Genomic DNA, 72089 nt, shown 5'->3' with positions numbered 1-72089 from the left:
GCCAGGTCCATCGGCAGAAGGTAGGCTGTTTGGCGACACCCTAGTGAAAGATATCAACAAGTTTGTGGGGCTATTCAACAGCCTTGATAAAGCCCAAACTTCGCTGAAAAAATCTGGAGCAAGCAAGATTTTTCCCCGGGCCGGCAGAAGTAGGGGCCGTTCTGCCGGCCGTAACTCGACCTACAGACCTTACGCTAGGGCAACCGCCCCACCTCAATATCCTCAGGCTCCCCCTCCATACTCCGCTCCAATGGCGCAGCCAGCACCGTTTTTCCCACCCCGTGGTAGACCGTGGCGTGGACGAGGAAGCAGAGGCTACCCCCGATCCCGTCCATATACTGGTGAGTACTCCATGCACTCCACTTTCACACATACCTGTGGGGGGACGACTGAGGTATTTTACCCACGCCTGGTCTGCGATTACGGCAGACGCGTGGATTCTAACTACTATAACAGGGTTCCACATAGACCTTCTGTCCTTACCAAACCTGGGCGTGATCCCGCCCCCTATTCGATTTGCAAACCAAAACGTTGTGCTCATAGACAACGAGATTCAAGACCTAGTAGCCAAACAGGCGGTAGTAGAGGTCAACCCGTCTTCCCCGGGGTTTATCAGCAACCTCTTCCTAGTAAGAAAGAAAGGGGGCGGCTACCGTCCCGTGATAAATCTTCGGGATTTGAACCAACATGTCGTTTATCGACATTTCAAAATGGAGGGCATACATTGCCTTCGAGACCTGTTGCAACCGGGGGATTGGTTGGTAAAGGTGGACCTAAAGGACGCTTATCTTACTGTCCCTATGCATCCATCCGCGCAACATCTACTCCGCTTCCTCTGGAGGGATCGAATGTGGCAGTTTACTTGCCTTCCTTTCGGTCTGTCATCTGCCCCGTGGTGTTTCACCAAGCTCCTGAAACCAGTAGTGGCATCTCTAAGAAGCAGGGGGGTACGTCTGATCATATATCTCGACGACCTCCTCATCATGGCCTGCTCCGAGACGCAGGCCTTCCGCCACATGAGATGGACAATCTCTCTATTACAAAGACTGGGCTTCTTGATCAACCGAGACAAATCGAGTCTCGTCCCTGCTCAGGAAATGGAATTTTTAGGCTTCTTGGTAGACACCAACCAAGCCGTTCTCCGTTTGCCCAAAACAAAGTTGACCCTCATCCGCAAGGAAATCAGAGCGGTTCTACGCAAGGATTTCCTATCGCTACGGGTGCTAGCCCGTCTGGTAGGGCTTCTAGCGGCCTCCATACAAGCTATATTCCCGGCCCCTCTCCACTACAGGGCCCTCCAGAGACTCAAGATTCTCCATCTACGACAGGGTCTCAGATACGCCGACGAAGTGCCCCTCTCGACGGAAGCCAGGGCAGAATTGCAGTGGTGGCTTCGTCATGCCGTCGAGTGGAACGGCAAAACAATCTTCAACTCTTGTCCAGACGTCATCATAGAGTCGGACGCGAGTCGACGAGGTTGGGGCGCTCGTTTTGGCAATCTCTCCACAGGAGGAAGCTGGTCCTTCAGGGAATCCCTCCTGCACATCAATGCGTTGGAACTTCTGGCGGCGTTGTTCGCCGTTCGGAGTTTCTTACCAGAAGCGTCCAATTGCTGCTTATTATTACGCATGGACAATATTGCTGCGGTGCAATACATCAACCGCTTGGGGGGCACCAGATCCAGAGTTCTTGCAGAGATTGCCAAGGATTTTTGGCATCTCTGCCTTTCCCGCAATATTATTCCGATGGCGGAATACATTTCGGGTATTTCCAATACGGTAGCCGATTGGAATTCCCGATACCTTTCTGATTCCAGCGATTGGCGTCTGGACCGTTCAGTTTTCCTGCAACTAAATCTGCTTTGGGGTCCGTTGGGCGTAGATCTGTTTGCTTCTCGCCTCAACCATCATCTGCCTCGATTTTTCAGCTGGAGACCAGATCCGGAGGCGTCGGCGGTAGACGCGCTCCGGCAGTGTTGGACGGGGGAGACACACTATGCGTTTCCTCCGTTCTCGATGATCCCCAAGGTTCTCCTGCATATAGCGAACCAGAATGCGACGGTGGTACTGGTCACCCCCTGGTGGCCGATGCAGCCGTGGTTCCCACTTGTTCTGGAGATGGCAGTGGATTTCCCCAGGCTACTCCCTCATTTTCCGCAGATTCTTTCCAACCCGACCAGGGGTCTACACCCTCTGATAACGGAGGGCAACCTGACTCTCCTAGCATGGTTGGTTTCGGGGTGCCTGACGCAAACAGCGATCTTTCAAAGTCGGCTAGGGATCTCCTCGCCCTGGCCTGGGCCCCCGGGACTCGATCGGCATACCGATCGGCCTGGAGACTCTGGGTGCGTTGGTGTGATCAACGGCAGGTTGATCCCGTACAGGCGCCTGTATCGACAGTAGTGAATTACCTGGCGGATTCATTTGAATCTGGTAAGTCCTTCAGCTCCATCAATGTGTATCGATCGGCTATTTCTGCTTACCATTATCCGGTTGACTCTTTGCCGGTCGGTAAACATCCTCTACTGTGTAGACTTTTGCGGGGCATTAAATTTAAACGCCCGCCTCGTCCTAAGTATCAGTCAACTTGGGATGTTTCCAGGTTGCTAGATATGTTCTCTAGGTGGGAGGACAATGACGCTTTATCATTGAAGCTTTTGTCCTACAAACTTACAGTCCTTTTATGTTTGGTCTCAGTTAAGCGGGTTTCGGATGTAAAAGCCCTGGACATTTCTAGGCGTCAATTTTCGCCTCAAGGTGTCAAGTTTTCAGTGGTCCGCAGGACCAAGACGGGTATACATTCGGTTTCTTACCCCTTTTTCCCTGCGCATCCTCGGTTATGTGTTGTGCGTTGCCTACAGGCTTATGAGGCACAAACAGCCAACTTACGCTCGCAGGGTTTTTCTCAACTCCTGGTTTCGTATGTCAAACCTCATCACCCGGTCTCTTCCGCCACGCTTGCACGGTGGGTGCGTTCCGCCATGGAGATGGCGGGTATAGACATATCCCTCTTTGGAGCACACTCTTCCAGAGGGGCTATGGCTACTAAGGTAGTTACGTCGGGGGGCTCTCTCGCGGACCTTTTAATGGCGGCGGATTGGTCTTCCGAGACCACGTTTCGCCATTTTTACTTCAGACCGGAGGAGCATGTCTCCATGTCGGTTTTATAATATTGTTGTCTTTTGTGTAACCTGTTATGTAAATCTTAGCTTTGAACCTGCATAAGATATGAGCCTCCTGTCTGATATATAAATCGAGATTTTCCTAGCTTGTGACGGAAAATATTAGTTATATGAAGACAGGAGGCGAGTATCTTCCCTCCCTACCCAACCCTATTACGATTCTTTGTTCTTTTTCAGGATATTGAACATACTGACCGTTTTCCTGAAGACGGCTGACCCGTTGGTTGCAAGTTGTTGAGTTCTCTACAGTCTCCGTTGAGACGAGGTTAGACCTTCGTTTGACCATTTTCTCCAGCTGATGACTCCGGACGCTGAGGTTACGGAAGGCTGGCCGTGGATTCGCATGGTGGTGGAGATGTTCGCATGGAGTTCGGTTTTTCCTGTGCGGTTTTGAGTCGCATGAAGAAAGAGGAGGATCCTTCCATGGGCAGTCCTTTATATAGGGCCTACAGACTGGGAGTGGCTACTGTGGCCCTAGGACTGCTGGGAGTTGTAGTTTTGAAAGTTTTTTCATTTACATTGAAATTGATTACTGGATTTTTCTGCTATGGGCATTATTAAAGAAAGAATAATGCATAAGATACTCGCCTCCTGTCTTCATATAACTAATATTTTCCGTCACAAGCTAGGAAAATCTTGATTTATATCCTGTATTATACTCCAGAGCTGTACTCACTATTCTGCTGGTGAGGTCATTGTGTGCATACATTACATTACTTATCCTGTACTGATCCTGAATTATATCTTGTGTGGTATGGCGGGGTGTGAGGTGCAGGGCAGATGTTGTTACCCTAGGGGCAGATGGTAGTAACCCCTTGTGTTTGTGATGCCAGGGCGTGGTTTAGCCGTAACCACCCGAAGGTATACCGCTGGATCCCGGGCTAGGCACGAGGCAATGAAGACACTGACACCAAGTTACGGACAATGGTAGCTTTACTGAGGATAGACAGTTGTTACAGTCTATGCAGTACAGCCAGGGCCCAAGGAGGTGACCAGTGACACAGAGACCTCGCAGGTTTGATGGGACTTATAGTAGACAGGAGAATTTAGTGCAGGCCATGCTGAGTAGATAGAAGACTTGACTGACAGGCAGGGCCGTACAACTGATACCCCTGTAAGGGGCCCGGCCGATTCCGACAGTTTTTTTTTTCAGTGTCAGTGAGTGTTTTTCAGTGTCAGTGAGGTCACTCACAGACCGCTGAGACCCGCACATTACACACTAACTGACTGTACTGTACAGTCAGTCATTCAGTCACTGCAGCGGCACATGTACCTCCGGGGCCGGCGTCCGCTGTCACTTTAAGACTGCTGCAGTGGTCGACGGGAGGTACGTCCACTGCGCTCTGCACGTTGATGCCGGCACCTAAGGTAACATGACCACTGTAGCGCTGTGACCAGGTCCGGAAGAGGAGGCCAGCGGCGGGGTGCAGCGGTCTGCCGACTACAGAGGGGAGCAGCAGAACGAAGGAAGAGCCCGCTCTAAGGAGGAAAGTGGATGGTGGCACAGAGCTTATGGTGGGGCCTGCAGTCTGGGGGACAAGAGCTGAGGCCTACAACTATATGGGGGTGTGATGTCCCAGTACAGGACATGGTCCTGTACTACCCTTAGGCCCTGTCAGGTTGAGCCCCTCAGTGACCAGGGGGCTCCCCTGTTGGTTTTATTACGGTATGTTCATACCACGGATTTGTAGCTGAATCTCAGCTAGCAGACATTCAGCCTGGCAGCCGGCGGCAGCGGTAGGACCATGCGGCACTGTGCCGTCACCATTGACGGCTATGTAGTGCTCGCGGACTTCCGCGCAAAGAATGAACAAGTTATCCACCGCCATCACACCACCTCTCATAGACTTCCATTAAGGGGGCGGGCCGTGACGTCACGAGGGGTGGGGCCATGACATCACGATGCTCCGGCCCCTGTATCGCTGGTCATTATGCACAGAGCAAGTCTGCTCTGTGCAGTAATGATAGCGGGGTGCCGCAGCCGAGATCCCGGCGGTCCCCAGCAGTGGGACCCCGGCGATCTGACATCTTATCCCCTATCCTTTGGATAGGGGATAAGAGGTCTAGGGGCGGAGTACCCCTTTAAGAACAAGTCTTTGCTGAGACAGAAACCACCAAAGATATTAGTGACAGTGATCAGCATCTGGAAGGCCACAAAAGCTACAGTCATTCCAGTAAGTCTCAAGTCTATGTCTGCTGTCACTGAAACTAGTCAAGTCCTGCACATAGTCAAGTCCAATCTCAAGTCCAGTTAACTACAAGTATATTGGTCCAGCAAGCTGCGAGGTCCTTCTGGGTCCTGGCCACCTCTCTGGGAATTTGGACCTTACAGTAGCTGTGAAGATAAATCCATCCGTCTTATACTCAGTGAAGCCTCCGTTTGACCATAACTGGTTGTGGACTCTCATTTCACTACTAGCAACTGGGATAGCAGAGAATCCGGGTGTGTGGTGTTCCACAACCCTCGGATGTCCGCCATTAACCACCCAGATGCTGTGATCAAAACTTTTTTCTTTTAAATCAACTGGTGCCAGAAAGTTAAACAGATTTGTAAATTACTTCTATTAAAAAATCTTAATCCTTCCTGTACTTATTAGCTGTTGAATACTACAGAGGAAATTATTTTCTTTTTGGAATGCTCTCTGATGACATCACGAGCACAGTGCTCTTTGCTGACATCATTATAATAATAATAATAACGCTTTATTTATTGTTGTCCTTAGTGGGATTTGAACCCAAGTCCCCAGCACTACAAAGCAGCAGTGCTAACCACTGAGCCACCGTGCTGCCCTTAGCATACATCTGCTATGCACGGTTGCTAAAATGGACAGAGAAGTCAGCAGAGAGCACTGTGGTCGTGATGCCATCAATGTTCCAAAAAGAAAGGAATTTCCTCTGTAGCATTCAGCAGCTAATAAGTACTGGAAGGATTAAGATTTTTTAATAGAAGTAATTTACAAATATGTTTAACTTTCCAGCACCAGTTGATTTAAAAGAAAAAAGGTTTTCACCGGAGTACCCCTTTAAGGGGTTAAAGGGAATCCGACAGCATGGTGACGCGGTTTCTGGCGCTGCTTACCATGCTGATATGTGGGTCCTTGTTGTGTACAGTGGAGGCGGCTACTGTAGTATGGGCCAAGATTTCTCTCTTCTCCATTGACCAGAACAGGGAATTTGCATTGGCGACGACACCGATATCTCCGGAGCGATTGCGCCGACGTTCACATGGTGAGCAGCGGTAGAAACCGGGTCACCTGCACTATCTACATATAAATTCAAGTTAGTGCAGGTGACTGTAAGTGCTGTAAGATTGTCTTTAATAGTAGGTAGTATCCCCTTGTAGGTTGTATAGATAGCTGCAGACATTAGACAGCAGGACCCCCACCTGTAGCCAGCAGTCCCCCTTTGTAGCCAGCAGTCCCCCTTTGTAGCCAGCAGCCCCCATTTGTAGTTGCTCACTGTCTGGTGTCGCCACTCCGCAGCCCTGTTCTCATCACTGCCGCTGCCCCTTTCTGCCGTCCGCATTATGGCGTCTTATGGAGGAGCATTTGACATACACGTCACTCTGCTTCCTCCGTAGCATTACGCTGGGCGCAGTAGAGTGACGTGTATGTCACATGCTCCTCCATAATACGCCATAATGCGGACGGCAGAATGGGACATCGGCAGTGATGAGAATGGGGCTGCGGCAGTAATGCAAACCGGAGGACGGGGCAGCAAAGCACTACACCAGGTATCGGATTTGGTATCGGGGACTTAGACGAGTCCCCGATACCATGCAGATACCTGGTATCGGCCCCAATACAGATACTAGTATAGGTATTGGGACATCCCTACTAATCAGTTTCTATCTTGCCTGAGCTGTTTTTAAAAGCATTTAGAGCTTTGCTGTATGGTACGATCCATGGACATTGACAACAATAGACTTAAAGGGGATGTGCAAGAATAGAAAACCAGAGCTAATTTCTTCCAAAAACAGTGCCACCCTTGTCCTCCGGTGCAAGGAAGGTGCCTTATATACATTTCTGCCATACCAAAAACTGCGCAACTGCCATGCATGCTGCACTTTCAAGGAAGAAAGCGATGGGTGAAATACAAGAAACTTAAACCTAAAGTTGTGATATACAGGGTGCGCCATTTATGTGGATACACCTTAATAAAATGGGAATGGTTGGTGATATTAACTTCCTGTTTGTGGCACATTAGTATATGTGAGGGGGGAAACTTTTCAAGACGGGTGGTGACCATGGTGGCCATTTTGAAGTCGGCCATTTTGAATCCAACTTTTGTTTTTTCAATAGGAAGAGGGTCATGTGACACATCAAACTTATTGGGAATTTCACAAGAAAATCAATGATGTGCTCGGTTTTAACGTAACTTTATTCTTCCATGAGTTATTTACAAGTTTCTGATCACTTATAAAATGTGTTCAATGTGCTGCCCATTGTGTTGGATTGTCAATGCATCCCTCTTCTCTATATACTGCTATATACTACTATATACACAGCAGGAGAAATGCTAGCACAGGCTTCCAGTATCCGTATACACTGCTATATACTACTATATACACCGCAGGAGAAATGCTAGCACAGGCTTCCATTATCCGTATACACTGCTATATACTACTATATACACCGCAGGAGAAATGCTAGCACAGGCTTCCAGTATCCATATACACTGCTATATACTACTATATACACCGCAGGAGAAATGCTAGCACAGGCTTCCAGTATCCATATACACTGCTATATACTACTATATACACCGCAGGAGAAATGCTAGCATAGGCTTCCAGTATCCGTATACACTGCTATATACTACTATATACACCGCAGAAGAAATGCTAGCACAGGCTTCCAGTATCCGTATACACTGCTATATTCTACTATATACACCGCAGGAGAAATGCTAGCACAGGCTTCCAGTATCCGTATACACTGCTATATACTACTATATACACCGCAGAAGAAATGCTAGCACAGGCTTCCAGTATCCGTATACACTGCTATATTCTACTATATACACCGCAGGAGAAATGCTAGCACAGGCTTCCAGTATCCGTATACACTGCTATATACTACTATATACACCGCAGAAGAAATGCTAGCACAGGCTTCCAGTATCCGTATACACTGCTATATACTACTATATACACCGCAGGAGAAATGCTAGCACAGGCTTCCCGTATCCGTAGTTTCAGGTGCTGCACATCTCGTATCTTCACAGCATAGACAATTGCCTTCAGGTGATACCATAGATAAAAGTCTAAGGGGGTCAGATCGGGAGACCTTGGGGGCCATTCAACTGGCCCACGATGACCAATCCACTTTCCAGGAAACTGTTCATCTAGTAATGCTCGGACCTGACACCCATAATGTGGTGGTCACCATCTTGCTGGAAAAACTCAGGGAACGTGCAGCTTCAGTGCATAAAGAGGGAAACATCATCATGTAGCAATTTCACATATCCAGTGGCCTTGAGGTTTCCATTGATGAAGAATGGCCCCACTATCTTTGTACCCCATATACCACATCATACCATCAATGTTTGTGTTCCAACAGTCTTGGAGGGATCTATCCAATGTGGGTTAGTGTCAGACCAATAGCGGTGGTTTTGTTTGTTAACTTCACCATTCACATAAAAGTTTCCTCATCACTGAACAAAATCTTCTGCGTAAACTGAGGGTCCGGTTCTTATTTTTGTTTTGCCCATTCTGCAGCACCTGAAACTACGGATACTGGAAGCCTGTGCTAGCATTTCTCCTGCGGTGTATATAGTAGTATATAGCAGTATGTACGGATACTGGAAGCCTGTGCTAGCATTTCTCCTGCGGTGTATATAGTAGTATATAGCAGTGTATACGGATACTAGAAGCCTGTGCTAGCATTTCTCCTGCGGTGTATATAGCAGTGTATATGGATACTGGAAGCCTGTGCTAGCATTTCTCCTGCGGTGTATATAGTAGTATATAGCAGTATGTACGGATACTGGAAGCCTGTGCTAGCATTTCTCCTGCGGTGTATATAGTAGTATATAGCAGTGTATACGGATACTAGAAGCCTGTGCTAGCATTTCTCCTGCGGTGTATATAGCAGTGTATACGGATACTGGAAGCCTGTGCTAGCATTTCTCCTGCGGTGTATATAGTAGTATATAGCAGTGTATACGGATACTGGAAGCCTGTGCTAGCATTTCTCCTGCGGTGTATATAGTAGTATATAGCAGTGTATACGGATACTAGAAGCCTGTGCTAGCATTTCTCCTGCGGTGTATATAGTAGTATATAGCAGTGTATACGGATACTGGAAGCCTGTGATAGCATTTCTCCTGCGGTGTATATAGTAGTATATAGCAGTGTATACAGATACTGGAAGCCTGTGCTAACATTTCTCCTGCGGTGTATATAGTAGTATATAGCAGTGTATACAGATACTGGAAGCCTGTGCTAGCATTTCTCCTGCTGTGTATATAGTAGTATATAGCAGTGTATACAGATACTGGAAGCCTGTGCTAGCATTTCTCCTGCGGTGTATATAGTAGTATATAGCAGTGTATACGGATACTGGAAGCCTGTGCTAGCATTTCTCCTGCGGTGTATATAGTAGTATATAGCAGTATATAGAGAAGAGGGTTGCATTGACAATCCAACACAATGGGCAGCACATTGAACACATTTTATAAGTGGTCAGAAACTTGTAAATAACTCATGAAAGAATAAAATTACATTAAAACCAAGCACATTGTTTTTCTTTTGAAATTCCCAATAATTTTGACGTGTCACATGACCCTCTTCCTATTGAAAAAACTAAAAGTTGGATTCAAAATGGCCGACTTCAAAATGGCCGCCATGGTCACCACCCATCTTGAAAAGTTTCCCCCCCACATATACTAATGTGCCACAAACAGGAAGTTAATATCACCAACCATTCCCATTTTATTAAGGTGTATCCATATAAATGGCGCACCCTGTATATGCACTAGTCAATGATAGATAAAGTGGCACTTTAAAAGCATAGTCACAGATTCTCTTTGTTAACAGGGTTATTTACTTCAAAGTAAAGGTTGTGCAGTTAGGTACAAGTGGTCAGGGGTGGCGCGGCACTTGTGCAATTATTTACTACTTTTCAAAAGTGACATGCGTTAAATCTGGCATCAGATATACCGTGAACCCGAGCCCACCACTTCTACTATACCTTCTGGTGCACACAGTGCAAAATAGCAAAGCGTGTGCACCGGCAAAGAGTCACCAACTACATTTTACCTGCACACATTCACAAGTCTAAAGGGCCAATGTCTGCATGTTTACAGGCATACAGGGCTGGTTAAATGCCCTCCAATGTATTTTATTGGGGCCCATGGGATTCTAGTTATTTCCCCAACAGGAAGATAACATTATAACAGCATAAAACTAGACGGATTGACAATATAAAACGATATAAAACACCAGATATAACCGACAGGTCTGTGACCATATAAAACACCAGATATAACCGACAAGACTGTGACGCTATAAAACACCAGATATAACCGACAGGACTGTGACGCTATAAAACACCAGATATAACCGACAGGACTGTGACGCTATAAAACACCAGATATAACCGACAGGACTGTGACGCTATAAAACACCAGATATAACCGACAGGACTGTGACGATATAAAACACCAGATATAACCGACAGGACAGTGACGATATAAAACACCAGATATAACCGACAGGACAGTGACGATATAAAACACCAGATATAACCGACAGGACAGTGACGATATAAAACACCAGATATAACCGACAGGACTGTGACAAAATAAAACACCAGATATAACCGACAGGACTGTGACGATATAAAACACCAGATATAACCGACAGGACTGTGATAATTTAAAACACCAGATATAACCGACAGGACTGTGATAATATAAAACACCAGATATAACCGACAGGACTGTGACGATATAAACACCAGATATAACCGACAGGACTGTGACGATATAAAACACCAGATATAACCGACAGGACTGTGACAATATAAAACACCAGATATAACCGACAGGACTGTGACGATATAAAACACCAGATATAACCGACAGGACTGTGATAATATATAACACCAGATATAACCGACAGGACTGTGACGCTATAAAACACCAGATATAACCGACAGGACTGTGACAATATAAAACACCAGATATAACCGACAGGACTGTGACGCTATAAAACACCAGATATAACCGACAGGACTGTGACAATATAAAACACCAGATATAACCGACAGGACTGTGACAATATAAAACACCAGATATAACCGACAGGACTGTGACGATATAAAACACCAGATATAACCGACAGGACTGTGACGCTATAAAACACCAGATATAACCGACAGGACTGTGACGCTATAAAACACCAGATATAACCGACAGGACTGTGACGCTATAAAACACCAGATATAACCGACAGGACTGTGACGCTATAAAACACCAGATATAACCGACAGGACTGTGACGCTATAAAACACCAGATATAACCGACAGGACTGTGACGATATAAACACCAGATATAACCGACAGGACTGTGACGATATAAACACCAGATATAACCGACAGGACTGTGACGATATAAACACCAGATATAACCGACAGGACTGTGACGCTATAAAACACCAGATATAACCGACAGGACTGTGACGCTATAAAACACCAGATATAACCGACAGGACTGTGACGCTATAAAACACCAGATATAACCGACAGGACTGTGACGCTATAAAACACCAGATATAACCGACAGGACTGTGACGCTATAAAACACCAGATATAACCGACAGGACTGTGACGCTATAAAACACCAGATATAACCGACAGGACTGTGACGCTATAAAACACCAGATATAACCGACAGGACTGTGACGCTATAAAACACCAGATATAACCGACAGGACTGTGACGCTATAAAACACCAGATATAACCGACAGGACTGTGACGCTATAAAACACCAGATATAACCGACAGGACTGTGACGCTATAAAACACCAGATATAACCGACAGGACTGTGACGATATAAAACACCAGATATAACCGACAGGACTGTGACGATATAAAACACCAGATATAACCGACAGGACTGTGACGATATAAAACACCAGATATAACCGACAGGACTGTGACGCTATAAAACACCAGATATAACCGACAGGACTGTGACTATATAAAACACCAGATATAACCGACAGGACTGTGACGATATAAAACACCAGATATAACCGACAGGACTGTGACTATATAAAACACCAGATATAACCGACAGGACTGTGACGATATAAAACACCAGATATAACCGACAGGACTGTGACTATATAAAACACCAGATATAACCGACAGGACTGTGATAATATAAAACACCAGATATAACCGACAGGACTGTGACGCTATAAAACACCAGATATAACCGACAGGACTGTGACTATATAAAACACCAGATATAACCGACAGGACTGTGATAATATAAAACACCAGATATAACCGACAGGACTGTGACGCTATAAAACACCAGATATAACCGACAGGACTGTGACGATATAAAACACCAGATATAACCGACAGGACTGTGACGATATAAAACACCAGATATAACCGACAGGACTGTGACGCTATAAAACACCAGATATAACCGACAGGACTGTGACGATATAAACACCAGATATAACCGACAGGACTGTGACAATATAAAACACCAGATATAACCGACAGGACTGTGACGCTATAAAACACCAGATATAACCGACAGGACTGTGACGATATAAAACACCAGATATAACCGACAGGACTGTGACTATATAAAACACCAGATATAACCGACAGGACTGTGACGATATAAAACACCAGATATAACCGACAGGACTGTGACTATATAAAACACCAGATATAACCGACAGGACTGTGACGATATAAAACACCAGATATAACCGACAGGACTGTGACAATATAAAACACCAGATATAACCGACAGGACTGTGACGCTATAAAACACCAGATATAACCGACAGGACTGTGACGCTATAAAACACCAGATATAACCGACAGGACTGTGACGCTATAAAACACCAGATATAACCGACAGGACTGTGACGCTATAAAACACCAGATATAACCGACAGGACTGTGACGCTATAAAACACCAGATATAACCGACAGGACTGTGACGCTATAAAACACCAGATATAACCGACAGGACTGTGACGCTATAAAACACCAGATATAACCGACAGGACTGTGACGCTATAAAACACCAGATATAACCGACAGGACTGTGACGCTATAAAACACCAGATATAACCGACAGGACTGTGACGCTATAAAACACCAGATATAACCGACAGGACTGTGACGATATAAAACACCAGATATAACCGACAGGACTGTGACGATATAAAACACCAGATATAACCGACAGGACTGTGACGATATAAAACACCAGATATAACCGACAGGACTGTGACGCTATAAAACACCAGATATAACCGACAGGACTGTGACTATATAAAACACCAGATATAACCGACAGGACTGTGACGATATAAAACACCAGATATAACCGACAGGACTGTGACTATATAAAACACCAGATATAACCGACAGGACTGTGACGATATAAAACACCAGATATAACCGACAGGACTGTGACAATATAAAACACCAGATATAACCGACAGGACTGTGACGCTATAAAACACCAGATATAACCGACAGGACTGTGACGATATAAAACACCAGATATAACCGACAGGACTGTGACGATATAAAACACCAGATATAACCGACAGGACTGTGACGCTATAAAACACCAGATATAACCGACAGGACTGTGACGATATAAACACCAGATATAACCGACAGGACTGTGACAATATAAAACACCAGATATAACCGACAGGACTGTGACGCTATAAAACACCAGATATAACCGACAGGACTGTGACGATATAAACACCAGATATAACCGACAGGACTGTGACGCTATAAAACACCAGATATAACCGACAGGACTGTGACGATATAAAACACCAGATATAACCGACAGGACTGTGACTATATAAAACACCAGATATAACCGACAGGACTGTGACGATATAAAACATCAGATATAACCGACAGGACTGTGACTATATAAAACACCAGATATAACCGACAGGACTGTGACGATATAAAACACCAGATATAACCGACAGGACTGTGACAATATAAAACACCAGATATAACCAACAGGACTGTGACGATATAAAACACCAGATATAACCGACAGGACAGGACTGTGACGCTATAAAACACCAGATATAACCGACAGGACTGTGACGCTATAAAACACCAGATATAACCGACAGGACAGTGACGATATAAAACACCAGATATAACCGACAGGACTGTGACAATATAAAACACCAGATATAACCGACAGGACTGTGACGCTATAAAACACCAGATATAACCGACAGGACTGTGACGATATAAAACACCAGATATAACCGACAGGACTGTGACGATATAAACACCAGATATAACCGACAGGACTGTGACAATATAAAACACCAGATATAACTGACAGGACTGTGACAATATAAAACACCAGATATAACCAACAGGACTGTGACGCTATAAAACACCAGATATAACCGACAGGACTGTGACGCTATAAAACACCAGATATAACCGACAGGACTGTGACGATATAAAACACCAGATATAACCGACAGGACTGTGACGATATAAAACATCAGATATAACCGACAGGACTGTGACTATATAAAACACCAGATATAACCGACAGGACTGTGACGATATAAAACACCAGATATAACCGACAGGACTGTGACAATATAAAACACCAGATATAACCAACAGGACTGTGACGATATAAAACACCAGATATAACCGACAGGACAGGACTGTGACGCTATAAAACACCAGATATAACCGACAGGACTGTGACGCTATAAAACACCAGATATAACCGACAGGACAGTGACGATATAAAACACCAGATATAACCGACAGGACTGTGACAATATAAAACACCAGATATAACCGACAGGACTGTGACGCTATAAAACACCAGATATAACCGACAGGACTGTGACGATATAAACACCAGATATAACCGACAGGACTGTGACAATATAAAACACCAGATATAACTGACAGGACTGTGACAATATAAAACACCAGATATAACCAACAGGACTGTGACGCTATAAAACACCAGATATAACCGACAGGACTGTGACGCTATAAAACACCAGATATAACCGACAGGACTGTGACGACATAAAACATCAGATATAACCGACAGGACTGTGACGATATAAAACACCAGATATAACCGACAGGACTGTGACGATATAAAACACCAGATATAACCGACAGGACTGTGACGCTATAAAACACCAGATATAACCGACAGGACTGTGACGCTATAAAACACCAGATATAACCGACAGGACTGTGATAATATAAAACACCAGATATAACTGACAGGACTGTGACGATATAAAACACCAGATATAACCGACAGGACTGTGACGATATAAAACACCAGATATAACCGACAGGACTGTGACGCTATAAAACACCAGATATAACCGACAGGACTGTGACGATATAAAACACCAGATATAACCGACAGGACTGTGACGATATAAAACACCAGATATAACCGACAGGACTGTGACGATATAAAACACCAGATATAACCGACAGGACTGTGACGATATAAAACACCAGATATAACCGACAGGACTGTGACGATATAAAACACCAGATATAACCGACAGGACTGTGACGATATAAAACACCAGATATAACCGACAGGACTGTGACGCTATAAAACACCAGATATAACCGACAGGACTGTGACGATATAAAACACCAGATATAACCAACAGGACTGTGACGCTATAAAACACCAGATATAACCGACAGGACTGTGACGCTATAAAACACCAGATATAACCGACAGGACAGTGACGATATAAAACACCAGATATAACTGAAAGGAATGTGACGATATAACATAAGATATAACTGACAGGACTGTGATGATATAACACACGATATAACTGACAGGACTGTGACGATTTAACACGATATAACTGACAGGACTATGACGATTTAACACGATATAACTGACAGGACTATGACGATTACTGACGATATAACTGACAGGACAGTGACGCTATAACACAGGCTTTAACTGAGAAGATGGTGACAATAAGACAAAACACATCTGACAGGACTCGCAGATTTCCCGCCTTTATATGCCGCCGCGCCCTCTGCAGGCCGTTCTGCGTCATAACACCCATCAGGCCAGGCTCTGTCGTCACTTCCTGATTTCCCCGTGAAGCAGTATGGGGCTTGTAGTTCCTCCGGAAATCCGGAGCGAGTGACAGGAAAGGAAGAGAAGGGAGAGTCAAACATGGTGAGCATCCCTGGAATTTTTAATTCTAATTGTATTTCTCTATAGCCCTTCACTGCGCCCGAGATACCGACCTGCCCTGCCCGCCACCTACCACAGACACCCGCAGTGCCGTGTAATATCTGATAGCCTCTATATATACACCTCATATCACACCTATATCTGATGGCCTCCATATATATACACCTCATCACACCTATATCTGATGGCCTCCATATATATATACACCTCATATCACACCTATATCTGATGGGCTCCATATATACACCTCATATCACACCTATATCTGATGGCCTCCATATATATATATATATATATATATATATATATATACCTCATATCACACCTATATCTGATGGCCTCTATATATATTTATATAGATCTCATATCCGTATATATACCTCATATATCACTTCTATATCTGTTACTAGTCCTATATGTATCACATTTTTATCCTCTGTATATCATATAGTATACATCACCTCTACTACTTCTATATACCTTACATATATCTTCTACTACCTCTATATACCATACACCTCTCCTCTACTACCTCTATATACCATACGCCTCTCCTCTACTACCTCTATATACCATACGCCTCTCCTCTACTACCTCTATATACCATACGCATCTCCTACTACCTCTATATACCGTACGCCTCTCCTCTACTACCTCTATATACCGTACGCCTCTCCTCTACTACCTCTATATACCGTACGCCTCTCCTCTACTACCTCTATATACAGTACCCCTCTCCTCTACTACCTCTATATACCGTACGCCTCTCCTCTACTACCTCTATATACCGTACGCCTCTCCTCTACTACCTCTATATACCGTACGCCTCTCCTCTATATACCGTACGCCTTTCCTCTACTACCTCTATATACCATACGCCTTTCCTCTACTACCTCTATATACCATACGCCTCTCCTCTACTACCTCTATATACCATACACCTCTCCTCTACTACCTCTATATACCATACGCATCTCCTCTACTACTTCTATATACCATACACATCTCCTCTACTACCTCTATATACCATACACCTCTCCTCTATATACCATACACCTCTCCTCCACTACCTCTATATACCATAAGCCTCTCCTCCACTGCCTCTATATACCATACGCCTCTCCTCTACTACCTCTATATACCATAAACCTCTCCTCTACTACCTCTATATACCATACACCTCTCCTCTACTACCTCTATATACCACAGGTCCCTGAGGCCTCTCTGCACCCTTGGACCCAGGCAGCACACTGTCTTGGGCCGTCTCTGCCTCTCTGTATACAGATATATCACTTATATAATTTCATGTGATGTATAATGTTTGGTTCTGTTTCCTCCTACAGATCCGCTTCATCCTGATCCAGAACCGCGCCGGCAAGACCCGTCTGGCCAAATGGTACATGCAGTTTGACGATGACGAGAAGCAGAAGCTTATAGAGGAGGTTCACGCCGTGGTGACTGTCCGAGACGCCAAGCACACCAACTTTGTGGAGGTAAGAAGGGCTCCGTATGGCGGTGGGCTCATTATAGACAGACCCACTTTTCTCTTCTTTATATGGAAGCCTTAAAGGGGTTTTCCCATATCAGTTTTTTTTCCTCTATCCATAGGATAGGTGATAACAAGCTGATCATTGGGGGGTCCAATCCAGAGAATGGAGAAATAACTGTTCTCCGAATGAACATGGTGACCCCATGTAGAATAAATGAATCAGTGGCTGGAGGGCTCTTTTCATAGTGGATTTGTGGTCCCAGTGGTCGGACCCCCAATGATCAGCTTGTTATCCCAATTCCTATGGATAGGGGATAACAAGCTTAGATGGGAATACATGAAGCAAATAACAGAAGTTATGCCTTGTCTAGGTAAATCTTAAAGGGGTACTCTGCTGGAAAACATATATATATTTTTTTTAAATCAACTGGTGCCGGAAAGTTAAACAGATTTGTAAATGACTTCTATTTAACCTCTGAAGGATGCAGGGCGTACCTGTACGTCCTATGCCCGGTCTCAGTCTATAATGCAGGGTCACGCCGTGACCCTGTGTCATTGCGGGTCGGTCCCGGCGGCTAATGAAAGCCGGGACCCTGGGCTAATAGCGTGTGGCATCGATCGTTGTGTCGAGCGCTATTAACCCTTTAGTCGCGTCTAAAGTTGAAAAAATTGCATCCCGGCATCTCAGTCGGGCTGATCGGGACCATCGCGGTGAAATCGCGATGTCCCAATCAGCTAGGACTAGAGAGTAGGGTCTGTTACCTGCCTCCGGCGTTTTCGATCGGCGATTGACTTTTCCATGCCTGAGATCTAGGCAGGAGAAGTCAAGCGCCGATAACATTGATCATCTGCATATAGTTCTATGCCGATGATCAGTGTTAGGAATCAATGTACTGCATGTTATAGCCACTAGAGGGGGCTATAACACAGCAAAAAAAAGTTACTAATGATGCATTAACCCCTTCCCTGATAGAAGTAAGAATCGCCCCCCTTTTACCATTTTCAAAAAAAAAACTTGGTCAAAATAAATATAAACATATGTGGTATCACCGCGTTAGGAAATGTCTGAATTATAAAAAATGTATCGTTAATTAAACCGCACGGTCAATGGCGTACGCGCAAAAAAATTCCAAAGTCCAAAATAGGGTATTTTTGGTCACTTTTTATAGAACAAAAAAATGAATAAAAGGCTATTAAAAAGTCCAATCAAAACAAATACGGTATCGATAAAAACTTCAGATCATGGCACAAAAATGATACGGGCCCTTACACGGAAAAAGAAAAAAGTTATAGGGGTCAGAAGATGACAATATTAAACGTACAAAATTTCCTGCATGTAGTTATGATTTTTACGACAAAATCAAACCTATATAAGTAGGGGATCATTTTAATCGTATGGACCTACAGAATAAAGAGAAGGTGTCATTTTTACTGAAAAATGGACTGCGTAGAAACGGAAGCCCCCAAAAGTTACAAAATGGTGTTTTTTCTTCAATTTTGTCGCACAATTAATTTTTTTTTTTTTTCCGTTTTACCATGGATTTTTTGGTAAAATGACTAATGTCACTGCAAAGTAGAATTGGTGGCACCAAAAATAAGCCATAATATGGAATTTTAGGTGCAAAATTGAAAGCCTTAAGGGTTTAAAAATCTTAATTCTTCCAGTACTTATCAGCTGCTGCAGCGAGAATTCTGCTGTGTGAATGGGACAGCGGGATCCCCATTCAATTCAAGTGCAGTTAATTTTGCGGAATTTCTTAGCAGAATTTTCTGACGGAATTCTGCCAAAAATTCCGCCATGTGAACATAGCCAAAGGTGGAATTCCTCAGTCTAAGTGTGCGAAAATCTACTGTTGTGAGATGGGAATGCCCCTTTAAGGGAGTCGATACTTTTGCACAGGGGCAAATTATTTCTCTCAGGGTCAATTAACAACTAAAAATTTTGTGTAGATTTCACGAGAGAATCATCAGCAAAATCTGTTAAAAAATAAATTTAAAAAACTGCTTCAAATCTAAATGGGGAATTTTCAAAAATTCCAAATCCACATTGGAAAAATGTGAAACAAGCGTGGTTGGATTTTATGTGGATTTTAGATGTAGAATCTGTGTCAGAATCAGGACTTAAAAGGGTATTCCGGTGAAAAAAAATGTTCTCGGCCGCACTTCATTGGGGGACACCGCATCAGTTTAGGTGTCCCCCAATGAAGGCTACGAGAGTACAAAAAAATCTCCTTTTCTCTATACTGATGCAGTGTCCCCTAATGAAAGCTACGAAAAAGAGATTTTATGGTGGGTAAGATTTGTAAATTACCATATTTTTCGTCCTATAGGACGCACCGGCGTATAAGACGCACCCAATTTATAGGTGCAAAATCTAAAAAAATAAAGATTTTGAACCCAATAGTGGTCTTCAACCTGCGAACCTCCAGATGTTGCAAAACTACAACTCCCAGCATGCCCGGACAGCCGTTGGCTGTCCGGGCATGCTGGGAGTTGTAGTTTTGCAACATCTGGAGGTCCGCAGATTGAAGACCACTGCATAGGAGGTAATACGTGTCCCCGCCGCTCCGGACCCGTCACCGCTGCCCTGGATGTCGCTCCATCGCTGTCGCCGTGTCCCCGTCGCTCCGGAACGTTTCTGCTGCCGGCCGGGTATCCTCGCTCTCCGTCGCCGCCATCATGTCGTTACGCACGCCGACGCACGTACGCGACGACGAGGAAGGAGAGCACCGGCCATACAGGGGATCCTTGAACGGAGAAGACACCGAGGAGGCAGATAAGGTCCCTCCCGCGGCGGTCCCGAACAGCCCGACTGAACAGCCGGATTAGTGTCACTTTCCCTTCAGACTCGGCGGTCAGCTTTGATCACCGCGTCTGAAGGGTTAATACAGGGCATCACCGCGATCGGTGATGTCCTGTATTAGCCGCGGGTCCCGGCCGTTGATGGCCGCAGGGACCGCCGCGATAGGGGTGTGTTCGCCGTATAAGACTCGCCGACTTTTTCCCCCCAGTTTTGGGGAAGAAAAAGTGCGTCTTATACGGCGAAAAATACGGTACTTGTATTAAAAAATCTTAATCCTACCAGTACTTATCAGATGCTGAAATTGCGTTGTTCTTTTCTGTCTGACCACAGTGCTCTCTGCTGACACCTCTGTATGTCTCAGGAACTGTCCAGAGCAGGAGAGGTTTGCTATGGGGGATTTGCTCCTACTCTGGACAGATCCTGAGACAGACAGAGGTGTCAGCAGAGGGCACTGTGGTCAGACAGAAAAGAACAACTCAACTTCAGCAGCTGTTAAGTACTGGTAGGATTAATATTTTTTAATAGAAGTAATTTAGAAATCTGTTTAAACTTTCTGGAGCCAGTTCATATGGAAAAAAAAAATTTCCACCGGAATACCCCTTTAGAATGCTGAATAAGACGCAACATTGTGATCAAAGATAAGAAGATGTTCAGTGGGAACAATCTGGAATACTACAAGGAATTTTTTTTGCATTTTTATATGTTTTTTTCTGAAGTGGCAAAAAAAACCGAGCTATTTTACCGCAATTTTGGCTGTAATTGCTATGTTGTTATCCATCTTTTTCTTCTCCTTTCAGTTCAGGAATTTTAAGATCATCTACCGCCGCTACGCCGGTCTCTACTTCTGCATCTGTGTGGATGTGACGGACAACAACCTGGCGTACCTGGAAGCCATCCATAACTTTGTAGAGGTGAGACTTTGGAGGGCAGAGTCTTAGAGACTTAGCTGATCCTCCATCTTGGGTTTTCACATTTATGTAAGGGAACAGAGACTTTTTAGTAAATCAACTGGTGTCGGAAAGTTAAACAGATTTGTAAATGACTTCTATATAAAAATCGTAATCCTTCCAGTACTTATCAGCTGCTGTATACTACAGCAGAAGTTGAGTTGTACTTTCCAGTCTGACCACAGTGCTCTCTGCTGACACCTCTGTCCATGTCAGGAACTGCTCGGAGCAAAATAGGTTTGCTATGGGGATTCGCTTCTGCTCTGGACAGTTCCTAACCTGGACAGGGGTGTCAGTAGAGAGCACTGTGGTCAGACTGGAAAGAACTACACAACTTCCTCTGTAGTATACAGCAGCTGATAAGTACTGGAAGGAATATTTTTTTTAAATTTTTTTTTTTTAATAGAAGTAATTTACAACTCTGTAACTTTTTTGTTATAGTTGATTTAAAAAAATAATTCTTTTCTCTGGAGTATCTAGGATAAGGAGGGGATAAGTTTCTGATTGTGAGAGGTACAACTCCTGGGGCCCCCGGCAGTCTCCTGTAAGGGGGGCGGCTACTCACATGTCCATGGCGCGCTCTGGCCCCCACCCTCGGAAATGGGCTTTAATAACAGCCCACCCAGCAAATCATCGGCAGAGTTGGCTCACACAGCGGTAACCCCCCCCCCCCAATCAGAAACCTACTCCCTGCTCTGTGAATAAGGTTTATTTCCCCGGGTAGTTATAACTTGGTAGAGTCGCCCTCTATCTTAAAAATGGGTAGAGCGCTGTCTGCACGTGCGCATTGCCCTCCATTTATTTGGGAAATAATCCTCTAATCTTTTGGGAATCCGCTTACTATCCCTTATCTGTTGGCTAGGAGACAACTTTAAATGTTGGGGATACCCCTTTTTTCTGGTTTTCATGTTATGGGCGGAGTCTCTGTGACTTACCTCCTCCTCCCTCTTGTTTCGTAGGTGCTGAATGAATACTTCCACAACGTATGTGAGTTGGATCTAGTCTTCAACTTCTATAAGGTGAGTGTTGTAGAGCGTTGTTGTGCCGATCGCCAGCACTGTGCTGTCCCCACATCTTACACTCTCCTCCCCATCAGGTGTACACGGTGGTGGATGAGATGTTCCTAGCCGGAGAGATTCGGGAAACGAGCCAAACCAAGGTTCTCAAGCAGCTGCTGATGCTGCAGTCCCTGGAGTGACCTGTGACCTCCTGTATATACCTTCCTGTCATGTGACAACATTCCGACCTGTGTGTGCGCGCGCTCAGGCGCTGTGTTCTCCCCACTCTCCTGTCCGCTCATCTTGGACAGATAGAAGTTTCTTATTTTTTTTTTTTTTTTGTACACTCTAAATGTGAAAAAAAATAAAATGTTCCAAGTATGAATGTGGCCCAGTCACATGCTATACCCGGGGGAGGGGATGAGGACTGGTCACATGATATTCCGGGGGAGGGGATGAGGACTGGTCACATGATATTCCTTGGGAGGGGATGAGGACTGGTCACATGATATTCCTGGGGAGGGGGATGAGGACTGGTCACATGATATTCCTGGGGAGGGGGATGAGGACTGGTCACATGATATTCCTGGGGAGGGGGATGAGGACTGGTCACATGATATTCCTGGGGAGGGGGATGAGGACTGGTCACATGATATTCCTGGGGAGGGGGATGAGGACTGGTCTCATGATATTCCTGGGGAGGGGATGAGGACTGGTCACATGATATTCCAGGGGAGGGGGATGAGGACTGGTCACATGATATTCCAGGGGAGGGGGATGAAGACTGGTCACATGATATTCCAGGGGATGGGATGAGGACTGGTCACATGATATTCCAGGGGATGCTGGGTGCTCACAAAATCAATGCAAAAATTGTGCTATTTACCGTAGTTGCACAAATCACTGCAAAAACATGACCAAAACGCTGTAAAAATCCAAAAACACATTCTGAAGTCTTCATTCAGCCAACTTGTATCTGGTGTGTATGGCCAATGTACGGTATGTTCACATGGGTAGAGTTTCCCACTGTAAGTTTGGTAAGGCTGCTGTGGATTTTCCGCTCCCGGTCACACTCGCACTGGGAAACTCACTGTAAACCCACCGTGTGGACGTATCCTAAGAGGGGTTATCCAGGAATAGAAAAGCAGAGCTGATTCCTGCCTCTTGGCTCCATTTACTTCAATGGAATACCACACACAACCTGAGGACAGATGAGGCGCTGTGTCAGTCCTTTCCCTCTATTCCGGTCCTTGTAGGAACTGGAGTTTACAAGGATTGTGGCTGTAACATCATCTGAAGGGAATACACTTTTAACACATTCAGGATCCGGAGGACACAAATCCTATTATAGCTTATAGGCACCCTGAACCTAAAATCCCTTTCTGAGGAGCTTTGTTGATTAACCCCTTGTTGACCGCCCATTGACTATTTCTTACAGCTACTGAACTGCGGCTGCATATAGGTTGGTATATATATCTGCAGAGTTAGATTGATGCATGTCACAATCTACGACTGGAGGAGACCGAAACCGTGTCTTATCCTTCTACTTATAAGTATTATCCCCTTTAATATCTGAATACACAATATGCAATCACTAATGTGCATAAGTCCTGGCACCCTCTGTATAAGCCTTACAAGTATTTGCCTCCTTTGCTGCTTTGGATTTTCTGCTTCAGATTTCCCGTGAGATCACAAACCATTCCAGGCTTCACTCCCAAAATGCACTGCAGCAGATTTATCAGACCATTGATATGTTCTCTGTTATGAATACAATGAAAGACGATATTTATGATGCAGTTTAAAGGGGTACTCCACTGGAAAACATTTTCTTTTAAATCAACTGGTGCCAGAAAGTTAAACAGATTTGTAAATTATTTCTATAAAAAATCCCAATCCTTGCAGTACTTATCAGCTGCTGTATAATACACAGGAAGTTCTTTTCTTTTTGAATTTCGTTTCTGCCTGACAACAGTGCTCTCTGCTGACACATCTGTCCATTTTAGGGAACTGTCCAGAGCAGGAGAAAATCCCCATAGCAAACCTCCCTTGCTCTGGACAGTTCCTGACATGGAAAGAGGTGTCAGCAGAGAGCACTTTGGTCAGGCAGAAAGGAAATTCTAAAATTTCCAGCAGCTAATAAGTACTGGAAGGATTGGGATTTTTTAATAGAAGTAATTTACTAATATTTTTAACTTGATTTAAAAGAAAATGTTTTCCAGTGGAGTACCCCTTTAAACCATTTTGTGATAATACATGGATTTGTGTACAAGATTACAGGGAAGTAATGTGTACACAGCTTTACTGGGGCTATAAATGTCTGTGTGTGTAAATATATATTTACATATATATTAGGTGACCCCATTAGGTGATGAAGTCTACAGGAATATCGGCGGTTGCATACAGTACCACTTCTTGAAGTTGCTGAATGTTAGAAAAGAGTCCTGACATGGTCTGAACAGCCTATTCTACTTGATCATAGATTTCTATAGGGTTAAAGGGGTAGTCTGGACAGTCCGGTCTCCTCCGCGGTCCTCTTCTTTAATACGTACACTGATGTTCTGTGCCGGCAGCTAATTCCTCCTCATCATCATATACAGCATAGCTGAAATAACATAAAAGGACAGATGTTCTGCACTCACCGCAGATGACCGGGTCACTCGATTCCCATCACGGGCTTTTCCACCGGGCGGGCTGGCAAGGCTAGCGTGGGGCGCTCAGAGGCGACTGCCGGCAGTTTCGCGCACAGAGATGCACTTCTGGCCGCCATGGAGGTGGTTTCGAGCACAGATGCGCGTCTTCTGGCCTCCATGGAGGTGGTTTCGTGCACAGAGATGCCCTTCTTCCAGCCTCCATGGAGGCGTTCGTGCACAGAGACGCCCTTCTTCTGGCCTCCATGGAGGCGTTCGTGCACAGAGACGCCCTTCTTCTGGCCTCCATGGAGGCGGTTTCCTGCACAGAGATGCCCTTCTTCCGGCCTCCATGGAGGCGGTTTCGCGATGCCCCAGAGATGCCCTTCTTCTGGCCTCCATGGAGGCGGTTTCATGCACAGAGATGCCCTTCTTCCGGCCTCCATTGAGGCGTTCCTGCACGGAGATGCGCGTCTTCCGGCCTCCACAGAGGCGGTTTCCTGCACAGAGATGCCCTTCTTCTGGCCTCCATGGAGGCGGTTTTGTGCACAGAGATGAGCTTCTTCCGGCCTCCATCGAGGCGGTTTCATGCACAGAGATGCCCTTCTTCCGGCCTCCACAGAGGCGGTTTCCTGCACAGAGACGCGCTTCTTCTGGCCTCCATGGAGGTGGTTTCGCGCACAGAGATGCGCTTCTTCTGGCCTCCATGGAGGCCAGAAGAAGCGCATCTCTGTGCACGAAACCGCAAGCGGTTGCCTTTGATGGGAATCGAGTGACCCAATCCTCCTTTTTCTGTTGTTTCATTTATTGAGATCTACTTTACATTTGTCCTAGCACCATCAAAGGTCGGTTTGCCTGGTCACCTGTAGTGTTGTTCCATGACCCATCTCAGGAAGCTGTTTGTTTAAGGTATCGGTGCCGCTTGGATTTCCCTTCCAGTATTTATATACAGCATAGCGCCAAGGTCTCCAAACTGCGTACATCCAGCTGCTGCAGAATAGTTTTGCCAAATCTAGAGGTCCACAGTTTGGTGATCGCTGGCATAAAGACTCATAAGGAGAGATTTATAAAAACCTGTGTAGAAGAAAATTTGTCCACTTGTCCATAGCAACCAATCAGATCGCTTCTCTCATTTTTAACAAGGCCTCTGCAAAATGAACGAAGCCATCTGATTGGTTGCTATGGGCTACTGGGCAACTTTTCCTCTGGACAGGTTTTGGTAAAACTCCCCCATAGACTTTAACTTTGTCCCTACACCATGCACTTGTCTTTCCGAGAAAAGCCGAGCAGAAACTAATTGCACAGTGTTTCGGGTGGCACTTCTGTTCTTTCAGTCTTTTGATCAGTGGGAGTCTAGGCAGCCGGACTCCTATCGATCACAAATTCTGACATGTGAAAGTTTAGATCTACTTTAAGATCTGAGGACTATGAAGTGAGGAAGCAAGAAAAATCATGTACCTGGAGCCAGTCTTCAACTATACAACCCTTGTGGATGGTGCGTAGTTCTGCTGACCGTCGTCTTCTGCCATATGTGATAAACTGTCCATTTACAGGTATCAGAGGAACCAGGGTGCACAAGACAACATTCCCTCCACCATTACATCTCCACCAGACTAAACTGCTCCCACCTGACAGGAAGGGCTCATCGATTTATGCCCTTTCATCAGCATGGTGCCACAGAGATCTGGATCCATCTGACCAGGCCATGTTTCTCTATAGAGATCTCGATCCATCTGACCAGGCCATGTTTCTCTATAGAGATCTGGATCCATCTGACCAGGTCATGTTTCTCTATAGAGATCTGGACCCATCTGACCAGGCCATGTTTCTCTATAGAGATCTGGACCCATCTGACCAGGTCATGTTTCTCTATAGAGATCTGGATCCATCTGACCAGGTCATGTTTCTCTATAGAGATCTGGACCCATCTGACCAGGCCATGTTTCTCTATAGAGATCTGGATCCATATGACCAGGACATGTTTCTATACAGAGATCTGGATCCATCTGACCAGGACATGTTTCTCTATAGAGATCTGGATCCATCTGACCAGGACATGTTTCTCTATAGAGATCTGGATCCATCTGACCAGGCCATGTTTCTCTATAGAGATCTCGATCCATCTGACCAGGACATGTTTCTCTATAGAGATCTGGATCCATCTGACCAGGTCATGTTTCTCTATAGAGATCTGGACCCATCTGACCAGGCCATGTTTCTCTATAGAGATCTGGACCCATCTGACCAGGTCATGTTTCTCTATAGAGATCTGGACCCATCTGACCAGGTCATGTTTCTCTATAGAGATCTGGACCCATCTGACCAGGCCATGTTTCTCTATAGAGATCTGGATCCATATGACCAGGACATGTTTCTATACAGAGATCTGGATCCATCTGACCAGGACATGTTTCTATACAGAGATCTGGATCCATCTGACCAGGACATGTTTCTCTATAGAGATCTGGATCCATCTGACCAGGACATGTTTCTCTATAGAGATCTGGATCCATCTGACCAGGACATGTTTCTCTATAGAGATCTGGATCCATCTGACCAGGCCATGTTTCTCTATAGAGATCTGGATCCATCTGACCAGGCCATGTTTCTCTACAGAGATCTGGATCCATCTGACCAGGCCATGTTTCTCTACAGAGATCTGGATCCATCTGACCAGGCCATGTTTCTTTATAGAGATCTGGATCCATCTGACCGGGCCATGTTTCTCTATAGAGTTCTGGATCCATCTGACCGGGACATGTTTCTCTATAGAGATCTGGACCCATCTGACCAGTCCATGTTTCTTTATAGAGATCTGGATCCATCTGACCAGGCCATGTTTCTCTATAGAGATCTGGATCCATCTGACCGGGACATGTTTCTCTATAGAGATCTGGATCCATCTGACCGGGCCATGTTTCTCTATAGAGATCTGGATCCATCTGACCGGGCCATGTTTCTTTATAGAGATCTGGATCCATCTGACCGGGCCATGTTTCTTTATAGAGATCTGGAACCATCTGACCAGGCCATGTTTCTCTATAGAGATCTGGATCCATCTGACCGGGCCATGTTTCTCTATAGAGATCTGGATCCATCTGACCAGGTCATGTTTCTCTATAGAGATCTGGATCCATCTGACCAGGACATGTTTCTCTATAGAGATGTGGATCCATCTGACCAGGCCATGTTTCTCTATAGAGATCTGGATCCATCTGACCAGGACATGTTTCTCTATAGAGATCTGGATCCATCTGACCAGGTCATGTTTCTCTATAGAGATCTGGATCCATCTGACCAGGCCATGTTTCTCTATAGAGATCTGGATCCATCTGACCAGGACATGTTTCTCTACAGAGATCTGGATCCATCTGACCAGGTCATGTTTCTCTATAGAGATCTGGATCCATCTGACCAGGACATGTTTCTCCACTGCTCAGTGATTACATTTTTCCTGGAGTCTCTTTCTGTTTTCCTTAGACACATTGGCGCTGGATCTGGTTTTCCGCTGTTACAGCCCATGAGTTGTGTCTTTGGACACATAAGTTGGGCACCAGGGTTGTATTCAGCTGCAGAACGATTCCTGACATTCTCCTCTGACCCCTTTCAGCCCTTTTGCAGGATGTTTTTCCTCAACGCACCATTCTCTATATACTCTCCACAGCATCACATGCAGAAACTCCACAAGAGTCCTGGCCCTGTCGAGCCCCCATAACCAGGCTTCGCTCCAATTGCTGGATTTCATGCAGCGCTCCAGGGTCCATTCAGAGAAGACCAAATTATGGCTAATAATTATAATGTACGTACGGTTGGCGACCGCAAGAAAACCTTAATTCTCTGCAGGGTGAATCCATTCAGATATTTTATATATGACAGAAATGTTCTGTAGGAACATAAATAAGATAACAAACATCTGTATAACAATATAATAATATCATCTGTATTAAGAAGTATGACTGAGTGTCACATGATTGTCACTATTTTCCCAAAATAAGCTTCTCAAGTAAGGATTCTATTTTCCTTGAGAAGCCGCGGTCTCTATTACTCAGTGGTCTCTTCTAGAGAAGAGTTGTGAGGAAATAATTCTGCTGATCTGTTATATCAGGGAGGAGAGAGGTTTGCCCCAGTATTTCCTGTTTTTTTTGGAGATTTTCAGCTGAATTGATGATTTATACTTTCCTGCGCTGCCCCTCATGTCCACCGTGGGGCGGTAGAACATTATATTCTGTATAGAACAGTCAACAGTGGAGAGCCGCAGTTTTAGCAACCCCTGATATTAAAAGCTAAGCACATTTTGGATGGTTTCTTTTTTCTAATGAAACAAATGTATTTTAGGATTAAATATACATAGCTTCTTATGGGGGCAATGTAAGGGCTCTGCTATATGGGGTACTGAGCATTTTTTTTAAAATATATAATGTAATACTGCCCCCTATGCGCAAGAATATAACTACTATAATACTGCTCCTATATACAAGAATATAACTACTATAATACTGCCTCCTATATACAAGAATATAACTACTATAATACTGCTCCTATATACAAGAATATAATTACTATAATACTGCCCCCTATGCGCAAGAATATAACTACTATAATACTGCCCCCTATATACAAGAATATATCTACTATAATACTGCTCCTATATACAAGAATATAACTACCATAACACGGCTCCTATATACAAGAATATAACTACTATAATATTGCTCCTATATACAAGAATATAACTACTATAATACTGCCTCCTATATACAAGAATATAACTACTATAATAATGCTCCTATATACAAGAATATAACTACTATAATACTGTCTCCTATATACAAGAATATAACTACTATAATACTGCCTCCTATATACAAGAATATAACTACTATAATACTACCTCCTATATACAAGAATATAACTACTATAATACTACCTCCTATATACAAGAATATAACTACTATAATACTGCTCCTATATACAAGAATATAACTACTATAATACTGCCTCCTATATACAAGAATATAACTACTATAATACTGCCCCTATATACAAGAATATATCTACTATAATACTGCCTCCTATATACAAGAATATAACTACTATAATACTGCTCCTATATACAAGAATATAACTACTATAATACTGCTCCTATATACAAGAATATATCTACTATAATACTGCCTCCTATATACAAGAATATAACTACTATAATACTGCTCCTATATACAAGAATATAACTACTATAATACTGCTCCTATATACAAGAATATAACTACTATAATACTGCTCCTATATACAAGAATATAACTACTATAATACTACCTCCTATATACAAGAATATAACTACTATAATACTGCCTCCTATATACAAGAATATAACTATTATAATACTGCTCTTATATACAAGAATATAACTACTATAATACTGCTTTCTATATACAAGAATATAACTACTATAATACTGCCTCCTATATACAAGAATATAACTACTATAATACTGCTCCTATATACAAGAATATAACTACTATAATACTGCTCTTATATACAAAAATATAACTACTATAATACTGCCTCCTATATACAAGAATATAACTACTATAATACTGCTCCTATATACAAGAATATAACTACTATAATACTGCTCTTATATACAAGAATATAACTACTATAATACTGCTCTTATATACAAGAATATAACTACTATAATACTGCTCCTATATACAAGAATATAACTACTATAATACTGCCTCCTATATACAAGAATATAACTACTATAATACTGCCTCCTATATACAAGAATATAACTACTATAATACTGCCTCCTATATACAAGAATATAACTACTATAATACTGCTCCTATATACAAGAATATAACTACTATAATACTGCTCCTATATACAAGAGTATATCTACTATAATACTGCTCCTATATACAAGAATATAACTACTATAATACTGCTCCTATATACAAGAACATAACTACTATAATACTGCTCCTATATACAAGAATATAACTACTATAATACTGCTCCTATATACAAGAATATAACTACTATAATACTGCTCCTATATACAAGAATATAACTACTATAATACTGCCCCTATATACAAGAATATATCTACTATAATACTGCTCCTATATACAAGAATATAACTACTATAATACTGCTCCTATATACAAGAATATAACTACTATAATACTGCTCCTATATACAAGAATATAACTACTATAATACTGCTCCTATATACAAGAATATAACTACTATAATACTGCCCCTATATACAAGAATATATCTACTATAATACTGCCCCTATATACAAGAATATATCTACTATAATACTGTTCCTATATACAAGAATATAACTACTATAATACTGCTCCTATATACAAGAATATAACTACTATAATACTGCTCCTATATACAAGAATATAACTACTATAATACTGCTCCTATATACAAGAATATAACTACTATAATACTGCTCCTATATACAAGGATATCACTGTATTTTGAGGATGATAGTTGTCGGTCGCAGTTAGTCGGTGACTCATCAGTTTTCTCCGGGCTGTGATGTAACGGTGACTCGGCGTCTTCTTCTGTATTGTTGTGTTTTATAGGTGATTTAGTGACTTGAAGATGAATTCGCACTGTTGATAGTAACAGAACAATAGATACTTTATATTACTTTTCCTCCACAGTCACCCTGAACGGTCACATTTTATATCCACCGTCACACTGACTGGCCAAGTTGAACATCTACATTAAAGTCAAACCGTTTTGATGTTAACCCTTCCATCTCCAATAACGTGACAAACAGCAAGTAAAGGGTTAATTAAAAAAAATCTAAAAAATTTATTGAGACTGAAACTCATTTGCATTGTAAGAAATATCCCCTTGTGGGTAGAAAACTGTGCACCTGGTGGGTGTTTTCCCCCTGCCCCTGTTGTCATCATGACCAGTGATGTAGCAGAGCCGGGGTCGTCCAGTGTCCCTGTGATCCTGTCTCTGATAAGCCACAGATTATCCGTCATGAGATCCGAGGTGTCTCCTCCTCAGCACCAGGATGCGGCGGCTCCTGTAACCGAGCTGTTAGTTGCATCAGATTCTTGAAGCTGCAGAGAGGGAGTGACAGACTCCCCCATCACCGGATGCCTTTACATTGTGCTTTACACTCGTGACCTATTTTGCTGCAACATTGTTTTTAGATCTTTTTAGTCAGATGTTTCTATGGTTACTGAAGGACCATTTTAAGTACCATATTTTTGGCCGTATAAGACGCACTTTTTCTTCCCCAAAACTGGGGGGGGTAAAAGTTGGTGCGTCTTATACGGCAAATACACATTAAAACCGTGTCCTATCGCGGCGGTCCCTACGGCCATCAATGGCTGGGACCTGCAGCTAATACAGGACATCACCCATCGTGGTGATGCCCTGTATTAACCCTTCAGACGCGGCGATCAAAGCTGACCGCCGCGTCTGAAGCAAAAGTGACACTAACCCGGCTGCTCAGTTCGGGCTAGTTCGGGACTGGGCGGCGAAATTGCCGCGTCCCGAACAGCTTACAGGACACCGGGAGGGACCTTACCTGCCTCCTAGGTGTCTGCTCTGTGCCGGGATCCCCTGCATGGCCGGCGCTCTCCTTCGTCGTCATCACGTCGTCGCGCACGCCGTCCCGTCATCCAATAGGAGCGGCGTGCGTAGCGACGTGATGGCGGCGACTGAGAGCGAGGATACCGGGCAGCAGAGACATTCCGGAGCGACAGGGACACCCCGGAGACGCAGCGACAGCGATGGAGGGCGACATCCAGGGCAGCGGTGACGGAGCGGCGGGGACACGTGAGTACTACCTCCTATACCAGTGGTCTTCAACCTGCGGACCTCCAGATGTTGCAAAGCTACAACTCCCAGCATACCCGGACAGCCAACGGCTGTCCGGGCATGCTGGGAGTTGTAGTTTTGCAACATCTGGAGGTCCGCAGGTTGAAGATCACTGTCCTATACTTTACATTGTATTTGGTTCAAAATCTTTTTTTTTTTCTAGATTTTTATCCTTTAAAATTGGCACCCAATTTTGCACCGTCTTATATGGCGAAAAATACGGTAATTTATAAGTTATTAAACTTTTTTATTGACAAATGCATCAAGTTTATAGAAAGACTAAGGGGGAGATTTGTCAAAACCCGTCCAGAGGAAAAGTTGCTGAGTTGAACATAACAACCAATCAGATCACTACTTTCGTTTTTGAAAAGGCCTCTGAGAAATGAAAGAAGCGATCTGATTGGTTGCTATGGGCAACTCCGCAACTTTTTCTCGGGACAGGTTTTAATAAATCTCCCCCTAAATATTTCCAGTGCTGACTCTTCTTCTTTTTCATGTCTCCTGCAGTTCACCCTTGCATTCCGGATATAATCACCAGGGGTGGTGCTAGGGGGAGGCTAAGGGGGCTAAAGCCCTGGATCTTGCATTCATAGCCCTGGGTATCAATGGCCACTGAGGGAGAGGAGGCTACCTAATAAGCAAACGTATTACAGTCTAAGGCTACTTTCACACTGCCGTTGTACCCCGTCCATAAACGACCATTATGCACTTTTTCTTTTTCATTCGGCCTTTAACAGCCCTTATCGGAACGGGGCACAAAGGGCAGCAATGGGTCCCGATGGATCCCATTTACTATAATGGGGTTTGTCAGGTGCGGTTATTTTGTAGCCGGAGAAAAAGACGACGCATTCAATTATTTTTTCCCCACTTTTCTCCCCGGCCCCACTGATGGCCGTCGCACTGCTTTGTCATAACGGCAGTGTGAAAGAAGCCTAAGATGTTTGTCCTGCAGATGCTGAAGAAATGCTTTCCGGCTGGAAGAAGTTGACATGGCGGTCTGAAAGAAAAGGAAAGAGGACAAAGTTTTTCAGAGAAGACATCACTTGTGAGTCACTAGATGCAACGGTAATCACTTATATGGTATAAAGAGCCTGTGTACAGCTGATAGCTACTTCTTTATGGTCCTGTATATAATCACTCATATGGTTTACAGATCCTGTACACAGCTGGTATCTACCTCTTTTATGGTCCTGTATATAATCACTCATATGGTTTACAGATCCTGTACACAGCTGGTATCTACCTCTTTTATGGTCCTCTGTGTGTGTATATATATATATATATATATATATAATGTGTGTGTGTGTGTGTGAATATAACCACTTATATGGTGTACACAGCCTGTGTACAGCTGGTATATACCTTTTTTATGGTTCTGTATATAGGGTCAGTGAGTATATGAGAAGCCACCTCACCCATGAATGGTCTCAGGTGGCTTTATTGTTGGATGATACAGGACTCTTCTTCGGAGAATACATCTTCTAGATGTCCCAAACAGTCTGAAAGCTTTACACTGTTTGGTACGTCTAGAAGAATAATTGTCTGGAAAAGAAAAGGGGACAGTACCATGAGTCCTGTATCAATAAAACGTATATAAATTTGTATAAAGATCTAAAATCTCTAAAGCAGCAAATGATGTGAAAACCAAAATATGGGTCAGTCTCAAAACTTTCAGCCACGACTCACGTTATTCGTTTTATCTCCAGCTATACGATGAAGGGTTAACTCTTACATTATTATTATTTTTTTTATTGAGGCTGAAACATAAAGAAATATCCCCCTGTGGGCAAATAATTGGGGCACCTTCTGGGTTCACTGTCATCAGTGTGGGTGATGTAGCAGAGCCAGGGTCGTCCAGTGTCTCTGTGATCAGTATCCGGTCAGTGACTGGGGATTTAAGCCACAGATTATGCATCATAAGATCCGCGGTGTCTCCTCCTCCAGGATGCAAGGACGCGGCTCCTGTAACTGAGCTCTTAGTTGCATCAGATCCTTCAAGCTGTAGCTGAGGGAGTGATTGTGTGTTGCGTGGTGCATAAATGTATAGTGTGGTGTATTGTAATGTTTCCCAGCCCAAGTGCCTCCAGCTGTACATCTGTCATTGTGGAGGCCGCTCAAGTGCCTCCAGCTGTTGCAAAAGGTCGCTCTGTACAGCTGTGATGGTGGAGGCCGCCCTGTACAGCTGTGATGGTGGAGGCCGCCCTGTACAGCTGTCATTGTGGAGGCCGCTCAAGTGCCTCCAGCTGTTACAAAACTACAACTCCCAGCATGCCCAGACAGCCTTTGGCTGTCAGGGCATGCTGAGATTTGTAGTTTTGCAACAGCAGGAGGCACACTGGTTGGGAAACACTACACTACCCTATACATACAACACACTGTATACACTGCACTGGAGTACATATTGTGTGTCGTTGTGACATCATCTGTTGTGACATGTCAGCTGTTCCTAATGTCACTTCCTGTTCTGTCAGTTCTGCATTAACAAAACCATGTGACCTTTCCAGGTAATTCAGCATTACCTCCACATTCCTGCGCCACTCATACGTGTCCAGGTGGAGACGGCTGACAACAATGGTGGTGAGGTCCGCCCTGTACAGCCAAGATGGTAGAGGCCGCCCTGTACAGCCAAGATGGTAGAGGCCGCCCTGTACAGCCAAGATGGTAGAGGCCGCCCTGTACAGCCAAGATGGTAGAGGCCGCCCTGTACAGCCAAGATGGTAGAGGCCGCCCTGTATAGCCAAGATGGTAGAGGCCGCCCTGTACAGCCAAGATGGTAGAGGCCGCCCTGTACAGCCAAGATGGTAGAGGCCGCCCTGTACAGCAAAGATGGTAGAGGCCGCCCTGTACAGCCAAGATGGTAGAGGCCGCCCTGTACAGCCAAGATGGTAGAGGCCGCCCTGTACAGGCAAGATGGTAGAGGCCGCCCTGTACAGCCAAGATGGTAGAGGCCGCCCTGTACAGCCAAGATGGTAAAGGCCGCCCTGTACAGCCAAGATGGTGGAGGCCGCCCTGTACAGCTGTCATGGTGGAGGCCGCCCTGTACAGCTGTCATGGTGGAGGCCGCCCTGTACAGCTGTCATGGTGGAGGCTGCCCTGTACAGCTGTCATGCTGGAGGCCGCCCTGTACAGCTGTCATGGTGGAGGCCGCCCTGTACAGCTGTGATGATGGTGGAGGCCGCTCTGTACAGCTGTGATGATGGAGGAGGCCGCCCTGTACAGCTGTGATGATGATGATGGAGGAGGCCGCTCTGTACAGCTGTGATGATGGAGGCCGCTCTGTACATCTGTGATGATGGAGGAGGCCGCTCTGTACAGCTGTGATGGTGGAGGAGGCCGCTCTGTACAGCTGTGATGGTGGAGGCCGCTCTGTACAGCTGTGATGGTGGAGGAGGCCGCTCTGTATAGCTGTGATGATGGAGGAGGCCGCTCTGTACAGCTGTGATGGTGGAGGCCGCTCTGTATAGCTGTGATGGTGGAGGAGGCCGCTCTGTATAGCTGTGATGGTGGAGGAGGCCGCTCTGTACAGCTGTGATGGTGGAGGAGGCCGCTCTGTACAGCTGTGATGGTGGAGGCCGCTCTGTACAGCTGTGATGGTGGAGGAGGTTGCTCTGTACAGCTGTGATGGTGGAGGAGGTTGCTCTGTACAGCTGTGATGGTGGAGGAGGCCGCTCTGTACAGCTGTGATGATGATGGAGGCCGCTCTGTACAGCTGTGATGGTGGAGGCCGCTCTGTACAGCTGTGATGGTGGAGGCCGCTCTGTACAGCTGTGATGATGATGGAGGCCGCTCTGTACAGCTGTGATGGTGGAGGCCGCTCTGTACAGCTGTGATGATGATGGAGGCCGCTCTGTACAGCTGTGATGGTGGAGGCCGCTCTGTATAGCTGTGATGATGATGGAGGCCGCTCTGTACAGCTGTGATGATGATGGAGGCCGCTCTGTACAGCTGTGATGGTGGAGGCCGCTCTGTACAGCTGTGATGGTGGAGGAGGCCGCTCTGTACAGCTGTGATGATGATGGAGGCCGCTCTGTACAGCTGTGATGGTGGAGGCCGCTCTGTACAGCTGTGATGGTGGAGGCCGCTCTGTACAGCTGTGATGGTGGAGGAGGCCGCTCTGTACAGCTGTGATGGTGGAGGCCGCTCTGTACAGCTGTGATGGTGGAGGCTGCTCTGTACAGCTGTGATGGAGGAGGCCGCTCTGTACAGCTGTGATGATGGTGGAGGCCGCTCTGTACAGCTGTGATGGTGGAGGCCGCTCTGTACAGCTGTGATGGTGGAGGCCGCTCTGTACAGCTGTGATGGTGTCTCCTCTTCAGGACTGCTTCCTTATACCTCTGTATACACATCACATGAGGGAGCAGCCATCTTTTTTTTGTTTTTTTTGTCCCAGATTTCTACAGAAAAAACTTCCATGAGAAAATGAAGGGAGATTTATGAAAACCTGCGCAGAGGAAACGTTAACCAGTTGCCCATAGCAACCAATCAGATCGCTTCTTTCATTTTTAAAAAGTCCTCTGGAAAATGAAAGCAGCGATCTGATTGGTTGCTATGGGCAACTGGTCAACAAGTTTAGATAAATCTCCCCCAATATGTTCAGCAGAGGCCTCCTACATCCCTCCGTTACATCATCTATGGCCGTATACACGAGGCCTCACCGCCGGGAATGTCCTCATCATCCGACAGGAACGGTTCCAAGAAAGTGTTAAGACAGAACGTTCCTTCAACCCAGACGGCAGAACTTTTCCTGGACAGCGACCTTCACTTCTGGATATCCTATTGCGCCCACATGTGATCATGGTGGTGTTTCCCAACCAGGGTGCCTCCAGCTGTTGCAAAACTACAACTCCCAGCATGCCCGGACAGCCAACGGCTGTCCGGGCATGCTGGGAGTTGTAGTTTTGCAACAGCTGGAGGCACCCTGGTTGGGAAACACTGGATCATGGCGTTTTGAGAAGCTTCTTCAGTAGATTTACTGCGTCGTCCATTCCAATGGAGCCATCTTGTGATGTCAGGGACGATATCGTATGTTGTGGTTTATAAGAATCTCCCATCATCCACTGGGATTGGCGGACAATGGCGATAAATGGCGCAGACCAGAGGTGGCACTGCTGATCTCTTATAATGTGCAGATTATTACGACGCTGATCCCTCCAGGGAAGGTATTATACGCTTCAGACGATCAGAAATTCGCCTCCGTCATTAGGTTAATGGGAGGTTTAGTTGATGCCCGGGGTTGGGGTGCGGCCTTAACTCCGCTCCTGCCAGGACCTGCTGTACACAGAACAGTGTATCCAGGCCTGATCCAGACATGGGGCGCAGCTCATACATTAAATATAAGCCTCTTTTATGGGATTCCAGTCATTTTCAGTCCCCGAGGCTTCTATGGACTAATCTGTTGTTTGTTGTATTATGTATAGATCTAACCGTTCCTGGGAAAGCTGGGTGAGGGGCAATATTACCCCCACTACGGCCTCACGGTGAGTCTGTACAGCAGCAGGGCCCTTCTCATGTTTCCCCCCCCCCCCAGTTTGGGGGTGGGATGGTGTCAGTGAAGAGTTAAATTCTGCGCTGTGAAACAGACTGTGAGGAGAAGCCCCTGGGAGTCATGTGAGTTGGGGGTCACACATGTCACATGATAGGGATACACTGCAGCGAATACCATGCGGTGGTGACAATGTCATCAGGACTTGTGTAAATACAGGACATTAGTGCCTGGAAAAAGTCAGCGACATGTGATTCACCGGAACTGACCCTTTACTATACTTACCCCCCCCCCCAACTATACTTACCCCTCCCACTATACTGACCCCCCCCCACTATACTGACCCCCCCTATACCCTCTATACTGAACACTCACTGTACTGACCCCCCCACACACTATACTGACCCCCCCTATACCCTCTATACTGAACACTCACTATACTGACCCCCCCACACACTATACTGACCCCCCCTATACCCTCTATACTGAACACTCACTATACTGACCCCCCCACACTATACATGCCCCCCATATTATACTGACCCCTCATTATACTGATCCCCCACACTATACTGACCCCTCACTATACCCTCTATACTGAACACTCACTATATTGACCCCCCCACACTATACATGCCCCCCATATTATACTGACCCCCTCATTATACTGCCCCCCCACTATACTGACCCCCCCTATACTCACTATACTGAACTCTCACTATACTGACCCCCCCCCACTATACTTACCCCTCCCACTATACTGCCCCCCCACTATACTGCCCCCCCCACTATACTGACCCCCCCTATACCCACTATACTGAACACTCACTATATTGACCCCCCCACACTATACATGCCCCCCATATTATACTGACCCCCTCATTATACTGCCCCCCCCCACTATACTGACCCCCCCCTATACTCACTATACTGAACTCTCACTATACTGACCCCCCCAACTATACTGAACACTCACTATACTGACCCCCCCACTATACTTACCCCTCCCACTATACTGCCCCCCCACTATACTGACCCCCCCAACTATACTTACCCCTCCCACTATACTTACCCCTCCCACTATACTGACCCCCCTATACCCACTATACTGAACACTCACTGTACTGATCCCCCCTCACTATACATGCCCCCCATATTATACTGACCCCCTCATTATTCTGCCCCCCCACTATACTGACCCCCCCCCTATACCCACTATACTGAACACTCACTATACTGACCCCCCCAACTATACTTACCCCTCCCCACACTATACATGCCCCCCATATTATACTGACCCCCCCCCCCACTATACTGACCCCCCCACATTATACTGACCCCTCACTATACTGACCCCCCCACACTATACATGCCCCCCTTCATTATACTGATCCCCCCACTATACTGATCTCTACCATAGTGACATCTTATAAGGATTTTCTATACACATGCGCTCGGTTGGGCTTGGCAAGATGTGTTCTTAGTAGGGAGAAAGGAACAAGCTGTTCCCAGACATTCTTGTATTTCCAGACCCCATTATCCCTATCCAGTTCACCTCCCCCCACAGACTTCTCTGTTCTTATCCTCCAGACTCCTCTGTTCCTCTAACAGACTGCCCTCTCCTCCTCCAGACTCCTCTATACCTACTCCAGACCCCTCTGTTCCTTCTCCAAACTGCTCTCTCCTCCTCCAGACTCCTCTGCCCTCCTCCTACAGACTCTTCTGCCCTCCTCCTCCAGACTCCTCTGCCCTCCTCCTCCAGACTCCTCTGCCCTCCTCCTCCAGACTCCTTTGCCCTCCTCCTCCAGACTCCTCTGCCCTCCTCCTCCAGACTCCTCTGCCCTCCTCCTCCAGACTCCTCTGTCCTCCTCCCCCTCCTCCACACCCCTAGTTCTACTCCAGATACCTCTGTCCTCATCCACCTCCAGACCCCTCTGTCTTCCTTGTAATAAGTGCATTTGATTGGTGAAGAGTGCAACAAAAATGTTTTCTAGGCTAAAAATCTTTGTATGCTGCAGAGGACGTTCTTTTCTTTTTGAATTTTTCTGTCTGACCACAGTGCTCTCTGCTGACATCTCTGTCCATGTCAGGAACATATCCCCATAGCAAACCTATCCTGCACTTGACAGTTCCTGATATGGACTGTGCACCAATCTGTTTCTGAGCAACAGCACCCTGCACAGGATCCTGCTGACCAGATCTTGCAAGTTCAGGCAAGTTAAGTTCCAAAAGGATAACGTGAGATAAAAAGCATCAGGCAACTCCGGCCCCATTAGTTAGTTACCAGTCTGGTGGTAAGCCCTAACTTAGGATTCCCAACTGAAGAGCAGAGTCAGTGTTTGTCAGCTCCAAAGTTTTATGTATGTTACTCAGTTAAAGGGGTTATCCAGGAAAAAACTTTTTCAATATATATCAACTGGCTCCAGAAAGTTAAACAGATTTGTAAATTACTTCTATTAAAAAATCTTAATCCTTTCAGTACTTATGAGCTTCTGAAGTTAAGGTTGTTCTTTTCTGTCTAAGTCCTCTCTGATGACATGTGTCTCGGGAACCGCCCAGTTTAGAAGCAAATCCCCATAGCAAACCTCTTCTAAACTGGGCGGTTCCCGAGATACGTGTCATCAGAGAGCACTTAGACAAAAAAGAACAACGTTAACTTCAGAAGCTCATAAGTACTGAAAGGATTGATTTTTTTAATAGAAGTAATTTACAAATCTGTTTAACTTTCTGGAGCCAGTTGATATATATATATATAGAAGTTTTTTCCTGGATAACCCCTTTAAGTTCTAAGTCCAGATCAGTCTAAAGTATAATTCACCAAGCAAGAAGCTAGTCAGCAAAGACTTCATGCCCCATAGTAGAAGCAACTGTGATCCCTAAAACATTCTCCAGCACTAAATACTGAATGTTCCTGTTTAACCTGCAAGTTCCTGAGTAAAGTAAAAGCAGTTTCCGTAACTCTGCATCTATGGTCGTTATTGCCTCAGTGCTTGGCCCAGGGAGCTGCTACCCTTGGAGTGTGGAGGTTAACACTACCCTGGCGTTATGAACTGTGTCTATATGTTACCCACAAACACCGCCAGCTTACTCCACCCCAGTGGTCACCACATATATCCCATAGAAGCACATGGATAAGGTATGTTGAGATTCACCTGGTGTCAGGGAAGAGTTGGTCCCATTAGTGGACTTGGTTTACATTCATCTAGGGTGTGTAGACTGATCTTTATACGTAAGATATAAATCTTTTCCCCACAAGAAACTTTCATGTCCTCAGGTTCCTCCGCCCAGGAGCAAAAACGATATGAAGAGTATGAAGAACAGGATCCCAGCACAGAGCGGGGAGGGTATGAGGCTTATACAGGGGAGGAGCAATAATTCTTTGCTTACATAACGTCTTATACTCCAGCCACATCCAAAGCAGAACTTACAATTCTTGTGTAACTTGTCTTATCCTCCAGTCACCTCCACAGCTGCACTCACTATTCTGCTTTTACAGCATATCTTATCCTCCAGTCACCTCCAGAGCTGCACTCACTGTTTTGCTTTTACATCATGTCTTATCCTCTAGTTACCACCAGAGCTGTAGTCACTATTTTGCTGTTACAGCATATTTTTTGGTCTATTCTGGTCACCTTCGGAGCTGCACTTAAAATTCTGCCATTACAGCATGTTGTACTTCTATTGCATCCAAAGTTTTTTTTCATAATTCTGCTAGTGATTTTGGATGTGACTAGATGTGATACAATACCGGAATACTGCAGCTCTGGAGGTGACTGGAGGTGAATACATTATATACCATAAGAATAATGACTGCAGCTCTGGAGGAGACTGGAGTATAAGACATGATGAAACAGCAGAATAGCGATTGCAACTCTGAAGGTGGCTGGAGCATAAGGCATGATGTAACAGCAGAAAAGTTAGTGCAGCTCTGAATGTGACTAGAGGATAAGATATGATGATGTATCTGCATAATAGTGAGTGCAGCTCTGGAGGTAAATGGAGTATAGGATATGATGTAAAAGCAGAACAACAATTGCAGCTCTGGAGGTGACTGGAGAATAAGAAATAATGTAAGAGCAGAATAGTGAGTGCAGCTCTGAAGATGACTGAAGGATAAGACATGATATAACAGCAGAATAGTGAGTGCAGCTCTGGAGGATAAGACATAATGTCACAGTTTTATAAGCGCCTCCCGCCGCAGCGTTTTGACTATTTTTGGTTTTTGATACTTCTCAGTACTTTGAAAACATGGACAAGAATGAGGAACCGCCGATGACTTGGGGGGGACGGGGGCAACAACAAATTTTCTCTGTGAAATGCAGCTTTGCTAGTGATTCCCTGAAGGGCATTTTATAGATCTCTGTGAAGGTAAATTGTGTCATGTGACCAGCCGAGGACGGAGAATGTGCCTGATATAGATGTATGTGTATATACAGCGGAAGGTCACTGTGTATACAGCGGAGCGTTCCTGACCACTACTCCATGTATCCTGAGGTATACATCCTCCCTGCCATCGTGTTGCTCCATTTTTCCCTAACATGATATGGATTTGTTGTTGATTTGTTACCTGGTTAGTGATGTTACGCAGAGTTTCCGTCTGTGACCGCTGCCCGTGATTGGCTGACAGGAGAGGTGGCGCACATCTGGTGCTGATTCATGGGGGTCACATGTGGTCGGAACATTCTCTTATGTTGGCGAAGGATCCTGGAAGTTTTACTCTGCGACTTCTCCGGCTGGAAATAATAATTCCCAAAGAAGGAAGGAGCAGATTCTTGAGTGCTGAATCATTGTGTATGCTGAGGGTTTGTTACAGTTGTATCCAGTTTAGACAATTGTCTGTGAGCTAAATATACAGTGGGGCAAAAAAGTATTTAGTCAGCCCCCAATTGTGCAAGTTCTCCCCCTTATAAACATGAGAGTCCTGTAATTATCATCATTGGTTATAACCTCAACTATGAGAGACAGAATGAGAATTTTTTTTCGCATTGTCTGATTTTTAAAGAATTTATTTGCAAATTATGGTGAAATATAAGTATTTGGTCACCTACAAACAAGCAAGATTTCTGGCTCTCACAGACCTGTAACTTCTTCTTTAAGAGTCTCCTCTGTCCTCCACTTGTTACCTGTATTAATGGCCCCTGTTTGAACTTTTTATCAGTATAAAAGACACCTGTCCACAACCTCAAACAGTCACACTCCAAACTCCACTATGGCCAAGACCAAAGAGCTGTCGAAGGACACCAGAAACAAAATTGTAGACCTGCACCAGGATTGGAAGACTGAATCTGCAATAGGCAAGCAGCTTGGTGTGAAGAAATCTACTGTGGGAGCAATTATTAGAAAATGGAAGACATACAAGACCACTGATAATCTCCCTCGATCTGGGGCTCCACGCAAGATCTCACCCCGTGGTGTCAAAATGATCACAAGAACGGTGAGAAAAAAAACCAGAACCATACGGGGGGACCTAGTGAATGACCTGCAGAGAGATGGGACCAAAGTAACAAAGGATACTATCAGTAGCACACTACACTGCCAGGGGCTCAAATCATGCAGTGCCAGATGTGTCCCCTGCTTAAGCCAGTACATGTCCGGGCCCGTCTGAAGTTTGCTAGAGAACGTTTGGATGATCCAGAAGAGGATTGGGAGAATGTCATATGGTCAGATGAAACCAAAGTTGAACTTTTCGGTAAAAACTCAACTCATCGTGTTTGGAGGAGAAAGAATGCTGAGTTGCATCCAAAGAACGCCATGCGTACTGTGAAGCATGGGGGTGGAAACATCATGCTTTGGGGCTGTTTTTCAGCAAAGGGACCAGGATGACTGATCCATGTAAAGGAAAGAATGAATGGGAACATGTATCGTGAGATTATTAGTGAAAACCTCCTTCCATCCGCAGGGCATTAAAGATGAAACGTGGCTGGGTCTTTCAGCATGACAATGATCCCAAACACACCGCCCGGGCAACGAAGGAGTGGCTTCATAAGAAGCATTTCAAGGTCCTGGAGTGGCCTAGCCAGTCTCCAGATCACAACTCCATAGAAAAACTTTGGAGGGAGTTAAAAGTCCGTGTTGCCCAGCGACAGCCCCAAAACATCACTGCTCTAGAGGAGATCTGCATGGAGGAATGGGCCAAAATACCAGCAAAAAAGTATTTAGTCAGCCACCAATTGTACAAGTTCTCCCACTTATAAAGGTGAGAGGCTGTAATTTTCATCATAGGTTATAACCTCAATTATGAGAGACAGAATGAGAAAAAAAAATCCATAAAATCACATTGTCTGATTTTTTTTAAAAGAATTTATTTGCAAATTATGGTGGAAAATAAGTATTTGGTCAATAACAGTTCATCTCAAATGTTTCCTGTAATGCTGCTTTCACACTATAAAGTTCTTCCTTTTTAAAGAGCCGTTATATGTTCTGTTATGAAAACCCTTAAAAAAGTCCGTTAAACGTTCGTTACAAAATCCCATTAAAGTCTATGAGATTTTTACGTTCTCCGTTTTAACCCGTCGTAGCCCGTTATTAATAACAGATGTTATTTTGTGACAGGAGAAAAATAGTGCATGTACTGTTTTTTCTCCCGCCAAATGATGTCCGGCAGGTAACATTCTCCTGGCATTCACCAAACCCAGACTGTTCCATCAGACGCCAGATAGAGAAGTGTGATCCTTCACTGCACAGAATATGTCTCCTCTGCTCCAGAGACCAGTGGGGGTGGCTTTACACCTCTCCATCTGATGCTTTACACCCCTCCATCTGATGCTTTACACCCCTCCATCTGACACTTTACATCCCTCCATCTGACACTTTACATCCCTCCATCTGACACTTTACATCCCTCCATCTGACGCTTTACATTCCTCCGTCTGACGCTTTACACTCCTCCGTCTGACGCTTTACACCCCTCCATCTGACGCTTTACACTCCTCCGTCTGACGCTTTACACCCCTCCGTCTGACACTTTACACCCCGAGGCTTTACACCCATCTGACGCTTTACACCCCTCCATCTGATGCGTTACACCCCCTCCTTCTGACGTTTTACACTCCTACATCTGATGCTTTACACCCCTCTGTCTGGCGCTTTACCCCCCCACGACTCTCGCTTTATACCCCTCCATCTTAAGCTTTACACCCCCCTCCATCTGACGCGTTACACCCCTCCATCTGACGCCTTACACCCCTCCATCTGACGCCTTACACCCCTCCATCTGACGCCTTACACCCCCTCCATCTGAAGATTTACACCCCTCCATCTGACGCCTTACACCCCTCCATCTGACCCTTGGCATTGTGCTTGGTGATGTAAGGGTCGTGGTTTGTGCTGATGTTATTACCAGATGAGGTTTGGTCTCTGCAGTTATGGAGTCAGCAGAGCGTTGGTGACTTTTTCTCTCTCCTCGATGACCCCGATCTGTAACTTCACATGGTCTCCACTTCATGGCTGAGTCACTGTGGATCCTAAAGGCTTCCACTTCTCTATAATACGTCTCATGGCTGATGGGGAAAGATTTGGGAGAGTAGACATCTCCGGATGTAACTATTACAGTACGCGCTGGTATCAGGGGGCGCTATAAAACAACCCATTCTATCACCAATGTCTGTAAAGGTGACCCCATTGTTCGGGGCCGGGTGTTATACATCTGAGACAATGAAGCTAAACAGAACGTGGGGCCATTGTTCACATAGTATGTGTGTGTATATATATATATATATATATATAAATATTGTCGATGGGGACATTTTGCTGTCTAGGGCGGTTAACACTTCGCACGTGTTACATTACGTTCACGAGGAGTCTCATGACACCCGGGACAATCGATCAGAGGCCTAGAATAAAGACGAGGTTACCATGGAGACCATTACGTCTTCATATCCAGGGGCTTATGTGTGTCACCATGGAAACCACGAGGGAGGAATGAGGGTGAAAAAATTACAGCAAAGGACCCCAATAATCCTCCCCGTTATCATCTACAACCATCTCCCTCATCATTCCCTTCTTTATAATGATCACTCCCATTATCCTCCTCATAACATCCCCATCATCCTTCTCATCATTCCTACCCTCTCTGTCATTCCCATCCTCCTAAATATCACTCTCATCATCCTTCAGTTCACCACCATCTTCCTCATCAATATCCTTGTCATCATCCTGTTCATCACCCTCATCCTCCTCATCTTCATCACTACCCTCATCATCCCCCTCCTCATTCATCTCCTATTCGCCTGACAACAGGTTATAAGATCCATAACTGGAATGTTGGGATCAACTGGTTTGACAGGAATCTGGTGGGTTCCCAGTAACCTTGTAATACTGGTCACATGAAGGGGCCACATCATCTACCCCTGCACCCAGGGGCCACATCATCTACCCCTGCACCCAGGGGCCACATCATCTATCCCTGCACCGAGGGGCCACGTCATCTACCCCTGCACCCAGGGGCCACGTCATCTATCCCTGCACCCAGGGGCCACGTCATCTATCCCTGCACCCAGGGGCCACGTCATCTATCCCTGCACCCAGGGGCCACGTCATCTATCCCTGCACCCAGGGGCCACGTCATCTACCCCTGCACCCAGGGGCCACGTCATCTACCCCTGCACCCAGGGGCCACGTCATCTACCCCTGCACCCAGGGGCCACGTCATCTACCCCTGCACCCAGGGGCCACATCATCTACCCCTGCACCCAGGAGCCACATCATCTACCCCTGCACCCAGGAGCCACATCATCTACCCCTGCACCCAGGAGCCACATCATCTACCCCTGCACCCAGGGGCCACCTCATCTACCCCTGCACCCAGGGGCCACCTCATCTACCCCTGCACCCAGGGGCCACTTCATCTACCCCTGCACCCAGGGGCCACCTCATCTACCCCTGCACCCAGGGGCCACCTCATCTACCCCTGCACCCAGGGGCCACTTCATCTACCCCTGCACCCAGGGTCGAGTTGGGGTAAAAAGGGTTAGAAGCTTCCTCTGATGTCACGGCATCTATAATGAATGAGCTCGGTGACATCAACATATCAGGACTGTGACATCACCATATCAGGACTGTGACATCACCATATCAGGACTGTGACATCACCATATCAGGACTATGACATCACAAGACACCAGCCCAGATCATCTCCTGTAGCTTCATGTAGAGCAGTGGTCTCAAGCTGTGGCCCTCCAGATGTTGCAAAACATCAACTCTCAGCATGCCCGGACAGCCGACGGCTGTGCGGGCATGCTGGGAGTTGAAGTTTTGCAACATCTGGAGGGCCCCAGTTTGAGACGACTGATGTAGATAGTCTGCAGCAGGGCCCCCTGGGCAGCATGGGTTGTTCTCTTGTGGGATTAGGTGCGCAGGGTTAAGATTTCTCCTTGAGGAGAACACCCTAATGGTGTGTGGGTATTCATAGGATAGCATATTACTGGGAATTCTGGGAAGAAAGGATATGCAAAGCAGCTCGGGAAATGATTAGTCTTTAGCCTATGGACATTAAAGGGGTACTCCACTGGAATTTTTTTTTTTTTTTTTTTTTTAAATTCAAATCAACTGGTGCCAGAAAGTTAAACAGATTTGTAAATTACTTGTGTTAAAAAATCTTCATTCTTCCAGTACTTATCAGCTGCTGTATACTACAAAGGAAGTTCATTTCTTTTTGAATTTCTTTTCTGTCTGACCACAGTGCTCTCTGCTGACACCTCTGTCCATGTCAGGAACTGTCCACAGCAGGAAAGGTTTGCTAGGAGGAATTGCTCCTACTCTGGACAGTTCCTGACATGGACTGAGGTGTCAGCAGAGGGCACTGTGGTCAGACAGAAAATAACAACTCTACTTCCTCTACTGATAAGTACTGGAAGGATTAAGATTTTTTTTTTTTTTTTTTAATAGAAGTAATTTACAAATCTGTTTAACTTTCTGGAGCCAGTTGATTTGAAAAAATAAAAATAAAAAATGTTTTCCACCGGAGTGCTGCTTTAATAGTGAATGTTTCCACTCACTGACAGCAAGCAGATATCTTTACAATCACGCTCTAAAAGTCAAAATAATATAAAATAACTGTTAAAATGTGGCAGAGCTTTTCATTATACAACTAAGAAGCCTCATTCATAGAAGACAGGGCACCAACCAGGTGCCACCGCATAAAAGGTGGAGGGCACAATGTATGGGCACCACACCTGGCATCAGTACAGAGCCGAGCGTCTGGTGCCGGCACACGTATGTGGCAGGGAACACGTGAGCTGATAAAGTATTCACCTCCAGTGTTAGACATGGTATAGATGGGTCTTCTAAGCGATGCCAGTCTACACCCCACATGCCCACCAGCTCCACCTTACTACACCAGAGGGCCGCTCCCCGCACACCACACAGAGGGCTCATTGAGTTGATGTTTTGATGGGGTTATATAAGGACGAGATGTAGGAAATAAGAGATTGGTGACAGATGACACGATAAGGATCAGGGGGCGAGTGCCAGGAGAAGAGGGTGCAGGGTGAGGAGCAGGGACGTGCACACATAGGGTTCAAAGGGGGCTTGAGCCCCTGCCCTTTTCCGCCCCTGCCCCCTTAATGCCCCTTTTTTTTTTTTTGCAAATCTGCAGCAGTGTAGACAGTGCATCTGCTCATCCTACACAGCAATGCCCAAGTCCGGGCGCAGCGCCCCAAACCACCATTCCATCAATTTCCGTTGTTGTGTTTTGTCCCTTTATATGCTGGGGGTTGTAGTGCTATGTCCCTTTACATACTGGGGGTTGTAGTGCTATGTCCTTTTACATACTGGGGGTTGTAGTGCTATGTCCTTTTACATACTGGGGGTTGTAGTGCTATGTCCTTTTACATACTGGGGGTTGTAGTGCTATGTCCTTTTACATACTGGGGTTGTAGTGCTATGTCCTTTTACATACTGGGGGTTGTAGTGCTTTGTCCTTTTACATACTGGGGTTGTAGTGCTATGTCCCTTTACATACTGGGGGTTGTAGTGCTATGTTCCTTTACATACTGGGGTTGTAGTGTTATGTCCCTTTACATACTGGGGGTTGTAGTGCTATGTCCCTTTACATACTGGGGGTTGTAGTGCTATGTCCCTTTACATACTGGGGGTTGTAGTGCTATGTCCCTTTACATACTGGGGGTTGTAGTGCTATGTCCTTTTACATACTGGGGGTTGTAGTGCTATGTCCTTTTACATACTGGGGGTTGTAGTGCTATGTCCTTTTACATACTGGGGTTGTAGTGCTATGTCCCTTTACATACTGGGGGTTGTAGTGCTATGTTCCTTTACATACTGGGATTGTAGTGTTATGTCCCTTTACATACTGGGGGTTGTAGTGCTATGTCCCTTTACATACTGGGGGTTGTAGTGCTATGTCCCTTTACATACTGGGGGTTGTAGTGCTATGTCCCTTTACATACTGGGGGTTGTAGTGCTATGTTCCTTTACATACTGGGGGTTGTTAGTGCTATGTTCATTTACATACTGGGGGTTGTAGTCCTATGTCCCTTTACATACTTGGGGTTGTAGTGCTATGTTCCTTTACATACTGGGGTTGTAGTGCTATGTTCCTTTTCCTGCTGGGGGTTGTAGTGCTTTGTCCCTTTACATACTGGGGGTTGTAGTGCTTTGTCCCTTTACATACTGGGGGTTGTAGTGCTTTGTCCCTTTACATACTGGGGGTTGTAGTGCTATGTCACTCTCCATATTGGGGTCTGAACTACAGACTCTAATATGAAAGGCGACAAAGCACTAACAACCCCCAGTATGTAAAGGAACATAGCACTACAACCCCCAGTATGTAAAGGGACATAGCACTACAACCCCCAGTATGTAAAGGGACATAGCACTACAACCCCCAGTATGTAAAGGGACATAGCACTACAACCCCCAGTATGTAAAGGGACATAGCACTAACAACGGAAATTGATGGAATGGTGGTTTCAGACTCGGCGTTGCCTGGACTTGGGCATTGCTGTAGAGTGGGCAGGCACTATGGAGTCTGTAGTGCCTTCTTGTCTTATGTGCTGAAGATTTAAGCTTGTAATGCATTGTATCTTTATGTACTGGGAGTTGTAGTGCTTTTCCCCTTTGCATACTGGAGATTGTTGTACAAAATAGTGAATAAAATATTTTTAAAAAAAGTTAATGTGAATAATCCTGTTCCCTAATAATAGTTTAAATCACCCCCCCCCCCCCACCACCACTTTTTTTTTTTCTTTAATAATGTTAACAAAAACAAAAGTAAACGTATTTGGCGTCGCCATGTGCAGTAATGTTCAAACTAATAAGATATAATGTTACTTAGACCACACATTCAATGGCGTAAATGTAGGAGGGTGCAGGGTACAAGGGTGCACAACAAGGAGGGTGCAGGTGAGTAGAGTGTGGAGTGAGAGGGCGCTGGTGAGTAGAGTGTGGAGTGAGAGGGCGCAGGTGAGTAGAGTGTGGAGTGAGAGGGTGCTGGTGAGTAGAGTGTGGAGTGAGAGGGCGCAGGTGAGTAGAGTGTGGAGTGAGAGGGCGCAGGTGAGTAGAGTGTGGAGTGAGAGGGCGCAGGTGAGTAGAGTGTGGAGTGAGAGGGCGCAGGTGAGTAGAGTGTGGAGTGAGAGGGCGCAGGTGAGTAGAGTGTGGAGTGAGAGGGCGCAGGTGGGTAGAGTGTGGAGTGAGAGGGCGCAGGTGAGTAGAGTGTGGAGTGAGAGGATGCAGGTGAGTAGAGTGTGGAGTGAGAGGGCGCAGGTGAGTAGAGTGTGGAGTGAGAGGGCGCAGGTGGGTAGAGTGTGGAGTGAGAGGGCGCAGGTGAGTAGAGTGTGGAGTGAGAGGGCACAGGTGAGTAGAGTGTGGAGTGAGAGGGCGCAGGTGGGTAGAGTGTGGAGTGAGAGGGCGCAGGTGAGTAGAGTGTGGAGTGAGAGGGCACAGGTGAGTAGAGTGTGGAGTGAGAGGGCGCAGGTGAGTAGAGTGTGGAGTGAGAGGGCGCAGGTGAGTAGAGTGTGGAGTGAGAGGGTGCAGGTGAGTAGAGTGTGGAGTGAGAGGGTACAGGTGGGTAGAGTGTGGAGTGAGAGGGCGCAGGTGGGTAGAGTGTGGAGTGAGAGGGCGCAGGTGGGTAGAGTGTGGAGTGAGAGTTTGCAGGTGGGTAGAGTGTGGAGTGAGAGGGCGCAGGTGGGTAGAGTGTGGAGTGAGAGGGCGCAGGTGGGTAGAGTGTGGAGTGAGAGGGCGCAGGTGAGTAGAGTGTGGAGTGAGAGGGCGCAGGTGGGTAGAGTGTGGAGTGAGAGGGCGCAGGTGAGTAGAGTGTGGAGTGAGAGGGCGCAGGTGAGTAGAGTGTGGAGTGAGAGGGTGCAGGTGAGTAGAGTGTGGAGTGAGAGTTTGCAGGTGAGTAGAGTGTGGAGTGAGAGGGCGCAGGTGAGTAGAGTGTGGAGTGAGAGGGCGCAGGTGAGTAGAGTGTGGAGTGAGAGGGCGCAGGTGAGTAGAGTGTGGAGTGAGAGGGCGCAGGTGAGTAGAGTGTGGAGTGAGAGGGCGCAGGTGAGTAGAGTGTGGAGTGAGAGGGCGCAGGTGAGTAGAGTGTGGAGTGAGAGGGCGCAGGTGAGTAGAGTGTGGAGTGAGAGGGCGCAGGTGAGTAGAGTGTGGAGTGAGAGGGCGCAGGTGAGTAGAGTGTGGAGTGAGAGGGCGCAGGTGAGTAGAGTGTGGAGTGAGAGGGTACAGGTGAGTAGAGTGTGGAGTGAGAGGGCGCAGGTGAGGATGATGCAGAATAATAGGGTGTACAGTATGGGGGGGGGGGGGCAGGGTACTCTATATCCAAACAATATTTTCCCTGTGAGGAAGGTTCTAGGTGAGAGGGTGCACGGTGAGGAGGGTATGGGAAGGTGAGGGTTACTCTGTATACAGACACTACCTGTGCACAGTGAGAGGGCAGTGCCAGGCCTGGGGGCAGATTACACAAGGGATTATTATGGTGCACTTGGCAGGAGGTGGCGCAGGGTGTGGTGTTATGTACTTGTTCTTGGCTCTTCTACATGTTTGGAGGATAGAATGTTTATTCAGTGATGGTCAGAATGTGGGGTAACGATCACCCCCGGCCTCTCACCCAGCCAGCATTTAGGAACCAGACTGGGTATTATATTGGCAGCAATGGCATGTGGTCAGTTGTGGGCACAGCTATGGCAGTATGTGGTGTCACCATCTAGTCAGTATGGACCCGGTCAGCAGGTCAGAGGTTACAAGCTGGTGACCCTGTCCAGGACGGGCATCTGGGCCCCTTGGTGCTGCTGCATGTGACTGCCGCCTCCCTGGCACCACCACGCGGGGCACTTGTGTGAACGCCATGTCTGTGCCCGTTGACTGGCACATTATTGTCTGTGTAATGACCTGTATGAGCGGGCGGGAGGCGTCACCTCATAAAAAGGCGCTTGGGTTATTATCCGAGTCTCTGAAATTCTCCCTGGAGGCTACAAATCCCAGCTTTATAGAAGCGTCCTGGTGTCTGAGAGAACGGCGGCCATAATACCGCAGCTCACCATGTGACCACAGCACAGGTCGTCATGTGCCCTGCTCTATTACCGCCATGTACCCTGCTCTATTACCGCCATGTACCCTGCTCTATTACCGCCATGTGCCCTGCTCTATTACCGCCATGTACCCTGCTCTATTACCGCCATGTACCCTGCTCTATTACCGCCATGTACCCTGCTCTATTACCGCCATGTACCCTGCTCTATTACCGCCATGTACCCTGCTCTATTACCGCCATGTACCCTGCTCTATTACCACCATGTACCCTGCTCTATTACCGCCATGTACCCTGCTCTATTACCGCCATGTACCCTGCTCTATTACCGCCATGTACCCTGCTCTATTACCGCCATGTACCCTGCTCTATTACCGCCATGTACCCTGCTCTATTACCGCCATGTGCCCTGCTCTATTACCTCCATGTGCCCTGCTCTATTACCGCCATGTGCCCTGCTCTATTACCGCCATGTGCCCTGCTCTATTACCGCCATGTACCCTGCTCTATTACCGCCATGTACCCTGCTCTATTACCGCCATGTACCCTGCTCTATTACCGCCATGTACCCTGCTCTATTACCGCCATGTACCCTGCTCTATTACCGCCATGTACCCTGCTCTATTACCGCCATGTACCCTGCTCTATTACCGCTGCCCCCAAAACATCAACACGGTTAAAAGGAACAGTAAACCTAGAAATACATGAGATCAGTAAATAGCATGTACACTGGTACTTTTATTGGGACTGTATTGCAGTATTATTTGTGCACTTTATGGTGGTATAAATGATCACTATATGGCAGTATTATTTAAGTACTAGTAGTATTACTTAAGCACCGTATTGCGATATTTGAGTAGTGCACGGTGGTATTACTTGAGCACTATATGGCAGCATTTTTAAGAACTTTATGACAGTATTATTTGAGCACTGTATGGTGATTTTTGGGAACTGCATGATGTTATTTGAGCACTGTATGATGATATTGTTTGGACACTGTGTGGCAGTATTATTTGAGCAATGTATGGCAGTAGAACTTGGGCACTAAATGGTGGTATAATCTGGACACTGTATGGCAGTATTAATGGGCACTATATGGCGGTATTATGTTAGCACTATATGGCAGTATTCTTTTAGCACAATATGAAAGTATTATTTAGGTACTGTATAGCGGTATGATTTGAGCACTATATGGCAGTATTCTTTCAGCACAATATGACAGTATTGTTTAGGTACTGTATAGCGGTATTATTTGAGCACTGTATGGCAGTATTATTTAAGCACAATATGACAGTATTATTTAGGTACTGTCTAGTGGTATTATTTGAGCACTATATGGCAGCATCATTTGGGCACTGTATGGTAGTATTACTTGAGCACTATATGGAAGTATTATTTGAGCATTGTATGGCAGTAGTGTTTGAGAACTGTATAGTGGTATTATTTGAGCACTATATGGCAGTATCATTTGGGCACTGTATGGTAGTATTACTTGAGCACTATAGGGAAGTATTGTTTGAGCACTGTATGGCAGTATCATTTGGGCACTGTATGGTAGTATTACTTGAGCACTATAGGGAAGTAGTGTTTGAGAACTGTATAGTGGTATTATTTGAGCCTTATATAGCAGTATAATTTGTCCTCTGCACATTAGTTTATATACACGTATTGCTGGCTCTGTACGGTGAGATATATATATATATATATATATATATATCTCCTTTATTTCCGTTTGTTATATTTAATGTGAGAACCGAAGAGACCGACGTGGTCTGCCGGGGTCTGTATGAGCCGCAGTGTCACCTGTTGTGACCGATGACCCCGTGGTCCGGAGCTTTGGCGCAGGACACCATCAATGATTGATTGCCGGCCGCTATTAATAATCTCGCCAGGGGACAGACAGCTAAAAATAAATTCTGATTCCCACACAGATCCAAAGGTAACGGGAGCCGAGGGAGGAGCTATGCAAATGAGCCTCCAATCAATAAATACTGCGCGCTGATGTGGGGGTCATTACATATCACTACGAGGGTCATGGGTGGAGCTATGCAAATGAGTGTGTAACTAATTAATACTGTGAGTGTCATTACATATCACCATGAGGGTCATGGGTGGAGCTATGCAAATCAGCTCTTATAATCAGTACTGTGAGGGTCATTACGTAGAGTCATGGGAGGAGCTATGCAAATCAGCTCTAATAATCAGTACTGTGAGGGTCATTACGTAGAGTCATGGGAGGAGCTATGCAAATTAGCTCAGCAACAAATTAATATTGCACGTGTATATGAGGATGATTATCTATCACTACGAGGGTTGTGGGTGGAGCTATGCAAATGAGCTCTAATTAATCAATGCTGTAAATGTCTATACTGATCATGGACTCATGGGTGGAGCTATGCAAATGAGCTCTGTAACTAATACTGTACATGTATGTGGGGGTCATTATCTATCACAACGAGGGTCGTGGGTGGGGCTATGCAAATGAGCTCTATTTAATCAATGCTGTAAATGTCTATGCTGATCACGGACTCATGGGTGGAGCTATGCAAATGAGCCCTGTTACTAATTAATACTGTACATGTATGTGGGGGTCATTATCTATCACGACGAGGGTCATGGGTGGAGCTATGCAGATGAGTGTGTAACTAATTAATACTGTGAGTGTCATTACTTATCATAGACGGTGGAGCTGAGCAAATGCTCTGCAACTAATTAATATGACACGTGGGGGTCATTATCTATCGCCGCTATGGTCATGGGTGGAGCTATGCAAATGAGCTCAACAACTGTAAAGTTATGCAAATGAGCTCTGCAACTAATTAATACTGTATATGGGTGGTCTCCAAACTGTGGAACCTCCAGCTGTTGGAAAACTACAACTCAGAATAATCAGAACCAATGTAGAGAACGGAAACATCCCAACGCGTTTCACCAGGATGGTGCCGGGATCATCAGGGGGGGGGGAAATGCAATCGGCTATACCAGTGTTTCAGCGTTTCCCAACCATTGTGCCTCCAGCTGTTGCAAAACTACAACTCCCAGCATGCCCGGACAGCCAACGGCTGTCCGGGCATGCTGGGAGTTGTAGTGTTGAAACAGCTGGAGGTCCACAGTTTAAAGACCACTGTTCATGTATGTAGGGGGGGGGGGGGGGGGTGATTTCTATTGTCTAAGCAGGTAACCACCACAAGTCCCAGCAGTTCATGAACGTCATTGGGCAAGGGGACCTATGGGGGGGGGGGGGGAGATGTAAGACCCACCTCCCCCCCCCACCGACGACCCTTACACTTTCACTTCTGGATAATACTATAGGGGGCACTATCTATCTCGTATCCCTTAATAATAATAATGTCTTCTTACCTGTCAGACGGCACTTCAGCTGTCCCTACACCTGTTCTTATTTGTGCAGCGGTTCCTTTAACGGGGGGCGCGGCTATATGCACACACCCCCTCCACGATGAGCCACGTGTTCCACGTTGCGTCAAGTGACAGTAGCCCCGCCCCCTCCATATAAGAGCAGAGCTCCGCCGCCAGCCCCTTCATAGTAGAGTGAGCGGCGGCAGGCGCGTCAGATCACGTGATCATATCCGGCTGAGCTACACGTGTACCCGGCATCACTATGAAGGAATGTAACGGAGACGCCGCGGAACCCCCCGTGCCCCCCGGCCTGCACCGGCCCCCGCCTGCCGCCACCTGCTGCTCCCGCACCCGCCGCTTCCTGAGCGGTAACGCGCTGGTGCTGCTCACCGTGGCCGGGGTGATTGCGGGCGCGGTGCTCGGGATGGCGGTCCGGCAGCTGGAGCTGGACTCCGCGCAGATCTACCGCTTCTCGTTCCCCGGGGAGCTGCTGCTGCGGCTGCTGAAGATGATCATCCTGCCGCTGGTGGTCTGCAGCCTGGTGTCCGGGGCCGCCTCCCTGCAGCCCTCCGCCCTGGGGAAGCTCGGCGGCTGGGCGCTGCTCTTCTTCCTGGTCACCACGCTCCTCGCCTCCGGTCTGGGGGTCTGCCTGGCGCTGCTCATCCGACCCGGGGACGGAGCCGAGGGCCAGAGCGGGGAGGGAGATGGAGTGCCCCAGAGCAAGGAGGTGGTGGACTCCTTCCTGGACCTCGTGAGGTGAGTCAGGGCTCCGCGGGGGAGGAGCCAAGGAGGAGGAGGTGAGGGGATCCGCGGTAGGGGTGGGGGGGGGGGGGTATTTATCCAACCCTAAGAACGTTGTACCATATACTGTACCAGTGTTTCCCAACCAGAGGTGCCTCCAGCTGTTGCAAAACTACAACTCCCGGCATGCCCGGACAGCCGTTGGCTGTCCGGGCATGCTGGGATTTGTAGTTTTGCAACAGCTGGAGGCACCTGGTTGGGAAACGATGACCTATACTATAAACTACTATATAGTGCAACATGCTGGGAGTTGTAGTTTTGCAACAGCTGGAGACACCTCTGGTTGGGAAACACTGACCTATGCTATAAACTACTATATAGTGCAACATGCTGGGATTTGTAGTTTTGCAACAGCTGGAGGCACCCTGGATGGGAAACACTGACCTATATACTGTAGCAATAGTCTCTGCATCTTTGTTTTTATATAAACTGCAGCATATGGGGGGGGGGAGGGGGGTAACATCACTTGTTACATTGTGTCGGGGCTGTGTAGAGAGGTGTATTTGTTACAGTGTGTTGGGGCTGTGTAGAGGTGTATTTGTTACATTGTGTCGGGGCTGTGTAGAGAGGTGTATTTGTTAGTGTGTCGGGGCTGTGTAGAGAGGTGTATTTGTTACAGTGTGTCGGGGCTGTGTAGAGAGGTGTATTTGTTACAGTGTGTCGGGGCTGTGTAGAGAGGTGTATTTGTTACTGTGTCGGGGCTGTGTAGAGAGGTGTATTTGTTACAGTGTGTCGGGGCTGTGTAGAGAGGTGTATTTGTTACAGTGTGTCGGGGCTGTGTAGAGAGGTGTATTTGTTACTGTGTGTCGGGGCTGTGTAGAGAGGTGTATTTGTTACAGTGTGTCGGGGCTGTGTAGAGAGGTGTATTTGTTACAGTGTGTCGGGGCTGTGTAGAGAGGTGTATTTGTTACTGTGTGTCGGGGCTGTGTAGAGAGGTGTATTTGTCACAGTGTGTCGGCTGTGTAGAGAGGTGTATTTGTTACAGTGTGTCGGGGCTGTGTAGAGAGGTGTATTTGTTACAGTGTGTCGGCTGTGTATATGAAGTTCTGTTACAGTGTGTCAGTGTGTGGAGGTTTTCCCGCTCGTCCCCGCAGATGCTGTGTACGGTTGGAGCTGATGCAATGTTGACTGATGATTGTGCGATACACGTTGGGGGGCGGGGACTGTTGTGATGTCATCGGTCCCTCCCCGTGTGGTGGGAGCCATTCATTGTTTCCTCGTGCGTCACTTATATTTGGTGTTTGGGAGAGTCCCGGCCCCTCCCCCATGCGTCATGGTCTCCTCTTCCCCATGACGTTTACTGGAGATGACAATGACCATGACCGTCCTCAGCCCCCGGGGAACACAATCTCTTGTGGGAAAATCTCATCGTTACAAATGGAACAGTTGTAATTCTGGACTGTAGCACCACATGGCGGATCATCGACCAGCAATGTGACCTAATGGTGTGTGTGGGGGGGGGGGACAATGCCGTGATGTGGAGGGCGGTTATATGTAGGTGGTCAGTGGATCTAGTGCGGATACATGTAGGTGGTTGTGGTCAGTGGATCTAGTGCGGTTATGTAGGTGGCTGTGGTCAGTGGATCTAGTGCGGATACATGTAGGTGGTTGTGGTCAGTGGATCTAGTGCGGATACATGTAGGTGGTTGTGGTCAGTGGATCTAGTGCGGATACATGTAGGTGGTTGTGGTCAGTGGATCTAGTGCGGATACATGTAGGTGGTTGTGGTCAGTGGATCTAGTGCGGATACATGTAGGTGGTTGTGGTCAGTGGATCTAGTGCGGATACATGTAGGTGGTTGTGGTCAGTGGATCTAGTGCGGTTATGTAGGTGGCTGTGGTCAGTGGATCTAGTGCGGTTATGTAGGTGGTTGTGGTCACTGTCAGTGGATCTAGTGTGGTAACATGTAGGTAGGTAGGTATGGTCAGTTCTGGGTTGGTACGTTCTTGCGGTGGCGTCTATTTTGTGACTGACATTTGTCTTCTCTCCACAGAAACATTTTCCCATCAAACTTGGTGTCGGCCGCCTTCCAGTCGGTGAGTGTTGCCCGCGGGGTCTGGGAGGACTGTAGGGTCACATGGCGGCTGTGAGGAGTTCCTCCGGTGGCGGTCAGCGCTCTGATGTTTGCGTCTCTCTTGCAGTACACAACGTTCTATAAGTTGGAGGTCGTCAATGTATCCGGCAGTGAAGTCAACGTGTCCGACATCACCAACCTGAACAGAACGGTTGTTAAGGTGCGAGTCCACGGCCAGCGCCCGTTAGCGTCTTTCTCTGCCATGACTCTGTCTGACAGCTTTGTCTCTTTATTAGGTGCCCTATGGTCAGGAGGTGGAGGGCATGAACATCCTGGGCTTGGTGGTCTTCGCCATTGTCTTCGGGGTGGCTCTGCGGAAGTTGGGGGAGGAAGGAGAGATCCTTATCAAGTTCTTCAACTCCTTCAATGAAGCCACCATGGTGCTGGTGACCTGGATCATGTGGTAGGTGCCGCAGACATGGCAGCCGCTCTGGGGAAGCTGGATGACCTCCACCCGCTAACAGTCTCTGACTCCCCAGGTACGCACCGCTCGGTATCATGTTCCTGGTGGCCGGGAAGATTGTGGAGATGGAGGATGTGGTGCTGCTCTTCACCAGCCTGGGCAAGTACATCTGCTGCTGCCTTGTGGGGCACGCCATCCACGGCCTCATCGTACTGCCACTTATCTACTTCGCCTTCACCCGCAAAAACCCATATCGCTTCCTGTGGGGCATTGTCAGTGCTCTGGCCACAGCATTTGGGACATCATCTAGGTAGGTATGGAATACCAACACCAGCTAGTGAGTACAGCTCTGGAGTATAATACAGGATATAACTCAGGGTCAGTACAGGATAAGTAATGTAATGTATGTACACAGTGACCTCACCAGCAGAATAGTGAGTACAGCTCTGGAGTATAATACAGGATATAACTCAGGGTCAGTACAGGATAAGTAATGTAATGTATGTACACAGTGACTCCACCAGCAGAATAGTGAGTACAGCTCTGGGGTATAATACAGGATATAACTCAGGATCAGTACAGAATAAGTAATGTAATGTATGTACACAGTGACCCCTCCAGCAGAATAGTGAGTACAGCTCTGGAGTATAATACAGGATATAACTCAGGATCAGGACAGGATAAGTAATGTAATGTATGTACACAGTGACCTCACCAGCAGAATAGTGAGTACAGCTCTGGAGTATAATACAGGATATAACTCAGGATCAGTACAGGATAAGTAATGTAATGTATGTACACAGTGATCTCACCAGCAGAATAGTGAGTACAGCTCTGGGGTATAATACAGGATATAACTCAGGGTCAGTACAGGATAAGTAATGTAATGTATGCACACAGTGATCTCACCAGCAGAATAGTGAGTACAGCTCTGGAGTATAATACAGGATATAACTCAGGATCAGTACAGGATAAGTAATGTAATGTATGTACACAGTGACCTCACCAGCAGAATAGTGAGTACAGCTCTGGAGTATAATACAGGATATAACTCAGGGTCAGTACAGGATAAGTAATGTAATGTATGCACACAGTGATCTCACCAGCAGAATAGTGAGTACAGCTCTGGAGTATAATACAGGATATAACTCAGGGTCAGTACAGGATAAGTAATGTAATGTATGTACACAGTGACCTCACCAGCAGAATAGTGAGTACAGCTCTGGGGTATAATACAGGATATAACTCAGGATCAGTACAGGATAAGTAATGTAATGTATGTACACTGTGATCTCACCAGCAGAATAGTGAGTACAGCTCTGGGGTATAATACAGGATATAACTCAGGATCAGTACAGGATAAGTAATGTAATGTATATACACAGTGACCTCACCAGCAGAATAGTGAGTACAGCTCTGGAGTATAATACAGGATATAAGTCAGGATCAGTACAGGATAAGTAATGTATGTACACAGTGACCTCACCAGCAGAATAGTGAGTGTAGCTCTCTGTGTGCTGTAGGGTTAATGGGGGAGATTTATTAAAACCTGTCCAGAAGAAAAGTTGCTAACTTGCCCATAGCAACCAATCGGATCGCTTCTTTCATTTTTCACAGGCCTCTTTAAAAAATGAAAGAAGCTATCTCCTTGGTTGCCATGGGCAACTGCGCCACTCTTCCTCTGCACTGTTTTTTGATTAATCTCCCCCAATGTGTCTGCTCTTCCTACAGCTCTGCCACCCTCCCGCTGATGATGAAATGTGTAGAGGAAAAAAATGGGGTTTCCAAACAGATCAGCAGATTCATCCTCCCCATCGGTGCCACAGTAAACATGGACGGTGCGGCGTTATTCCAGTGTGTCGCAGCCGTCTTCATTGCGCAGCTCAACAGCCACCCGTTGGACTTCATTGCGATCATCACCATCCTGTAAGTGCTTTTGTCTGGAGGAGCTTCAGTCTAGATCAGGGACTTCTCTCTCCCTCTGACGTCTCCTCTTCTTTCCTCTCAGGGTCACGGCCACAGCGTCCAGTGTAGGGGCGGCAGGGATCCCAGCGGGGGGCGTGCTGACACTGGCGATCATCCTGGAGGCGGTGGGACTTCCTACTAATGACATCTCCCTCATCCTGGCTGTGGACTGGTTGGTGTAAGTATTGGCCCTGAGCACAACCACCGTCTTGGTGTCTGACTGTGATCCTAGGACAGTGTTTCCCAACCAGGGTGCCTCCAGCTGTTGCAAAACTACAACTCCCAGCATGCCCGGACAGCCGAAGGCTGTCCGGGCATGCTGGGAGTTGTAGTTTTGCAACAGCCGGAGGCACCCTGGTTGGGAAACACTGTCCTATGCCAACGTCTTATTCTGATGTGGAAACGTGACGCCATCAGGGCCGGGAGCAGCTGCTGAAACCTGACACCCAGAGTCCGAATATAACCCACATTACTGGGATTACTCCTTCAGAGCAAATGCAGAAATGTTTGCAGAATTACTCACACCCCTAAAAACTAACAAAGCAGCCAGCCTAGCCAAAAGTCTTCACGAGCGATCTCCTCGCATAGCTCTAGAACCCGACCGGGCTATTTAAACCGCAGGGCAGAAATCCTCCAGCAATTCTGTATTGGTTCAGGGTCTGTAGAGCTTTATAAAAGTAAATGATACCAAAAATATTTAAACAAAATAATAAAAAAAACTTCCTGCTGGACCCTGGATCGGTCCTCGCACCCCCTTAACCTCCTGCAGATCTGTCAGTGATTTCTACATAGTGATACATAGAAAATTCTAAAAAAAAAAAAAGAAAAAAAAGATCCATTTGTTACTTAGTAAGGGTTTAGTTTGAACGTTCTGCACTTACTGATCTAAGCTCTCTAAGCACCTGAGGGTGGAAAAGCCATCAGGCCAGGAGATCTGTGAGTGTTATGTAATTCAAATAGAGAAAACAGACATGGTCGCACATCCACAACATGCACAATGATCTAATGATCTTCTCAGCATAATTTATTAACCCCTTAATGACCAAACCCATTTTAACCTTAAGGACCAGGCTAATTTTATTTTTGGGCTTTTTTTTTTTTTTCCTCCTCTCCTTCTAAAATGCCTGACACTTTATATTTTTTTTTTATATTCCCATCTACAGACCCATATAAGGGCTTGTTTTTTAACGTGACCAATTGTACTTTGTAAGGAAACCTCTCATTTTACCATAAAATGTACGGCGAACCCCCCTTAGGGAGGAAATTTAAGTGAAAACACTGTACGTTTTACGGTAAAAATGACATGTGGTGTTTATTCTGTGGGTCAATACGATTAAAATGATACCCATGGCTAGATACTTTTATATTTTTGTACTGCTTAAAAAATCTAAAACTTTTTGTAGAAAATCAGTAATCTAAAATCGCCCTATTTTGACCACCTATACCTTTTTCATTTTTCCGTATATAGGACGGTATGTGGGCTAAATTTTTGCGCCGTCATCTTTACTTTTTATCAATGCCACATTTGCATATATAAAACTTAGATTAGTATATATATATATATATATATATATATATATATATATATATATATATTTATATTATGACAAAGCAGCATTTTTGGACTTTTTTACATTTAAGTCATTCACTGTATGGGATTATTATATTTTGGTAGTTCGGACATTTACGCACGCGGCGATACCAAATATGTTGATGAAAAAAAATTACGCTTTTTGGGGGTAAAATGGGAAAATCGGACAATTAAATTTTTTGAGGAAGGGGATTTTTCACTTTTTTGTTTGTTTCTATATTTACGTTTTTCAATTTTATTTTTTTTGCACTTCATGTCCCCATAGGGGACTATCTATAGCAATCATTTGATTGCTAATACTGTTCAGTGCTATGTATAGGACACAGCACTGATCAGTATTATCGGTCATCTTCTGCTCTTGTTTTTTTTGCTCTATTCCGTGCGATTTTTGTCCAACATTTGCGCAAATTTAGTGCGGGAAAAAAATGTAAATTCTGCGGCTGAATTTTTGTGAGGATTCTTCTATTTCTCAGTGTGAACGCACCCTTAGATGAGATCTGCTGATAATCTAATGTGTATGAGGCTTCCTGATGGCAGATGTCGGTAATATTCGCATACGCCTAGATTTTTTATTTTATTGTTGGGGGAGAGAGAGGCTCAGCTGCGGGCATAAGTTGTCTGAAGAGAGCGCTCCCCATTGAGTACACGTCTGAAACAAGAGAAAAGAAGGCGCTCCATGTGTAGGATTAGGAGAGTGTTAACAGCCGCCTACCAAATAAAGTTGTGTGAACACACAGAACAATGGGAGCGGGAGAGGTACAGTTATGGTCATAAATGTTGGCACCCCTGAAATTTTTCTAGAAAATGAAGTATCCCTCACAGGAAAGGATTGCAGTAACACATGTTTTCCTATACACATGTTTATTCCCTTTGTGTGTATTGGAACTAAACCAAAAAAGGAGGAAAAAAAGCAAATTGGACATAATGTCACCAAACTCCAAAAATGGTCTGGACAAAATTATTGGCGCCCTTTCAAAATTGTGGAAAAATAAGATTGTTTCAAGCATGTGATGCTCCTTTATACTCACCTGGGACAAGTAACAGGTGCGAGCAATATAAAAATCACACCTGAAAGCAGATAAAAAGGAGAGAAGTTCACTTAGTCTTTGCATTGTGTGTCTGTGTGTGCCACACTAAGCATGGACAACAGAAGGAGAAGAGAACTGTCTGAGGACTTGAGAACCAAAAATTGTGGAAAAATATCAACAATCTCAAGGTTACAAGTCCATCTCCAGAGATCTAGATTTGCCTTTGTCCACAGTGCGCAACATTATCAAGAAGTTTACAACCCATGGCACTGTAGCTAATCTCCCTGGGTGTGGACGGAAGAGAAAAATTGATGAAAGGTGTCAACTCAGGAAAGTCCGGATGGTGGATAAGCAGCCCCAAACAAGTTCCAAAGATATTCAAGCTGTTCTGCAGGCTCAGGGAGCATCAGTGTCAGCGTGAACCATCCGTCCACATTTAAATGAAATGAAACTCTGTGGAAGAGACCCAGGAGGACCCCGCTATGGAGGAGACCCAGGAGGACCCCACTATGGAGGAGACCCAGGAGGACCCCACTATGGAGGAGACCCAGGAGGACCCCACTATGGAGGAGACCCAGGAGGACCCCGCTATGGAGGATACCCAGGAGGACCCCGCTATGGAGGAGACCCAGGAGGACCCCACTGCTGACACTGAGACATAAAAAAGCAAGACTACATTTTACCAAAATGAACTTGAGTAACCAAAATCCTTCTGGGAAAATGTCTTGTGGACAGATGAGACCAAGATAGAGCTTTTTGGTAAAGCAAATCATTCTACTGTTTACCGAAAACAGAATGAGGCCTACAAAGAAAAGAACACAGTACCTACAGTGACATATGGTGGAGGTCAGTGATGTTTTGGGTTGTTTTGCTGCCTCTGGCACTGGGGGCCTTGAATGTGTACAAGACATCATGAAATCTGAGGATTACCAATGGATTTTGGGTCGCACTGTACAGCCCAGTGTCAGAAAGCTGGGTTTGTGTCCGAGATCTTGGGTCTTCCAGCAGGACAATGACCCTAAACATACGTCAAAAAGCACCAGAAATGGACGGCAACAAAGCGCTGGAGAGTTCTGAAGTGTCATCAATGAGTCCAGATCTAAATCCCATTGATCACCTGTGGAGAGATCCTAAAATTGCTGTTGGGAAAAGGCGCCTTCCAATAAGAGAGAACTGCAGCAGTTTGTAAAGGAAGAGTGGTCCAACATTCCGACTGAGAGGTGTAAGAAGCTTATTGATGGTTATAGGAAGCATCTGATTTCACTTATTTTTTTCCAAAGGGTGTGCAACCAAATATTAAGTTAAGGGTGATAATAATTTTGTCCAGACCATTTTTGGAGTTTGGTGACATTATGTCCAATTTGCTTTTTTTCCTCCTTTTTTGGTTTAGTTCCAATACACACAAAGGGAATAAACATGTGTATAGCAAAACCTGTGTTACTGCAATCCTTTTCTGTGAGAAATACTTCATTTTCTTAAAAAATCTCGGGGGTGCAAACATTTATGGCCATGACTGTATAATACTGTTCCCCGCCTTCCTGGAGTATAGAAGGAGATAAGAGTGACTGGAGTCAATGCAGGATGCAAAGCATTTGATACGGTGCCACATAAAAGATGTGCATAAAATGAGAAGGATGGGGGAGAATGTGTGTAAGTGGGTAAGTAACTGGCTCAGTGAGAGGAAACAGAGGGTGGTTATTATTGGTACTTATTCTGATTGGGTGACTGTTACTAGTGGGGACCACAGGGGTCAGTCTTGGGTCCTGTTCTATTTAATATATTCATTAATGACCTTGTAGAGGGGTTGAATAGTAAATTAGCAATCTTTGCAGATGATACTAAACTCTGTAAAGTGGTAAACACTATAGAGGACAGTTCACTGTCTATAGTAGATAACACAATAGAGGATAGTGCACTGCTACAAATAGATCTGGATAGGGTGGAGGTTTGGGCTGGGAAGTGGCAAATGAGGTTCAACACTGATAAATGTAAGGTAATGCACATGGGGAAGAAAAATCTGTGATGGTGTTATTTATTAAATGGGAGAACACTTGGGACGATTGACGTGGAAAAGGACTTAGGAGTCTGTTAACCCTGGAGATTCGGAGTGCGGACAGCGCTGACTGAATCAGTCGGCGCTAGGACCGCACGGACACTGCAGTCTCCAATAGACTGCAATGTGTTCCGCGCGGATTTCCGTCTGAAGAAAGAGCAACCCCTTTCTTCAGGCGGAAATTTCCAAGCGGATTTTCCGTTCACAAATTCCGAAGTGTGAACGGAAAACCATTCACTACACTATACATTTTAGCAAGCAGAATTTCCGCCTGCAATTTCAAAGAGGAATTGCAGGCGGAAATTCCGTAGTCTGAATATAGCCTTAATTTAGCTGTAGTGACCAGTGTCGGGCAGCTGCTGCCAAGGCAAATAAAATAAGGGGGGGGGGGGGGTATAGATGCCCACGACATGGAAATAATTCTATTGCTGTACAAATCACTAGTCAGACCGCACATGGTATACTGTGCACAGTACTGGTCAGGCCGCACATGGAATACTGTGTACAGTACTGGTCAGGCCACACATGGAATACTGTGCACAGTACTGGCCAGACCGCACATGGTATACTGTGCACAGTACTGGCCAGACCGCACATGGAATACTGTGCACAGTACTGGCCAGACCGCACATGGTATACTGTGCACAGTACTGGCCAGACCGCACATGGAATACTGTGCACAGTACTGGCCAGACCGCACATGGAATACTGTGCACAGTACTGGCCAGACCGCACATGGTATACTGTGCACAGTACTGGCCAGACCGCACATGGTATACTGTGCACAGTACTGGCCAGACCGCACATGGAATACTGTGCACAGTACTGGCCAGACCGCACATGGAATACTGTGCACAGTACTGGCCAGACCGCACATGGAATACTGTGCACAGTACTGGCCAGACCGCACATGGTATACTGTGCACAGTACTGGTCAGGCCGCACATGGAATACTGTGCACAGTACTGGTCAGGCCGCACATGGAATACTGTGCACAGTACTGGCCAGGCCGCACATGGTATACTGTGCACAGTACTGGCCAGGCCGCACATGGAATACTGTGCACAGTACTGGCCAGACCGCACATGGTATACTGTGCACAGTACTGGCCAGACCGCACATGGAATACTGTGCACAGTACTGGCCAGACCGCACATGGAATACTGTGCACAGTACTGGCCAGACCGCACATGGAATACTGTGCACAGTACTGGCCAGACCGCACATGGAATACTGTGCACAGTACTGGCCAGACCGCACATGGAATACTGTGCACAGTACTGGCCAGACCGCACATGGAATACTGTGCACAGTACTGGCCAGACCGCACATGGTATACTGTGCACAGTACTGGCCAGACCGCACATGGAATACTGTGCACAGTACTGGCCAGACCGCACATGGAATACTGTGCACAGTACTGGCCAGACCGCACATGGAATACTGTGCACAGTACTGGCCAGACCGCACATGGAATACTGTGCACAGTACTGGCCAGACCGCACATGGAATACTGTGCACAGTACTGGCCAGACCGCACATGGAATACTGTGCACAGTACTGGGCACCAGCGTACAAGAAAGATATAGTGGAGCTGGAGAGGGTTCAAAGACGGGCAACCAGAGTATATACTATATATCACTATAGTATAAATATTTGTGGTAAAAATTAGCATTTCGAATATTGACGCTCAAAACTATTGATTTCCATATGTACAGGCAGAATCGTGATTGCAGCTCTGCAGTATAATGGAGTATATAGGTCTCTAGCCTCTGCTTCATTCTCCCTTCTCGTCCGTCATTTCACTGACTCCATGTTTTTCTCCTCCAGTGACCGCACTTGTACGATACTGAATGTAGAAGGCGATGCCTTTGGCGCCGGGCTGCTCCAGGTGTACAGTGACCGGACCCGCGCAGTCCCAGCGGTGAGGATGTGAATCTGACGGCGGTACGAGTGGTGACGGAGCATCAGCCGGAGGATGACCCCCTCCTGAAGAAGGACCTGTCCGTGGTGGTCGATGGCGCCCTCCCCTCAGACAAAGAGTCGATAATGTGAGGCCGCGGGGGCAATGTTTGGACTTTTAGTTCGGAAACAGTTTTTTTTTTTAATAATAATTTTTTTTACGTGGATCTTTTAACTTATGTGCTGCGTCTTCAGGGTAATCGGGTGTGTTCTCCTCCAATCGGGGCCCAGCGCTGCCTCCAATCATGATGTAATTGTCTGCCGGCAGGTCCCCATCCTGCGTCCGCCATGCTGCATGGAGCTGGTTCCCAGGCTCCGCCCTCTTTTTTTTATACGTCCGTGGGTGACTCGTGTGTCTGTAACTTAATTTTTTGGGATATTTATGATGTTTCTTATTCTATTTTGGGACCAATCTGACTTTGTACAATAAAATTGTGCGGCTCCCCTCCCCCCGTTGCCCCAGGCCGTTGAGGTTATGACCTCTTGTCCTGGGGGGCACTCAGTCGTCTCGGAGATGGTGACCCCCCCCCCTGCCCTCCAGGGTGTGCGGATGTGGGTGATATGTTGCTGCTGATCAGGACTGTGCACTAGGCGCGTGCGCGCCCCCCCCCTAATGAGTCTGTTACGTGTGGAAGCCCCGGACCCCAAATTTGAGAGCGTGATGGGAAGGTAGTTCTCAACAAAATAAAGACAAAAGCTCTAAGGCCTCTGTTGTCCTTATTGTCCATTATAACAATCACTGAGGATTTATACAGAAGAGACGGATCCTGATGTGTCAGGTGAATCGGCAGAGGACGGACCTGAGGTGCTGCGGAATTTCCAGCAGAATTTCAGCACCTACTACTGGAACACAAGGCATGCCCCCCCCCCCCCCCCCCCCCCCCCCCCCTTCTCATGTCACATAAAAAAAACTGTTTACAACTATTTCACTACCGATATGTACTAGGGCAGTGGTGTCCAAACTGTGGCACTCCAGCTGTTGCAAAACTACAACTTCCAGCATGCCCGGACAGCCGTTGGCTGTCCGGGCATGCTGGAAGTTGTAGTTTTGCAACAGCTAGAGGGCAGCAGTTTGGACACCACTGCCCTAGGGTCATGTGAAAAGTTTTTATTGGTGGTGGGTGGGGGGGGGGGGGGGGTCTGAGTGTTCAGAAGAACAAACCCCGAGAAGTCCACGTACTCCTCTCCCTGCTCTGCGTCACATGATCAAGAGACTATAGACTTACATAGAATGTGTCGGCAGATAAGAACCATTTGGCCCATCTACTCCCCAATAATCTGAATCCTGTGAATAGTCCCTGGCTCTCTTATATAAAGGATAGCCTTATACCTATCCCTATCTTATATGAAGGATAACTTTATACCTATCTTATGACGGATAGCCTTATACCTATCTTATATGAAGGATAGCCTTATACCTGTCTTATATGAAGGATAGCCTTATACCTGTCTTATATGAAGGATAGCCTTATACCTATCTTATATGAAGGATAGCCTTATACCTATCTTATATGACGGATATAGCCTTATACCTATCTTATATGAAGGTTAGCCTTATACCTATCCCTATCTTATATGAAGAATAGCCTTATACTTATCCCTATCTTATATGAAGGATAGCCTTATACCTACCCCATGCATGTTTAAACTCCACTGTATTTGCAGCAACCACTTCTGCAGGAAGGCTATTCCATGCATCCACTACTCTCTCAGTAAAGTAATACTTCCCGATATTACTGCAGAAACCTTTCCCTTCTTATTTATAACTATATCCTCTTGTGGTAGTTTCTTTTATATATCTTCACCTCCTTTACCGTGTTGATTCCCTTTATGTATATAAAGTCTATCATATCCCCTCTCTCTTCTATACATGTTAAAGGGGTATTCCAGGGAGAAAAAAAATTTTTTTTTCTTTTATATCAACTGGCTCCAGAAAGTTAAACAGATTTGTAAATTACTTCTATTAAAAAAAAAAAAATCTTAATCCTTCCAATAATTATCAGCTGCTGAAGTTGAGTTGTTTTCTGTCTGGTAACACTGCTCTCTGCTGACATCTCTGCTTGTCTCGGAACTGCACAGAGTAGAAGAGTTTTGCTATGGGGATTTGCTTCTACTCTGGACAGCTCCTGAGACACGTGTCATCAGAAGAGCACTAAGACAGAAAAGAACAACTCAACTTCAGCAGCTCATAAGTACTGAAAGGATTAAGATCTGTTTAATTTCTGGAGCCAGTTGATATATATATTAAAAAAAAAATAAAAATTCTGGATAACCCCTTTAAAAGGTCCTTTAACCTTTCCTGGTAAGTTTTATCCTGCAATCCATGTTTTTAGTTTTAGTATCTTCTCTGAACTCTCTCTAGAGTATCTATATACTTGTGGAGATACGGCCTCCAGTACTGCGAACAATACTCCAAGTGAGGTCTCACCAGTGTTCTGTACAGTGGCATGAGCACTTCTCTCTTTCTACTGCTTATACCTCTCCCTATACATTCATGAGCACTTCTCTCTTTCTACGGCTTATACCTCTCCCTATACATCCATGAGCACTTCTCTCTTTCTACTGCTTATACCTCCATGAGCACTCCTCTCTTTCTACTGATTATTCCTCTCCCTATACATCCATGATCACTTCTCTCTTTCTACTGCTTATACCTCCATGAGCACTCCTCTCTTTCTACTGCTTATACCTCTCTCTATACCTCCATGAGCACTCTTTCTACTGCTTATACCTCTCCCTATACATCCATTAGCACTTCTCTCTTTCTACTGCTTATACCTCCATGAGCACTCCTCTCTTTCTACTGATTATTCCTCTCCCTATACATCCATGATCACTTCTCTCTTTCTACTGCTTATACCTCCATGAGCACTCCTCTCTTTCTACTGCTTATACCTCCATGAGCACTCCTCTCTTTCTACTGCTTATACCTCCATGAGCACTCCTCTCTTTCTACTGCTTATACCTCCATGAGCACTTCTCTCTTTCTATTGCTTATACCTCTCCCTATGCATCCATAAGCACTTCTCTCTTTCTACTGCTTATACCTCTCCCTATACATCCAAGCATTCTGCTAGCGCTTCCTGCTGCTCTATTACATTGTCTTCCTACCTTTAAATCTTCTGAAATAATTTCTCCTAAATCCCTTTCCCCAGATACTGAGGTCAGGACAGGGTTAAATATTCTGCCCGAGGGGTTTTTACTCCCCAGGTGCATTATCCTGCACTTATTCACATTAAATGAGACCGTCTTGATCATGTGACATGGAGGGAATTCACTAAGTGTGGACTTCTGGCTTTGCTGTCTAATGGTGGGGCCTGAACACCGAGACCTCCCCCGATACAGTGCCCACCTACTGAATGGGGAATAGTCCTGTCCTCACTATTACCCTTAGGCTCAGGGCAGCCATTGTTTTGTCCTATGGATTATAGCAGGACTCCAGATGTGTTTAAAGGGATAATGCAGCTTAAGACAATTTATCCG

At 45.8% G+C, this 72089-nt stretch overlaps 3 protein-coding genes across 7 annotated transcripts; 2 read left to right on the top strand and 1 right to left on the bottom strand.

Moving 5' to 3' along the window:
- The first annotated feature begins 16493 nt into the window (after window positions 1-16493).
- AP2S1 (adaptor related protein complex 2 subunit sigma 1) lies at window positions 16494-23285 on the top strand. The gene is made up of 5 exons (XM_056539014.1): window positions 16494-16651; window positions 18013-18162; window positions 21759-21872; window positions 22868-22927; window positions 23005-23285. Exons 1-5 carry the CDS (start codon window positions 16649-16651, stop codon window positions 23104-23106), a joined length of 429 nt encoding a protein of 142 aa, XP_056394989.1. The 5' UTR covers window positions 16494-16648; the 3' UTR covers window positions 23107-23285.
- Window positions 23286-31844: 8559 nt separating this feature from the next.
- Window positions 31845-56863, bottom strand: LOC130290724 (uncharacterized). Of its 5 annotated transcripts, XR_008847669.1 has the most exons (3): window positions 56733-56804; window positions 43458-43733; window positions 33636-34405 (listed from the first exon to the last, which is right to left on the bottom strand). XR_008847669.1 is itself a non-coding variant. In XM_056538735.1 (2 exons), exons 1-2 carry the CDS (start codon window positions 36458-36460, stop codon window positions 34258-34260), a joined length of 681 nt encoding a protein of 226 aa, XP_056394710.1. In that variant the 5' UTR covers window positions 36461-36599; the 3' UTR covers window positions 33636-34257. The 5 variants fall into 5 exon arrangements, 1 of the variants encoding a protein (XP_056394710.1); XR_008847670.1 differs by lacking the exons at window positions 33636-34405; window positions 43458-43733 and adding an exon at window positions 31845-32177 and having other exon boundaries at window positions 56733-56863; XR_008847672.1 differs by lacking the exons at window positions 33636-34405; window positions 43458-43733; window positions 56733-56804 and adding exons at window positions 31845-32177; window positions 32447-33325.
- Window positions 56863-69331, top strand: SLC1A5 (solute carrier family 1 member 5). The gene is given in 9 exon segments (XM_056538734.1): window positions 56863-57485; window positions 59524-59566; window positions 59672-59764; window positions 59841-60007; window positions 60084-60317; window positions 61739-61933; window positions 62016-62150; window positions 68475-68556; window positions 68559-69331. Coding segments are annotated over 9 exon segments (1584 nt in total). The 5' UTR covers window positions 56863-56991; the 3' UTR covers window positions 68700-69331.
- Window positions 69332-72089: the final 2758 nt, after the last annotated feature.

Source organism: Hyla sarda, chromosome 9 (genome assembly GCF_029499605.1).
Source record: "Hyla sarda isolate aHylSar1 chromosome 9, aHylSar1.hap1, whole genome shotgun sequence".
In the NCBI taxonomy this organism is placed as follows: Eukaryota; Metazoa; Chordata; class Amphibia; order Anura; family Hylidae; genus Hyla; species Hyla sarda.
This window is presented reverse-complemented; position numbering and strand designations above follow the sequence as displayed.

What these genes read in the sequence shown, in the direction of transcription:
- AP2S1 (XM_056539014.1), top strand. An exon ending in CCATCCATAACTTTGTAGAG is followed by an intron (nt 21,873 to 22,867) that starts GTGAGACTTTGG and finishes CTTGTTTCGTAG; the next exon opens with GTGCTGAATGAATACTTCCA. An exon ending in TAGTCTTCAACTTCTATAAG is followed by an intron (nt 22,928 to 23,004) that starts GTGAGTGTTGTA and finishes CCTCCCCATCAG; the next exon opens with GTGTACACGGTGGTGGATGA.
- LOC130290724 (XM_056538735.1), bottom strand. Translation starts at nt 36,460, where the DNA reads ATGACAGCTGTACAGGGCGGCCTCCACCATGACAGCTGTACAGGGCGG. An exon ending in AGTGGCGCAGGAATGTGGAG is followed by an intron (nt 34,406 to 35,927) that starts GTAATGCTGAAT and finishes CTTTTCTTTCAG; the next exon opens with ACCGCCATGTCAACTTCTTC.